This window comes from Amblyomma maculatum, chromosome 3 (genome assembly GCF_055883805.1).
Source record: "Amblyomma maculatum isolate TAMU_Amacu chromosome 3, ASM5588380v1, whole genome shotgun sequence".
Lineage (NCBI taxonomy): Eukaryota > Metazoa > Arthropoda > Arachnida > Ixodida > Ixodidae > Amblyomma > Amblyomma maculatum.
Genome location: NC_139346.1, coordinates 214202416 through 214274504, shown reverse-complemented (window position 1 = coordinate 214274504; position 72089 = coordinate 214202416). Strand labels below are relative to the sequence as shown.

Here is a 72089-nt window from a genome sequence, read left to right as displayed (position 1 = left end):
TGCAAGTGCATTTGCCATTGCTTGTAAACTGCTGCTTTGGAGAGCATAGCCATGAATGGTAAAAAAAAAAAATGTTCGCGATGAAACTTCTTTGTCGCACAGTTTACGAGTACAGAGAAAGAGGAGACGCGCCCATAATTGTTTTGCCATGAACGGCCTCCAACTATTTATTTATTTATTCAAATACCTCATGGGCTCCGATTGGAGTATTATGTGAGGGGGGTTACATAACTGGGGTGCGAAACAGAAGCATGTAGAAGATGGTTATTTTAACATCGTTATTTCAAAACGTTAACATTATACAATGGCAAACACAAGAAAAGAGAACAAAATTTGAAAAGCGCCCTATAGAAACACTTCAGTAACAGCACGCTTCAGAACAAAATGTTGCTTATTTTTTCTTTGAAAATAACATAATCTGAAGTGTGAACAATGTTATCAGGAAGACTATTCCAATAAATAATGGCACGGGGCAGGGCTGATGAGTTGAATGCAGTGGTTCTTCCCGAAAGGCGTTTAAAACTGAGGTGATTATGCAATCGGTAAATCGGTAGACCAGACTTCTATCCAATTGAAAAAGTATGACATTATTTATTGCAGAAACATTTATTTACCACACTTTTGAACGGAATCGTAGCATTTAGTTAAGCATTTCTCCATTATTGTTATTTACTTACGAATGTTCACGCGGCCGAATGCAGTTTCGAAAAAAGAATTTTGAAGTCAAAACGTTTGTCATCCACATCAGTGAGCATTCGCTTATGATCGATGGCTCTGCAGATAGATTGTCTTGGGGGTGCGCGTGCGCTGTGATAGCATGAAATAAATAAGCAACCGCTTTTCTCTATGGCACTTATTAAACAAGCTTACGGCATTTTTCTTTTAACCATAAGCGAGCAGTTGGTAGACATATTCGGTGAATGGTCTCGTCTTTCTCTTCAGCCTCGCATATCGTCTTCAGGACTCTTAATTTGCGTTAAAATAACGGTAATTTTCATTACTATTAGCACAAAAATTATCAAAATCCAATCTATTAAGTCAGCGATGTTCCGTGCACCACACTGAGCCATCGAATAAAATTTTGCATTGTGAAGATGACTATGTAAAAAATAGATTTACTTTCCACGTTGTAAACTGTTTTGCCACTTAATTACTTGCGGCACTAAAAGCGCCGTTAACATAAATGCGTTTTCGTCAATTTGCCTCACGGAGAGGACATTATCCACAAGTTGTTGTTTTTTTTCGAGTTTGCCTGAAAGATTTTCCTAATTCTCTGAAGAATGCGCATGCGTAAGCGCTCACGCACCCATGAGCAAGCACGCGACTGCATAAACAGATCTGCAGTAGCTCAGCACGTGCAGAACTGACCCCTTTCAAGAGCCACTCGCGCAGCTGTTCAATGGCAGGAGGAACCGGCCTGCCCGGTCAATTATCGGGACGCCGCCGAAGAGGGCGCTTTTCAGTGGCGCTTGCAGCGCCCCCCTGCGAAGCTGCGGTCCCCTATACCTCCTTTGCTGCGATTCTCCTCGGCCAAAGTGACTAGTCGCGCGCATCAACCTCGCCTGTGCTGCGCCCTGACAATGTCCATCGACAACGAGGATAACCCATTCTTTTAAAAAGGTTTTAAGAAACGAAGCCACCCTCCCATCAGCCGTTCGCTTCCATCCGCTCAACCCACCCGGCATACTGAGTTTCTGTATCCATTCACTCGCTGTCCCCGAAGTCGAGAATGTATTTATTTTTGAAAGGACCGGACGTTTCGGAGCAGGCTCGGCTCCTTCCTCAAGGTGTCACAAGGTTTTGAATAGCAATGAGATGATGATAGATGGGGAAGGGGGGAGTAGGGGAAGGGAGGGTATTGAAAAGAGTGCGAAAGGTGTATACCGGTGGGAGGATGGGGTGGGGGGGGGGGTGGGGAGGAGGACCTAAAGCCTATGTTGAGCCACGATGTCGGCACGTGCGGGGGTGCGCACGCTTGAGTCTTTTTGAAGCGATAGCTACACCACGCCAGCTACTTCGTCTTTTCGTCGTGATCGCACTTTCGTCGTGGTCGCAACTTGGCCGTGGTTACACTGATCTTGAGTTGTTGCCTAGCAACCGCTATAAGAAGAAGAAGAACTCGTGGGAGGCGGTAGCTGGCAGCTGACATGGCCGAGCCCTAACTTGACGTAGGCAGGACTGGTTTCGGCAGGAGCTGCCAGCTCGAGCCTCTCCTTTCACATGAAAGGGTGACATCACAATCAGCCTACCAAATTCTTTGCATTCACGTTATCCCTAGGTCACGAAGACACGTTCATACTGCTCGGTTAAAGCGGAGCTTTATATGTTGGCCGGTAGATTATACGCTATCGTGTCATCACGAAGGTGGGAGTGAAAACAGAGAGAATGAGGTGCCGTAGTGGAGGGCTTCGGACCACCGCGCAACAGACGTTTTCGCCTCATCGCCTTTTAGTGGTCAAAGTGTCCCCTATGGCATAAATAAAGCTGAAACCATAGAGTAAACTACTATGTGAAAAAGCCACGTCTTTACTTTCAAGCCGAACCTAAGCGTAGCCATGCAGATATCTCTCGCGTAACTCCAGGTTTAACCACAAGCTAAACCAGAGCTAATTTTTTTTCTTTCCTTTTTAAGTTGACCAGCGACAAGCGAATACCTCTAGGTACACAGAATGAAGGTTGCCTCTTATGCAGATGTCATTATTCGGGGTCGTTACCAAGCTCAACGAGACAGGCTCTCAGAATGTTTCATCATCATCATCAGCAGCAGCAGCAGCCTGACTATACCCACTGCAGGGCGAAGGCCTCTCCCATATTTCTCCACTTAACCCGGTTCTGTGCTAGCTGCATTCACTTGACCCCCGCGAACTTCTTAACCTCATCCGCCCACCTAACTTTCTGCCGCCCCCTGCTACGCTTTCCTTCTCTTGGAATCCAGCTTGTTACCCTAAGCGACCATCGGTTATCCTCTCTTCGCACTACATGTACTGCCCGTGCCCAATTCTTCTTAATTTCCACTAGAATGTCGGTAACTTGAGTTATTTCTCTGACCCACTCTGCACGATTCCTATCTCTTAATGTTACCCCTACCAATTTTCGTTCCATAGCCCTCTGGGTTGTCCTCAACTTAAGTAGAACTCTCTTGGTTAGCCTCCACGTTTCAGCCCCATAGGTGAGTACAGGTAAGATGCAACTGTTGTATACTTTCCTCTTGAGCGATATCGGTAAGCTGCTAGTCATAATCTGCGAGTGCTTGCCAAATGCGCTCCATCCCAATCTTATTCTTCTTATTTCCTTTTCATGGTCCGGATCTGCGGTTACTACCTGTCCTAAGTAGACATAATCGCCTATACTACTTCCAGTATTTCGCTACCTAATGTAAACGGCTGTTCCTTCCCGAGGCTGTTGAGCATCACCTTAGTCTTCTGCTTATTGATTTTCAAGCCTACCTTTCTACTTTTCCTATCTAGGTCATCAATCATTATTTGCAGTTCATCTCCCGAGATGCTTAGCAAGGATGTCATCAGCAAATCGCAGATTACTGAGGTATTCTTCATCTGCCCTTATCCCTAACTGCTCCCATTCCAAGTCTCTGAATACTTCCTCTAAGTAAGCTGTGAATAGTACTGGGGATATTGTGTCTCCTTGCTTAACACCTTTCTTTATGGGAATTTTGTTACTTTCTTTATGCAGAACTATGGTTGCTGTGCAGCCACTATATATATCTTCCATCACTTTCACGTACGGCGCGTCTACCCCCTGATTTCGCAATGCCTGCATCACCGCCGATGCTTCAATTGAGTCAAATGCTTTTTCGTAATCAATGACTGCTATGTATAAGGGCTGGTTACATTCTGAGCATTTTTCTATCACCTGATTGATGGTATAGATATGATCGATAGTAGAGTACCGTTTCCGAAAACCTGCTTGATCCTTTGCTTGATTGCAGTCTAAGGTTGTCCTGATTCTATTAGCGATTACCTTAGTAAATTCCTTACACGTAACAGACAGTAAGCTGATTGGTCTGTAATTTTTAAGGTCCTTAGAGTCCCCTTTCTTATGAATGAGGATATTGTTTGCATTCTTCCATGGTTCCGGTACCGTCGATGACACCAGGCACTGCGTATACAGGGTGGCCAGTTTTTCTTGCACGATATCCCCCCCCCCCCCCCGTCCTTTAGCAAATCGGTAGTTATCTGATCCTCTCCAGCTGATTTCCCCATTTTCATAGTTTCTAATGCTTTCTTGAACTCGTCCTTCGTCACTGGTGGAACGCCTGACTGTTTTTCCCTGCCACCAATCTCGTTACGGTCCTGACTACTTTGGCTGCTGTAGAGATCTGTGTAGAACTCCTCGGCTACTTTGACTATGTTGTCCATGATTCGTGATGACGTTGCCCGCCTTGTCCCTTATCGCATACATCTGGTTTTTGCCTATGCCCAATTTCTTCTTTACCGCTTTAAGGCTTACCCCGTTCTTTACAGCATGCTCAATTTTCTCTATGTTATACATACTTATATCAGCCACCTTGCGCTTATTGATTAGCTTTGATATCTCGGCCAATTCGATGTGGTCTGTTGGATTGGAAGCTTTCATACTCTGGCGTTTCCTAATCAAATCTTTCGTCTCCTTAGACAGTGTACCTGTACCCTCTCTAACTATCCTACCGCCTACTTCTACCGCACACTCAGTAATGATATCTCTAATATTATTGTTCATTGCTTCTAGGGTAATGTCACCATCCTCGGTTAGAGCTGAATATCTATTCTGTAGCGAGATCCTGAATTCTTCTGCCTTCCCCCTCACCGCTAATTCGTTGATGGGTTTCTTTCATACTAATCTGTGGCGTTCCTTCTTCAGATTTAGGCTAACTCGGGACGTCACCATCCGTCACTGCATCGCACTTTCCCGATTACCTCTACATCTTGCACAATGGCGGGGGTTGAACATTATGAAGTCAATTTCATTTTTAGTCTCCCCGTGAGGACTTTTCTATGTCCATTTCCGATACTTCCGTTTGCTGAAGAAGGTATTCATGATTCTTAAGTTATTGCGCTCTGCAAACTCAACTAGTAACTCCCCCGTGTTATTCCTAGAACCAATGCCATAGTCACCTACTGCCTGGTCTCCTGCCTGCTTTTTCCCTACCTTGGCATTGAAGTCGCCCATTAGTACAGTATACTGCGCCTTTACTTTTCGCGTTGCCGATTCTACATCTTCGTAGAAGCTTTCAACTGCCTAGTGATCATAACCACCTGTAGGTGCATAGGCCTGTACAACCTTCAGTTTATACCGCTTATTAGGCCTAATTACGATGACTGCCCCCCTCTCATTAATATTACAGAATTCATCTATATTACCCGCTATTATATACTTATTGACAAGGAAACCTACTCCTAGTTGTCGCCTCTCTGGTAAGCCTCGATAACACAGTACATGCCCATCCTTCAGTACAGTATATGCCTCATTCGGCCTCCTAACCTCACTAAGCCCTATGACATCCCATTTCATACCTTCTAGTTCCTCTAACAGCACTGCTAAACTAGGGTCAGTTTCCAATGGCGGCCTGTCCAGCGGAGTCAGAAGTTCTTAGCACCCCCTGCTGTGTCACTGGTCTGACCGCCGCCGTGGTCAGTTGTTCCGCAGCCGCTGGCGACTGAGGGCCGCGGTTTTATGGAGCTTATCATAGGAGGTTGCGGCCAATTACTGCACCAGGGTGGCCAACTCCTGTTCTGGTGAGGGAGTGCGTTGCCGGAAGTGTCCATCGGCATCAGGTCGCCCCCCAAACCTGTTTATGCAATTCCATTGACACGCGGATTTTTTTGTTTCTTAAATCCGGTGGGGAATTGCGCAGCACCGGGATTTGAACCCCGGTCCTCTTACATGCGAGGCGGATGTTCTACCGCTACGCCACCACTGCAACCTGGAGGAGAATGTTTAGCTTTCGTAGAAAATATTGTACGGCTCTACTCGTGGACAGTGACAAAAAAAAAAAAAAAAAAACGCCACCTTCGCCGCGCTGGCCTCGCGTTCGTGTCACACCATTGCTGAGTCATTCGCGCCGACAGTCCACAAACGCCGCGTGCACGTTCCCTCGCTGGCCTGATGTTGCCAACCGCAGCATTCCGTACTGTCTTCTCAAAGCACTGCCTCCGCGACAACCGCTGTGAGCTGCTTCCTGCGCTTTTTGCAGCTTTGCTGTAAACATGCCAGAAAGCAACACGTAGAAGGAGGAGAAGAAAGAGACTGCGCATGAAGGTCGCTGACTGATAACATTAAAAATTTTCAGGGAAGAAGACAGCGGTCAATGGCACAACAGGCCAGGCGAACCGACTGCAAGATACGGTGCCAAGACATAAAGCGCATAAAAGAACGGGCGAGGTTATAGGAGGAGTACTGATTATAAAGATGCCTTCAGTCTCATCAAACAGGGGCCGCGTGAAAAGAAAAGTGAGGTAAGGGAATAGGCTCACATTGCGTCTGTAGACTGAGGGAATGTGCTGAGCAGAGGGAAGAGATGTCTCAACTTTTCCTTTTTACCCGGATGGAGGAACAAAACCGAGACAGTAGAAAACAAAACAAAGACAAATAAACCCACGAAAATGATGAAGCAGCCGGGAGCGATGTCAACAACTGCGAAATAAAGTAAACTAACACTGCAGATATCTGATCATAGAAAGAGCACTCCATGATTGCTAAGGAATTATTCGCGCCACGCGGTCCCTGTAGCCCCTTTGTATGGAGATCTTCTGGAACAAATAAAAGGGCTCGCATGAGGCATGTGAAGTTTGCTCCTCCTAACCTCACAAAGGGTAGAGCTTATGCCGTCCCTGCAGTAGAACCATGGTATGCGTTCGCAACGTCAATAATGACAACGCAAAAGCTTCGGCAGTGACGATCTCCGGCGGACTGAGGCGTATCAGTTACTGCATTGCACATAAGTTTACATACGAACACTGCTAGATTCACAAGTTTCAATTTTTTGTGGATGGACTGTGAAACGTTTATAGTTTTAAAGGTCACGTGGTGCTTTCCCAACAGCAGTTGCTTGATATTTCAAAACAATATCATAATGGGAAAGGCGAAACTATTGAGTAATTTAGCTAGGAGTATCAATCTCTTTCACGCCCCCAGTTGTGTGTCGTTTTCCTTCAAAAATACTGTTTCAGTCACTCTCCCTTTCCCTCTAGCTGCACTGTACTCACGTACAGCTGTTTTTCTGGGAGCTCGCGGCCCGATTAGCGATTGCTTCCAACCCTTGGCGAACACCTGCGAATAGCTGTAAAGTGATATGACGGTGCTTTAGCAATCCGTACGAGGATAGCGGGTGTCTGGAAAAGATGAGACACGGTTCGGCTCCGCAAACCAACACAGTATTGTTCGAAAGCATCAAACCTTGAATGTCCATCCACATTTAAGATTTTCTGACCTTATATCGCGGGGTGGGCTACCGAAATTTCGAGTATGGGCCAAGTCAGTTATGACGCACCCCATAGACCACCCAGTCATGTCACCTGCCAACTACCACCTGCCAGAGGCATTCTTGTGAGGAGTACCGCGATATATGGTGTCCAAGTTGGCAGGAACGAGGTAGATATAAAGCTCCGCTTTAAAACTAAGTCGCACGAACTTTCCTGTATGGCCTAGGAATAGTACATCTGACTGAAAGTTGGTAGCCCGAGTTTGCAGCTTCTGCCGACACGGTTAACTGATGGCTACGCACAAATTTATAAACCCGATTAGACCTAGCGAAGGGGTGCTTTTGCATCTAAATAGCGGCATAGCGCAAAAACAGGACGAACATAGGAACGAAGAACACAGGCGCTGTGTTCTCTTTACGTGCCTTGTTGCTGATAGTTATATCGCTGGCGTCAGTCACAATGAATCATGTGTATACTGAACTCTGCATTTACTTGCCTAATTTCCACTATGTTTAACAATAGCACCTACAGCTTGTCTGCAGCTTGTGGGGTTGCTTTTGAAAGGCGTGCTGTCATCGGTGCTTGGCACCTCACCTACATGCCGCGGCTTCGGACCAGAGAGAGCCGATGGCACAGGCTGCATGCACTGCGCGCCTGCGCATCCGCTCCGAAGGAAGCAAGAGCGCAAGTTATAAGCGCACGTGTTTATTATACACACACTGCATTACAAACCCTGCACTAACTCAAGAACTCATTGCAACCCACGCCCAGCCGCAGCACCCGAAAGTTGGACCACGGCGCCGCGCGCACAAGGCAAAAGCTACGAGCGTCCGCGGCGGAGCTAAGCGCTCTCAGGCCGCGCGGCTAACCAAAAGGTGAAAGCGCGCGCAACACATGACCAGGGAAGACGAAGGATGCGCGAAGCACACCTCGTCGACACAGGTCGCACGTCGATGGCTCAACGCGCGTCGCCACCGGCACTGGTCGGTGTTGACGGAGAACCGTGCCAAGTCAGATCCTCCGACTCAAGCGCCAGCAGCACAGTCTGCAGTTTTCTTGACTCTCTCGCGCTGTCCGAAAACCCAAGTCGCATGAGAAGAATGCATCCTGTAGTTGTCTGGATGGTCGCTCTTACTGGGCGACGAGTTGTGCAAAAGGTATACGTTGCTAAGGCCGTGCTATTGTTAACTGTGGGTGGCTTATACTTACTAGCGCTGGCTTGGCAGACCTTACCAGCTCAAGCGCGCGTCTTCTCTTTCTGTTGGCGACTCAGCGTATCAGCTGTTCCAGGGAATTAGATCGACATTTGTGGGTGTGGTTTGCTCTCCCGTTGGACCAAGATCACATCTCCAAAACCGTAGAATTTATAGTCCATCTTGCTGTTTCTTTCCAACTGAAGTTATAGCTTCAGGGACATCGGGACTTGTTATTTCTCGTGCATATTAGACCGCTGTGTCTGCTACGGCTTAGAATCTTTAAATCTACTTCCTTATGGAGCCCACGCTTATCCAGATGGTGACATCGTCAACGTGTACTGCTTGATAAATTCTGTCTATGTTATCCAATCGCTTGGGAAGATAGTCATTGAGATTTTTATCTGGAGTGAAGAGCGTGCTGTGAAATAATAGTTATGTGGTGTATCCTCGTTGGACATCTTCAATTTGTCCGTTCAGAGATCCCATACCAAAACTGTACGCCTGCGGTCAGTTAAGAATGTTTTCAGATAGTTGTATATTCACCTGACGCTTCCTATATGGATCAGCCCTGTAAGGGGCGTGGCATGGCTGACGCTATCGAACGCTGCGCTATAGGGTCTGAGGCGACGATGATGTCCTTCTCGTGCTTTGCAGCTATTTATTGGACCTATTTGACTTCGAGTTTATTGTTATGTGCGTATAGCCTCTATCAGAAGGCGAACATAAACTTAGCCATTAGGTTGTATCCCAAGTAATGCTGTTGTCGGTGTAGTATGTAAATCCGGCATTGTGACTGATTTTTGTTACATGAAAGCAACAGCACCACCTTCCTGCGTCCGTCATAGATATGACCGACAAGAACGCCCTCAAAAGGGCTGTATATTAATAAACAGTTTTCCGGTAATTATCGGTTTTGTTTACCCACTCCTTTATATAATGCCCTCAGACATTGTGGGTACATTAGGTAATAAATAAATTAGTATAGGTGGCTGATGTGGCCCATTAACATACCATGCAATGCTAAATAAATATTTTGCCGTATTTTTTTTGCCATCTTCAGGGGTATATTTATTTATTTATTTATTTATTTATTTATTTATTTATTTATTTATTTTTTTATTTATTTTTTTATTTATTTATTTATTTATTTATTTTTTTATTTATTTATTTATTTATTTATTTATTTATTTATTTATTTATTTATTTATTTATTTATTTATTTATTTCCAATACCTCAAAGACCCCAGGAGTACGGGGTTCTACATGAGGGGTAGGCTTGACAGTATTGTCGAGATTAACAAAAAAAGTTTTCAATGGCGGTTCTGAAATGGCTTGGGTTAGAGTGAGCGACGATGTCAGCGGGAGGATCGTTCCAGTCGATGGCTGTCCTCACAAAAAATGAGTTGAGGTGCGTTGTCGTTCGGGCATGTGGCGGATAAACAGCCAAGGTGTGGCTGTTTATGAGATATCAACTCATGATGATATCATGATATCATGATGAGATATCAAATAGTCAAGTAGCGAAGCCATCTGTGATATAGTTCTAGCGTGTGTATGTATTTAAAACGCGGCAATATAACCACGTACATATATATAGACGGAGTGTTTAAAGTTTATAAAAAGTTAGCAGTTAGTTTGGAGAATATTAAACTTATTCTCAAGCAGTCTCACTGGTTCTCATTGGGTCGTAGATTAGACACCGCAACCATTTATTTTGCCTCTACATTAACGATATACGCGGCACGTCGCATATTTGAGGGGAATCCCCTCAGCAAACAGATTGAGCGAAGCGATATGTGTGGCAAAAGCTCTGGACATACCGTAACCAAAGCGCGCGCATTTTCCCCTTCGCGTCGGATACGGCCGTGCCAAAGGCCGCGGCTTCACGTCACGTGCGGCAGACGCGGCACGTGGCCTTCCGTCAGGGAAGAAAATACCGAACTCATACGATTCCCAGAAACGACGGCAAACAAGCGACCGTCTATTCTGCGAGCACTCTGAACACGTGGAGTGGAATAGGTTCGCAGAAGTACTTTCGCACAAAGGTGAGCGAACAGCCTGCTCTCGCGAAGCACTGTCAATGAAGGGTTTCTAGGAGAAGCGACTTTGAACTGACTCGACTGGATTACTATATCACTGTCTTTAGGGCAATATTTCATATTTCATGCCGATAATATGCCTTCTTGCTCTAAATATAATTACATCACCCACTCACTCATGCGATAGAATCAAAGTGAGTGAGTGAGTGAGTGAGTGAGTGAGTGAGTGAGTGAGTGAGTGAGTGAGTGAGTGAGTGAGTGAGTGAGTGAGTGAGTGAGTGAGTGAGTGAGTGAGCGAGCGAGTGAGTGAGTCAGCGAGTGAGTGAGCGAGTGAGTGAGTGAGTGAGTGAGGGAGTGAGTGAGTGAGTGAGTGAGTGAGTGAGTGAGTGAGTGAGTGAGTGAGTGAGTGAGTGAGTGAGTGAGTGAGTGAGTGAGTGAGTGAGTGAGTGAGTGAGTGAGGGAGCGAGCGACAGATTGATCGAATAAGTAAGAAAAGGATCAAATGGCTCATTTATCACCATGCACCGGCGGCCTTTAGCACCGTACCAGTTGTCGCTTAAATTCGTATTATCCCAACGGTAAATGTTCAGCAAATTTTCAATGACCTCTTGACACGAGCAGGTAAATGCATTTCAATTCAAAACTGTTTGTAGGCTGTCAAGTTTTGTGTTATTCAGATTCCGTTCAGGTTCAGATAAAGTTTCTGCGTAGCACCCGTCCTGCATTGAGTGCTCCTTCTTTCGCGTTTTTCTTTTACGCTATCGCTTGATATAATAAGCTATGAGCCAACTACCCCAGACCTGAAATTTTTATCCCACTTATAGTTGAACAGCGGCTGTGGCAGGCACGCCGGAACCAGAGGAGCTGCGTGGGGCGGAGTATTCTTGTACGGAGGCTCAGCCCCCTCCCAACTTGTCTTCGTGCCTTGTTTACATTTCTTTAGAGCGTGAGCTCCCTCTACTCTTCGCAGAGCAGCTCCCAAGGTCATACAGTCGCGCTTTTGACCTTCAGCCTATGTCGCAGAAGCGCGGTCAGTAACTTCAATAGCGGTGTGCGGCAGACAGCGGAGACCTTTGGCGATGCCGGCCCATTCGACAGCCTTGGACTTAATGTCCGGGTCATCGCGCGTACTTAGCAGGGTTACCAGATTGGGCTATAGATAGCCAAATTGGGCTACTTTTTGTTCCGTCTGGCGTGAAAAGATGTTTTTGACTATGTGCCTATTTTTGGGCTATATTTGGCCCCCAGTGTCCAGGAGAGGAGGGTCGGGGGGGGGGGGGGGGGCATTGTCAACTTTAAGAAAGGGTAGGTATTGAACTACCTCCACCTGCTGCCGCGACCTGCTCGTGCACTCTTTTAGCTATTTTTCTCCCTCCGAGTGTGAATCTACAAAAGGGCACACTACTGAAAAGAATAAGCATTTCGGCCCATCAGCACTGAAGAGCTCTGGCTAATGGTTTCGCGGAAGAAAGAAAATGTGAATGAGGAGTGCAGCCTTCAGAGAAGCTAGTGCGGCACATTTCCCGCTGCTGACACGCCGACTTGGAATGCCTGCAATGTTGCCTCCTCAGTACCTATTTCACTTTTTGAAGGTCAGTTTTTCAATCAACCCACAGGAACAGCAATGGGGGCCTTCCTCTCATCGAATAAATTCGCGCATACAACAGGACAAGAGAACATGGAGCGCTATTACCAAGTGATGGTCTATTGCTTGTGGAGCAATGCAAAAGGAAAAAGAAAAACGAAGCGCCGCAACCAAGCACACTCCCACTCAAACGCCACCACCCCGAAAATACGGCAGGTGTAGGGTGCCTTCCAAATAGGCAATCTCTTCTGCATGTAGTGTTACCTAACTTAGGGCAGAAAAGATCAGAAAAGACTCAACAAACACAAAAATATTTCTACCTCTGGCCCAAGCACATGTCATCAGTAAAAACGCGTTTGCATATATGCAAACGCGTTGACATAGGGTATACCCTATGTCAAAGTTTAAGTGAAACCTTGGCCCCAACCCTTATTCTCGGAAAGGAAGGCATACTTCCTCGCCTAGCGCTCGGCGTCGTACAATGCTGAGACCAAGAACTTTCCCCAAAAGAATAGACCTCTCCTTGTCTACGTCATCAGAGCCAGAGCAAGTACTTCTGGACGGATGGGTAGAACTTGTACTGTACCGCGGGGGCTCTAAACGGGAGAAGAAAGACTGGAATGCGGGGGGTAGCGCGTATAATAGGGACAACAAAGGCGGAGGGGAACGCTCCTCACTATACTTCGTCTCACAAGATTTCTGCAGCACTGCTAAAGGCAGAGGAGCCCTTGCAATTGTGCTCTTAAGTGCCTCTCGCCCCTGCGCACTATAACAAAAAATTGTGCTCCTACTTTCAATCCCGCCAATTGGAAGGCGAGGGGCGCATAGGAACACAATTGCCTATTGTAGTGCGAGTGATCATGATTGGACTGGGGTGCCTCTGCCTTTCGCAGTGCTGCAAACACCTTCTGAGACAAAGTATAGAAAAGCCGGTTTAGAAGGAAAAGTGGCTGATTTTGCCCATCCGGCAGCACCTATTTGATTTCACTCTATTTACACCAGGGAGAGCAGCACAAAGCGGATGCCAAACAAATGAACAGCGATGAAAGAGCTAACAAGTGGTTGGAAGGTTTACATGAGCTCGACCAAAGCCGCTCGACAAGGGTCGAGTCGGGTCCCATTTTAGACGGAAAGGGGGAAACGTAGAGGAAAAAAGTAGAGTGCCAGTCATGTTTCCTTTTCAAAACTCGGTTTTTTACTCGAATAATTAACTCGACCCGTATTCTGTCGCGTTCATGCATAGGAGACATGTCTCCACAAGATTAACTTCGACGGATTATTGTACCGGTAGCCACCATAGTACTGGACACAGAGCTGCGTCCTCGGGAGTGGTTCTTGAGCCATTGCACATTCAGCAGACACAGAGGAATGTTGGCGGCTCCCTAGGAACTCTTCCTTCCCATTACTTCCAGGATGTATCGGTGACATGGCGGATAACTAAACGAGGGCTTCAAAAGGCAAGCAACTCGCCCGCAGTTGCACCTGATGGAGGAACCGAGTAGATTCTGATAACTCGTGTCTTGCCCTTTTGGAAGAGCTGATTTTATGGAAACTCCTCCCCCTATCCATTTTGTGCAACCTTCTCAATAGGTACAGAGTATTCATCAACGTTTTTACCAGGTCCAGTAAGGGCAGTGAAATCAGTTTATCGCCAACCGGATTCTGCGTACACTGCGGAATCAGGCTGGCTAGCCTGTGAGACCAAAGATGGCACCCTTGACGTCACGTCTTTAAAAAAACAAATGAAATGACAGCCTTTTCACGCATGTATTAAACTGCATTCTGTTTCTTTAACATATTCTTCTGATGATTACTTCTTCTATTACTGAAGCATATTTCCTTTCTTTTCGATGTCACCTCCTAGCTGTCGTCGATGTAAGCCATTTTACATAACTGCATCACGAAAGTATCACCAACACGTCAAGCCCATACGAAATTTTTTTCAGAGATGTGGAGGCCCTCACTCCTATGGGGTATACACAGAAATTTCTTTATCTTAATGAAAGTGGTGAAACGCGAAATAAAAGTAGAGCGACGCGACGCTAATTTTTCTTGGCTGTTCATCGTGTTCGTAGGATGCGTTCAGAGGATTGGATTGGGATAAGAGCTGGAGATAAAAGTTAAATCATGAACTTTTGAGTAACCTCCGATTTTCTGGGGACGTGCCTATATATAGAAACACTCGATCAGAACTGAAGGTTGGGAGGTACGAAACTTGTTAAGAACTAAACTAATTTTTAACTGCCAAGGAATGGGTAGAATGGGGCGATAGGCAGCGAGGTGCTGGAAAGAGGAAGATCGTCGCCTTATACTGGTCAGGTACTATGCCATTCCTTGCAACTGGCTTGTAATGAAACAATTGATGTGCTGCCTACACATATAAATTATATTGCCCGAGAGACCTTCAACTGGTTCGCGCATTCGCCTAAAACACAGCAGGTGTACAAAACTACCTACGCATCAATGAACGCTGGCCAGTTACCCAACAAACAACAAACTCATCGGCGTTTGTTCTACGCGTTGGCTAAGTAAGCATAGCACCAGCACTGAGGTCAGTCCTCAAACAATGAGGTTTCCTGAGAGCCCAAAGCTTTGACTCAGCTAAAACGGCAGAACGATGCTATACCGCAAAACTATTGAGCGAAATGTTCAGAGACGAACACAATTTGCTGTCTATTAAATTTCTGAGCCCCATTGTTGACGATTTCGACCGAGTAAACAATCTCCATGTCCCATGTCCGCCGTCGGTCTCTCCAGGACCACTAATATCTCAGTTCCCGATCCTCAAAACACGTATAGCCACTTCACAGCGTAAGACGCGGCGAAGGATCTGGGTGGGGTTGCGACACCAAGGGACATGCTCGATAAGAAAGCCGTGGAGGTCAAGCCTGCGCGCGTCCTGCTTTCGTCGTAAGGAATGCCTTTTATTGCTTCTTTCGTGCACACCGCCTCTCTGAACGCCGAGACACGTACGCGCGCCCGAGTAGCGATGCGCAGTGGGTTTCCCCAGTGGGAAAATCGCTTTTATGAATGGCCCATTCCCTCTCTGCAATCCGCTTTCGACAGACACGTTGGCTCAAGCGGGCCTGTTGGACCAAAAAAGGCTTAAGAAACCGAAACGTTGTCGCTGTTGCCAAAGGAGGAGAATGAATGTGTCCAAACCGACAGCTGCGCTGTGTCTTGTTTGAAACAGAATAACGGTGCGAATGGGACAAGAAGGAACATAAAGCAAGAGGCAGGTTTGGTGCAATAAGCCTACTAAGGTTTATTGCACCAAACCCTGCATTTATATACAGCGCACGGCCGTATCACGGATGCCAATCACAAGGAAATCACTCAACAATAATAAGAACTATAAACCGCAATCAGCATGCAGATTACAGGCTTACCAGATGATCGGCAAGGAAAACACCTCAGTGCAATAGAACTCGTCATTTAAAGAAGGAAACCAAAAACCACCTGCCATGAAGCAGAAGCGCGCACGTGTCAAGAGAACTATTTTTTAATTTCAGAGTTTATTGCGTAAACAATACAAGCGACAATAGAAAACAATATGGCCCACAGGGACTCGAAACAACGGCGCAAAGAGCCTTGCCGACCTCCGACGGAGTAGGGCCTGTTTTTTCATGCTCCCTCGACTTTGGTCTGGCCTAGCCGCGCTCTTCGCACTTCGTATTGGGCCCCCACCTCCCGCTCGGACGTCTTGCACGCCCCTGGCCCGTACCTGGGATAATCACCTCCCAGCGGCCCCGGCCATGGAGCCCTCCCAAGAAACCCGCCGCTGCAGGCAGGCAAAACTCGACCAAGGTGGATTTCGCTCGCACAGCACACGCCGTGATAGGTCTTTCGAGTCGTCAAGTGCGTGCAGCGTGCAGCACAGCGCGCTGCCCTAACTCCGGAGACGACGAAGGAGACGCTGCGCACCATGGCCCTTCCACCACGTGTTGCTGAGATTGCGGCGCAAGCGGACGAGCACGAGGAAGCCGCCATTGCCAGCACGGTGCAGCGCCTGCAACCGCCAGCCAGCGGGGACCACATTCCTGCAGCAGGGGGTGCAGCTGTGTGTATACACGTGGGTATACACGTGGCTGCTACATCGATGGTTCCCTTGATGGAGGTGTTGGGTGCCATGTAGACTCCCTGGACGACTATACCGCTTTCTAGCAGCCGGACGACACAACTTCGCCCCTTGGGATTACGATGGAGGGCAGGTGCCTGGTGGCCGCGATGCCTTCCCTGACGTACATGCAGGCCCCCGCGTTCTTGTTAGACTCAAGGCCACTGGCGTCCAGGCTAAAGCACATGTAACAAGCGAAGGCAGGTAGTTGGTGGTTGACTATGGAATGCATATTGCAACCGCGCAAAGCGACAGGGACGAAGAGAAGAAAGAACAGGACAAAAATTCTGAACTTCAACTGGTTTACTACAAGTAAAATTACATTTATACAAGAATTTTAATCACGCCTGATAAACAGCAGACATCCTTGTCATACATGCGCGATGACGATCGTGGCACAAGTTAGCATCTAGATAGTTGAATTCCTTAATGAAAAGGGCAACTGAAGTGGTGCTTATGCAACGGTCATTCTTTTTTTTTTATGTTGTAGGCTTCAAAAATTTCCCTGCTGAGCTGGGTTGGTGATTTTTTCCGGACAATTGTGTCACGGAACCTTGGCGTGCAGTGATCATCTCACTAGGGAAACCAGCACTATTCAGTTGTTGTAGCTGAAATTGTACGCTATTCTTCATTTCCTGTGGGCAAGACTTATCAGGAGCAGCGCTCAGGCAGTTTTTTGCTATCCCCCCCCCCACCTTTCACTCCCCCTCCCTCCCTCCCCCCTTTTTTTTATTATTATTATTTTTTTTTTTTTTTAGCGAGGCTGGTACCTCCAGCACACCTGGGTTCCGCTAGTACCAGTAACAATACAGATGCCCAAAAACTGCAAGCACCACTGCGACGGCAACTCATAGGTGAAGCTCAACTCAAAGGCATACTCACTGAAGATTTCAAGAATTCGGTTCACTACCGTAATAACCCGATCTCTAGATATTTTATATCTAGCCATCTTCTTGAAAAGGGCACCAGCCTCAAGAAGACCTTCGGGGGCCTCCAATGGAGAGGGAGCTCCGCAGGGGGACGTCTTTCGCAAACCGTCCCGTGTTAGACGGATTACTCGAGCTTCTGATCAAGCTCAGACGATGCTCGAAATTTCACGCCTGCTGTACTCCTGTCCTTCTGTCACTCTTTCCTTTTCGTCCTTCATAGTATTAATAATATTTCTGTTTTAATTCACCCATTTAGGAAGGAAATCTCATCTTCCATGCCACGGTGCCACGGTGTAACGCATAGAGTTTCTTGTAACCAACGTGCTTTATGCGCTTTATGCATCGGCTGGAGGTGGATTATTACGTGTCGCAGACGTGTCCGAGTCGGATCCAAGTGGGGTTTCAAACATGGCGGCCATGGCGGCGAAAACATGCTTTTTCGCCTCCCACTGTAGACATTTTCTGCAGCAGCCTGCAATTAATGCAAAAACGTGGTCACATCACGCAAGAAGAATGTGCGCGAACACAAGTTAGTATATCCAGAGGCATTTACTCTTTTGTTTTCCCGCTGTAGGCGCTTGATTTTCCTTTTGTACCGTCACAAATGTAGGCCCTAAGGCTCCGCTCAAGCTCATTTATGTCTTACATTTTCCAGGCATCGCTGAACCCTACAAGAGCGCCGACAAAATTGATATAGAAGCCCTCTTCATCAGCCAAAAAGTGCGGAACCTGCTGCGAAGGCTGACGGGCTTCGATGTTGAGAAGGTTTTCGCTTCGGTTCCCGTCCCTTTCAATACGCCGCGCTACAAATTTCTTACGGATGAACAACTTGATCAGGTGCGTACATTCGATTTCAACACGACTGGCAAAAAATAAGAGTTGCCAGGAGGGGAAGCGTGCTCTCCCAAGCACAAAGAGAAGGCTGCAGTGGCATAGCCGCACTCGTAGAGATTACTTTCGGAAGGAGACTAAGCACGGTTTTCGGTTCGTGCTTTCAGTGTGCAACAGCTTTCATTGTTGTGTTTGTCACTGATAACCTAATGAACGATTTAAAATTTAAACATGCTGGTGTGCCCCTGTAATACCACCTGATCTAAATTTAGTTCGTCTTTGGTTGTGAGTTTGTTTGCACGCCCACAATGCTGATATCGAGCGGCTGGCTTTTTGTATGAGACCAATAAGTTTCATTTCTCAAAACACTAGGAAAGGTTGTGTGTCGTCTTGCTATTCCCCGCGACATGTATACTAAAGGGTTTCACTGCTTAATTTGTGCAGTTAGTGAGGGCCACTTCGACTGATGCTTCCCCTAGCTCTGCTTACTTTTGTAATTGCCGTGTTCTTTTATCCTCACTGGGTTGCCAAGGCGCTGCAAGATTCCCAGCGACGTGCCCGGCGAAAGCTGCAAATGCCGCCAGTGCTTCGAGAGCGGAAGCCATGTGAAAGAGTGCTAGCCAAGGACCCCGAGATTCAAGGCTTCAGCAACAGCACTCATGTGTTTACTGACATTTCCTATGGCTATAAAGATCGTGTGAGTTCTGCAAAGCAGCTACTAATAATAATGCACTAATAATGCACTGTACTCGAAACGAAAGAAGGCAGCAAGCTGTGTTCTGTGGCAAGGTTTAAATCTGAGTAAAGCAGTTCACAGTTCTTACTAACATTTTAATACCTACAAGAGCCAACAACAAAAAGAAGTAAGAGTTGAGAGGAGGGAAAGTAAGCTGAGTTTTTGCTAACCTAACAGAACATGTTTTTGGGTGCACATTTGTTTGAACAGTGCATATAGAAGGCTAGCAGGGAAGGCAGGACTTGGTAATTTGGCAAATTCCCTCTGGTGTGAACTATTTGCATGATCAGCAGTTTGATTTTCTTCTTCACATAGTTTTAGACCATGATATAACAGCTAGGCTTCCCATTTAAGATTCAGACAATGTGCATGTGTACAGCAAACAGGCACCTAAAGATGTGCAGTTTATTTTTTTCCAAAGTTATTTGAAGATAACTTGAAATATCACACTTTGTCCTATGGTAATCTCGGCATTAGAACCATGTCGGGGGCCATTTTCTAGGCTTGGTAACTACGCTTCATGCAATTTCATGCTTTCGTTTGATTTTGTCAATAACAAAACATAAGTGAAGGGAAGAACTCCTAGAACACTTACCCACTGTGTTCAGCAGCAGCTGTTTGCTGTGATGAGCATAATATAGTTTTTCATTTGAAGAGAGCCAACAGCCGCTGACACCAAAGAAAGCATATGGTTCTTTTTTCTTCAGTTCATCAGTGTGAAATAACAATGCAACTGTGAAAAAAAGTGATTGTAATATAGAAGAAAAAATACAGCCACATGCCGCCGGTGGGATTTGAACCCATGACCTGCAAATTTGGTATCCGGTGTTCTATCAACTGCGATATGACGACGGCTGTAAATCGTCGGGTTTGATTTGGTTTATGGCGTTTAAAGTCCCAAAGCGACTCAGGCTATGCAAAACCAGCGTTACTAGAACAAACTCAGTTTCACAGCTCTTCACACTGCCCAGTGAAGGAGTGTGTCCCAGGTGACCGTCGTAAGGACTAACGGCGCTGCAGTCAACTTTTGCTCCTTGCTGGGCGCGCCGTCTGCTACGTGCGGTGCAGAAGTGTGGAGCGGCTAGCACACGCATAGCTTTTGTGTGCTGCCGTTTCACTCTACATGGCTACAGTAAAATTATAACTGCATTACTACAGCTTTGGCTTCGAAGCCACGCATTACCTTAAAAAACGCCTTTGCGTTATGCAAAATTCACTTGTTAATGCTGTCAAACAAGTGTCAGTGCCGTTGATTTGCTCACAAGCACTGTTTCTTGCTTTACTCCCTGGCCTGTGTTTTGTAGTGCATTCTTTCAGGGCATAGATCCTGTCATGAAAAAATTAGTCAAATTTTTATACATAGGAGCAATCTAACCTTAGAAGATAATCCAGTGGGTGTCACATTTACAACTGCGCTACACAGATTGCCTCATTACATGCAGAAACCTGCTAGCCTGGGCAGCCTGTTCATGCAGAGCATGACGTCTGGCTACTCACGTCAAACGATATATAGTGAACACACATTACGAATAAGCGGCCTCCGTCGTCTCCTAATCAGAATCACTTTTCTTATTTTCTTACTTTTGAGGTATGGCGTGGGACGTATCTCCCGGATTGGCACTCTCGCACTAAAAAAAAATTGTTCCTGTGTCGTCTAAAACAACTTCAGATGTGAAGAGTTACTTAATGAGTTTACTGAAAGAGGAATCAGTGAGAATGGGCGTGCGCACTGCGAAAGGAAGTGACTGAACAAGCACATTCAAAAAACTTATATTGCGAGTAATCAAGTCATGCTCTTGGGAGTTGCCCCCTCTCTCTTCACACACAGAGATAGAAAAGAAAATTGACATATTTTTACTGCTTGTATGGTTAGTTAATGTAATTTCAAACTAGCACTGGAACTGCAATTTTCAGACACAATATTCACGGTATCTACAGCGCCAGATTGTGCACTAGAAGTTAATTGCATGAACCTAAAATATTTATTAGCTCAACCAGAAAAAATGAGCAAAAATGCGATATTTTCAACAACATTAATGTCGTATGCAAATGAAATACAGCAAAACAACTAGAACTTGATGTCATCAACATAGACAAATGTAACAAGATTACAAGCAATGCAGAGGAGAACATTATAGACCCTTTACAGCGCGAGCGCATGGGCGCTGCCATATTTGATCATGTGACCCTTCCGCCATCGCCGGCCTTCTGGCCTTCTGGTTTGGCGGCTTCCGGCACGCTGGTACTCGGCTGCACAGTGCGGCGTACCAGCTTTCGCTGGGGACAACGAGCTTGTAGACAGGCAATAAACTTCATGTGAATGCCTATAGTATGTGTAGGTGCTAAAAAATTTTTAATTTAACCACGTAGTTAATTTATTGCATCCTCCTAAATGTCTGCATTGGCTAGAACGTTTCGACAAACCCATCAGCCGTCGACTCGGTTTTTTGTTTTGCTTTTTTTTATCAATTCCCTCTGTAGTGCTCTTTGTGGAAAACGTGACTTTTTGTAAAACTGAATAGATTACAAACTGATTATTCCCTCAAACTTATTTTTTTAAATTTTCTTGCGCAAAGGGCGAATGCATGCTCAGACTGGCTGAGACGCATTATGAATGTTCATTTAACATTGTGCACAATACTTACTGCTCAATATGAACGCGCGTGTAATCCCCGACAATTGATAAGATATAATTTCATCTCCTGTAAACGTCCTGGCTTCAAAAGACTATTACGCTGCTTGAAGGCCGCATCAGGCGCTCAGCGGCGTTCACCTGCGCTCGGGTGAAGGTGACTGGAAACTGCACCGGAATTCAGAACGCACAGTACGCAGCCCAAGCAAGCGGGGATATAAAAAAATCTTATCATGGTAAATTTCATTATTGGCCCGTGCATTAGTTTCATAAAAGCAGCAGTTATTACATGTATTTCAGCAGTACTTGTCTAATTAAAGTTTGTTTTTGTTTGTGCGGTGTTACGTCCCAAAGCGACTCAGGCTATGAGTGGAGGACTGCGGAAATTCCCATCCCCTTGGGGTTCTTTAATGTGCACTGATATCGCACAAAACACAGGCGCCTGGGTTCTTGGCTGCAGCGAAAAGCAGCCGCCGAGGCCGAGATTCGATCCCACATATCCTAGGGAATAGTACCTAATTAAAGTAAACAGATTCACTTACATGCCCACACTAACTTTCCTTCTCTGCGCAATCAATTCGTATAACTGCATAGACATTGATAACAACGTCAAAGTACCTCTTAACGCCCTGCGAAAAAAACTCGGCAGCAGTGCAAAGACTCAATATCCAATTCCTGAGAAAACGTCAGGGTCGTTCTCGCATTCCCATGGCTACTGCCGGTGCTAAAACGAGCTGGGGCGTGAGGTATAGCCATTCTGTGCAATTCACAGGCGCTTTCTTGTCCCAGAAAGGAACATGAACTCGTGATACACCTCCCAGAAAAACAGTTGCCTAGGCCACGATGTGCACCTTATGTAGAAAGCGTCTTCTGTTCTTCCGCCAATAAACTACAGAGTGATTAGCTCTACTTCCTAGCAGAATACTTCGGCAATACAGATGACACCTGCATCAAAGCAGCGCTGTTTAAAAGTCAGCTGGTATTCTTACACAAGATACACAGCAGCAGTTAGCACTGCGCGCCGATGCGTTCCGAAGGCCAGCAATGACGGATGTCCTAGTGGCGCCACCTGTTAGGGAAGAGTGGAACTACTCGCTGTAAACGGTCTATACTTGTTTTGGGAAATATTTCAGTGGGCAGCATAATCCTTTTTTGTGTCTAATGGGAAATGAGCATTAGCGTTTCTAACTTCCCCTGACCATCTTTTTTTATGTGATTTTGTATTGCTTCATCAGCAAAAAACATATTTGCACAGAATGCACTTCAATACATGAATTAAGGAGCTTTATGCTTGTTTGGTAACATATCTTGAGCTCATTCAGAAGCTTATACGCTTTTGTGCTTGCCTGCCTCAAAAAATGCAGTTACGAAGCCATTCGACATCATACCTCAGTCCAGGCAGGCATTTTACATGCCAGCTGTTGCAAGTCTGGAAGGCTTAGCTTGTAGATGCCAATCTAGACCCTCTTCTTAGCTTTTTAGATGCTTATCCTTTAACAATGAGAAACAGCTTGAAGAACCGTGATGAAGCGAGAAGCTACACTCACATTCCTCCTAACTCCCTAATTACCCAAACAGTGGCCAAGAGTCATCCCTTCAATAAATAAAGGCTTTATTCATTCATTCTTTTTTTTTTTCTTTTTCTTGTCAGCTGCCGCAGCTCAGTTTTCTAAACCGCATGCTCAGTTATTTTGAAGATATTTTAATTTTTGTGATCATCTTGTTTGTCGAATTTCTCTGCATTTCTGATGTCTCCTCTCTTCGCATTAGCTTGAGTTGGAAGCCCTGTGCACAATTTCCGCTCAATTCATGTGATATGAGAACATTATGCACAACTTATAATCATTGCCTTCACAACCGCTCAATGACAAAAGTCTTCTCAACAAGCAAATTTTCTCGCCCTCATGGCTCTTCTATTTCCTCGTCGCGAAAATACTCAAATTTCCTTCGCATTGCTGGTATTGCGATGAACACAGAATGATCCAAATTAAAATTCGTTTGTGCAGCTCAGCTGTCCGAGTTGCGCTATGTACACTGATAGGCTCTTGGAATCTTGTGAGTTCTCTTCCGGCATTGCTGTCGAAACACACGGGGCAGCCCATCGTGAGGGTGCCTTCTCTTCACTATATAATGCCTTTTGCGTTAGAAATATGTGCCTGAAAGGAAATAATGAGCCTTGCTACACGTGCAGAGCTTGTGCCCACCTTTTAACCTCGAGGATGTCTCAGTGATATAAACAAATGACGGACTTCCAAGTAATCGTTTCAATAGGCTTCGTTCCCCCGGTGCATGGCATGCAGGCCAGTATGAAGAAACCTGATGGTTAATATATATATATATATATATATATATATATATATATATATATATATATAAATAAATATAGCAGAATGCTTAAGCTTCGTCTTAAGAGAGGATGCGATAGCGCCTTTAACGCCGTCTCTTCATTCCTCCAGGCATCTAGAGGCTGGCATGTAATTGGCAAAGCGTACGTCTATTTGGTTTGATTTTAGGCGGAAGACGCAGCATCTTTTCGGCGCACACCCTACGTTTACATGAACGGCATAGAATTGGAGACACACATGTCAGCGGCTTGAATTCCTGTCACAAACAAGACTGAAACTGGACAAGAAGGTGGGCGCTAAATAAGAAGCGAAATCGCATGGCACCACACTGAATGCTGCACAATTAAAGGCTATGCCATAATTTAACACGGAGTAACGTGGATATTTTTCGGATACGTTTTTCTCAATTCTTGGTTACGGCGATGGTGACACCTTTTCGCCTGGATGAGCTGCGTACGATATTGTGTATTAAAAAGAAATGAAACCGAAGAGCAGACAACGTTACTAGAACGTTGGTTCCGGTGAGCAGGTCGACAACGCTGTCACACTTGTTTCACGGCATTAAATTTCGCATCACACAAACGTGTTCTCTCAGGTAATACATGCCTTCGAAGCCAAAACTGTCGTAATGTAGTCATAACTGGACTGCAGCCATGTAGAATGCAATGGCAGCACGTAACAGCTATGTGTATGCCAGCCGCTCCATGCTTCCGCACCGCGTGTAGCAGACGACGCGCCTGGCAAGGAGAAAGAGTCAACTGCAGCGCCGTTAGTTCATGCAACAGCCACCTGGGACACCTCTCTGGGTGGAGCTGTAGAACTGAGTTTGTTCTAGTAATGTTGCGAGAAATGCCATAGTTGAGGGCTTCAGCAGTTTCGACCACTTGGGGTTCTTTAATATGCACTGACATCGCATAGGACACTTCTTGCTTTCCTCTTCCATCGAAAAGTGGCTGCCGCGGGCGGGATTCGATCTCGCTACCATGATCACTGCAGTCGGGTGCCCTGACCACTGCACCATTGTGACCATCTACTTTCATAGGTATTTCTGTTGCGTGCTATCTATCCTTAGTGTTAGTTAGCACCGCTCATCTATAGCGGCGGACGAAGTACAACCTATAGTACTGCGAGTATTGTGGAACTGATCCAACGGGGTGGAGGTTGGGGTGGAGGTGGGTGCTCATTTGCTATAACTCTGTTTGCTACCTATGGCGTCAAGGCTGCCAGAATTGAGTTCATTAAGCTAATCAGCCAATGGATATAGGGAAGTGACGGTTTTCCTGTGCTTTCCTTGGTGTTAAAATTCATCTTGTTTAGTGCAAAAGGACAGGACACACAGTAAGAAGACACATACGCCACAAGCGCTACTTATAACTTGGTGTCTTTGGTGTCAGTGGCTGTTGGCTCCCTTTGCATGTATCTCATAAAGAGCTCCTCATTTTCCTATAGACCAGAGAAAATTCAAATTGGCACCACTATATTAAAAGGTCCTGAAAGTCATCTTGTTGGACGCATAGACAAGAACAACTTACAGACTGCCACAGAAAGTGACACAGCAGAGAGTGTATATGAGAGACGGCCATTCGGCACTTTGCAAACACTGCATGGCGCTTTAATTATTGACAATTTGCAATGAATGGCTTCACTTATCTTGTGACAGTGGAAGTCTGAGAGATGATGCAAGCAGGCTTCAGTAAAGCAGCCAGCATTGCTCAAGACTGTTCATGTAGGTACATGCCTTCCCTTAGAGCACTGACACGGGAGTACCTCTACATATAGCTGCATTGGGATAGTTTTGTCAGAGTCTTACTTCAAACCATCCTAGACTGGCACTTGTTGCTAGCCAAGGATTACAAACATTTGTTTGGCTGTGAGGTTATGACGTGAAGGATGTTAAAAAATTTGAGGAACCCTGAAAGAGCACTAGCCACTAATAATATTAATTCATTTGAGCTACAAATGCAAGTAACGAGGTTCCACTGACTGAAATAGGCTCATGGTGTATCACTCCACTCGACCAAACTGATTGGCTTTTGTTGGCTGTATTATTGTTCATTGTGCTAATTCAGTGCTGCTGCACAGGTCGATATAGCCGAGAAGCAAAACTGAAAAACTGATACAATCTTACGCTGGTGAACACACTCAAGGATAGGTTACACGCAACATTATCTACAGAAGCAAAAGATTCTAAAGCATCAGCGAGCAAGGCTGATCTGTTTACGCTGCCATGGGTTCTAATTCTGCTTGAGGTTGTAACAATTGTCCTTTCTCTTCACTCCACTTACACCGACACATGGATGCTGAGTTGTCATTCGCAATAATGCTAATACTTTAATGAATTACTCAAACCAAGCCAGGCATACATTCTCCCACTCTAACATTGTTGAGACATTGAATACAGTTGCCTGGAAAAAAAAAATCAGCAGCAAAGCGGAAGCTTGGTATCCCAGCCTATTTAATTAATATGCTATTTTGTCTTCTCTTTATTCCCTGCCTAAATAAAGGCATGCCCTTCACAACCTGAATACTTAAAAAAAAACAATATGCAGCGATTGAACACCTAACCATGATAATATAGGATCCTTATCAGTGGCATTCCCAAAAAATATCCGTGTTTCTTCAACACTTTTCGTTTTTCTGCCTCAAAATAGAGTTAGTGCTGCAGCATAGCTACTCTGTGCGCTCATGTGCAGGAACGCCTCATGGTCGTGCGAGAGCCTGAGGGAGTGTTGCGCACGGCCAACTGGGAGGAGCGGGAGCGCATGCTGCAGACATATTTTACCAACGAGCACAAGTCTTTCTACATGCCCAAGATGTTCGAGCCCCGATACTTGCAGGTGACTGTGAATGTCAGACTGTGTCCTTTTTTGCATAGCTATGCTAGACTGATGGAATGTGCTGGATAAGTAGTTGACATGAGCTGCTCTTGCATGGAAACAGTGTTCAGTTTTCTTTGTATGTTTCTACATTATATATTTTGCAGCACTGATTTTGTTAATGCTACATTGGCTTCTGTTGCTTCATGGGGTGTGGTAATTTTTTTTTTTAACCTTCTAGTATACATCTGCACCCTACTAATGACGCATCCTAATCAGCAATCTGGAGCAAATTTTCTTGCTCTACGAAACTAAATTGCACATTTTGATAAGTGGTTTGGATGCAAACCCTAGGTTCTGATTGGACCATGATGGTGTGGTCCCTAGAACTGGCTAGACATCTTATCTTTTTCTTTCGTGGACTCTAAAAGCTGCTCTTGGATTGCTGTTTGGAGTTAGCCATTTTGAGGTATCCTTAATTGCTATAAAGGGATTAATTTGAGTTTTCCAAACCATTTTCACTACATGCAAGACTGCTAAATGATGTGACAATAAGCATTTTATGCACATATATGCCCTTTGGTTCTCACTAGAAAATTAGCTAAAGCTTTTTTCCTTTGTCAACTTTATTATTTTAATCAAACTAGCAGCTGTGAAGCAAGATTTATATTATAGGGCTAGATATATTTTTCGGGAGTGTGCCTTTGTTTAATATGCATCATTGTTTCCTTTAATGGTGACAGGAAGCTCTGACTTATTGGGCTTACAGTAGTGACAGATTATTCTCAGAAGTAGCAGTAGTAAACTTCAAGTTCTTTTTCTTCACCTCGCCTCTTCGAGGTACAAGTGATTTGGCAGAGGAATATGCAGCAGACAGCCAGATCACACAATCATAAATGGAGGAAGAAGCCCCGATAACAGCTGCAAATGAAAATACAGAAACGCACACAAAATAACAAGTTTCACTTCCCGCTCCAAGCTGATTGACCATAATACAGTAGAACCTTATTGATCTGTTCCCAGTTCATACTATTTCCATTTTCATGCGCTCAAAATTGCGGGCAGTAAAACATCTCTCATAGAGTTACACCATTTTTCCCAGTTAATATGTTTCCAGATAACACTATTTTCCATTTAATATGTTTTAAATTTTAACAACCAGACATGTGCTAACGAGCGCTAGCGACATGAAAGCGGCGCTCACCCGCCACAGTTGCTTTCTTGCAGTGCTTTGGTTGCAAAGGGGCAAAGCATCAAAGAAAGCCAATATACGAGGCGCCTGCTGCAGGAACATGATTTCACGAGGAGCAATGCGGTGGCTTCTTTGTGGTGCCCTCGGTTCATAGGAGGGAACCATTTGATAACTACAACTATTCACTTGAATACGAGCGGGCCGCATCTGGGGGATGCAGCATGAGCAAAAATGTAGCGACTGCAAGCCATCACGATGGCATCTCCCCACCTCACTGGTGTAAGGGGGTGAATCATCCCGAAACGATTAAAGAAGTGATCCCGGCAAGTCATTAACTTCTACGAACCGTATTTGTTACTAAATGTCTTCCAGGCTTACGACAATGCAAATAGAGACTGAATTCTGCAAGCTGAAGAAGGAGCTGTGCATACCAGAGGTCTATAAATGCTAATCTATACATTTATGCAGTGAAAGCCTCAATTCTAAATGTATTTGTACCTCATACAGCAGTTAAATTTTGAAAAATTAGGAAGTTCGGATTATATGTTTTCCCAGAAAGAAAAAAAACGTATCAGCGAGGTTTTACTACAAAAGCTACCAAAGCTACAATAGCTGGCGGTGCATACTGTTGAGCTCATCACTCACACTTCACAGCTTCCAAGAAAACGGGGCCTGTCTACTTCTTCGATGAAGCCTAACCAAGAACTGCATTTACTAATAAACATGCTCATAAATAAACAAATCTGAAATTTTCAGAACTTAGCGGTAGTGAGAAATGAATGCGGCCATCACAGCTCATGCAAAGCTGCATCTCTCCTTCTGGGACCCTTCAGTCTTTCTTGAACCTTCTTTTCGTATGAACTGCCTCATAAAGGTCATGGGAGAATCGTGCAGTGACCGGGTGCTGGGATACATTTTCAAACGTGTACCTTCAAGCAAATGTAAAGAAATCTTTTTCTTTTTTCCAGCAGTGCATACACTGTGAACACCCTTCATTTACCAATGCAGCCTGACGGCAGTGATTCATAGACAGAGAGAGAGAGAAAAGTGTTAAATGAAAGGAAAGGCGGAGGCAGCGATTCATAAATCTTGTTCTGAAGTGGGGCCAGCCAGCCCTGCAGTTATTTGGACTGTTCACTTACGTCTAAATCATGCGTGTCTAGTTTAAGGAATTTAAGTATTTTAATTTGTTTCCTTCCTGTTTCTAGTTGCCATAACATTCCGGGCAAGTGCCTCACCCGTGCAAGCACCCCCCCCCCCCTCTCTTTGTATCCACACTTGCCTACTCCCTACTCTTAGCGGACTCCTCATCTAGGCAAAGTTGCCAGCCCCATCAAGTCCAAGTATTTGATTCTATCTCAACTTCCAAAAACATACAAACAAAAATGGCATCTATACGGTGCTGACTTGTCCGGATGCACACATACTGAAAGGCTGACGGCTAGGATCAGAAACCACCGAGCAAGACATCTTATGCACGCGGCCAAAAACAGATGGTCGCCATATAGCTGGGAGCTGGCGCCGAAATGAAATCAGACAATCGCTAACATATAGAGTGCCGAGAGAAAACGTCTGTGGTGGGCGCTGATCAGTTTACGTTAATGGCGGTGGCGATGCCCTACTGACGTCAAGGCACACACTTGTAAGCCCAATTGGCCTGATCAAAGATAAATAAAATTTGAAATCTCTGCTCTCAATTTCTTTTTTATGGTGAGAAAATTTTGTCGTCGCCATCTTGAACTTCGATCCCATTCTGGGAAGTGCCCTCCTTCATTTTTGCGGTAATTTTGGAGCGTGAAAAGAGGGGAAGGGGGGGGGGGGGGGGGGGGGGGGTGTGCTTGCTTGGAATTTTACGGTGGGTTTTAGGAGACCACTCCTCTTGATGCTTTATTTACATTATTTTTGCAAATGTATTTTTCTCTTCCTTTTCTCATATTAGGTTGTATGTAACCACTCCTATCATGGCCCAGTTTGGGTTGATAGTACCGCCAAACCAAGTAGGTTGCGATGACAGACCGTGAGTCCACTGTGATTTCAAGGATGACTACAAAGACTTGTGTGCACCGTCATTGCTACTGCTGCTCAAAAAGGTACAGAAAACATTTTTCAAGCAGAAGTGTTGCCACTAATTGCATGCGTTTGTATTGTTTATTTATCTAGATGGTTTATTAAACAATACAAACGCATGCAATTAGTGGCAACACTTCTGCTTGAAAAATGTTTTCTGTACCTTTTTGAGCAGCAGTAGCAATGACGGTGCACACAAGTCTTTGTAGTCATCCTTGAAATCACAGTGGACTCACGGTCTGTCATCGCAACCTACTTGGTTTGGCATACAGATAAGTATGGCAGGCAGCTTGACTACTAAGGTATTTTTTGCCAGCATTAAATAGCCTATTGTAGAAACAAGTTGCGCACAGAAGGACACACACAGGAAAAATAAACACAGGTAGGCAGAAAGAGCGCCTACCTTTGTTTGCGCTCTTTCTGCCTACCTGTGTTTATTTTTCCTTGTGTGTCCTTCTGTGCGCAACTTGTTTCTACAATAGCATGCACCAACTCGCCCAACAAGAAGTTCTATTAAATAGCCTACTTGCTATACATGCTGTACTTAAAGGTACTTGTTGGAGATACATTTTATAACTGTCAAGCTATTTTGCATGAACTCAGTAGTTCAACTGCTACATTTCTCACTTCTATGTTCAACTGGCATCTTGCTGGTGGTCGATAGCATCTACAGAATGTGTGTTATCTTCTGTTCAGTTGCTCAAAACAGTCACTTCTGTTGCTTCCTTCCTGGTTCAGGACTGCTTTACCTTCTAAGGATCTGATCAAAGGCACTGTTTTACCTGCTGCAAATGCTGCTTCAAGGCATATATTCTCAGTTCCACCCTTGAATACTGTTTCAAAACTATGAAATGGAATTTCGAAATTGTGAAGTCATGAAAATTGTTTAATGCAGTACACAAACTTTAATCTCATGATTGTAGGACATGAAGAGCATCTATTAGAAATTTAAACCTAGAATTAAACTCCGCACTCAGGTATTGGCTCATGAAAGAGAAGAAAAGTTAAATATTTCAGAACAGGCATGTTCTCAATGCTTCATAAAATTCTTGCAGCTGTACTTACTATCCCTATATCATAGAACATAATGAGAATAGTTGTGGGATGAGGTTGCTCTGCATTCCAAATGCGTAGCTGGTGTAAGCCACTATTGGTGTTAACGTGTGAAGTTGGGCTAGTTGGTGGGTGTTCATGGTGAACGAGTGCAAAAAGAGACTATAACACGGCAGAGAAGACAGTGATTATGACGCAAGCGCTCTGTGTACAACACTGTTTGTGTACTCAGTTTCATTGTCATGCCATTCTTTTCTGTAGTCATTCTCTTTGGTGTTGTATTTGTGAATGGTTCACTTTGTTTTTCAGGATGTCTTGGACAAGCAGTGGTACAAGTTTGTGCTGGACAGAGCATGCATCCAGTTTGAGCCAGACGATGCTCATTACATCAGGGTGAGCCAGCACCACTGGAGGGGGTACTTGTGCACATGCCGAAACCTGCAAAGTTCTCACTTAATTTCTGCACTTAGAGCTCTTTGTCATACCAGTTTGGATACTCTGCTTCAAATTGTGGCTAGTATTAGTGGCCACTTTGTAGAGGTTTGCAGATGGTGGTGCAAGCTGAAAGTGGCCAGCAAAAGCTGTCATCAGTACTGAACTAAGCTTTTTAAGGCCAAAGCCTTTGATGCCTCATACTCATGTCCGGCGTCCTCTCCCACTATAGCTGTCAATCATCCTGACTTAGCCATGCCAAGCACGTGAGAAATGTATCTTAGTTCTCCTTGTCTAGCATCATGCCAGTGCGGTTGCCATGAAGACCGCCACCGCTAGTCAGTGGTAGATAGTGACCGATAATGATAGTTAGTGGTAGTTAGTGACAGTGATGATTATGACAGATGACTGGCTATGTTGTCATCACCTGGTGACATCATGACCGGATGTGACGTCGTCATGACATTACATCCGGCCATGTCTAATAACTGGAACTGTCATGGCGACGTCGCATCCAGTCATGATGTCACCAGGCGATTCACGCATATATGAAGCTGACCCTATTGGGCGTCCGATCCAGGTGTCCGTACGGCATTTTTTATTTGGCGCTTCTTCAAACGCCGCACCACGCAGCATACAGAAGCAGACGTAGTACAGCAGGCATCAGCAGCATTCCAAATTAGTTTGCAGGAAAGAAAAGGCACCATATCTGTCACAATTCTCCAAGGGCAGCCGTCAGGAAAAGGAGAAAGGTGGGATTGAAAAAAGAGAGAAAGAGGTGCCATAGTGGAGAGCTTCGAACCACTGCGCAATAGACGCTTTCGTCTCATCGCACTTCAGTGGTCCAAAGTGCGCTGTAGAATTTTCTGTTTTTGTTTCTGCTCTTTAATTTGTCTGAGGTTGTGCGAGTGGCATCACTCTTGTCAATATGAAATAGTAATAAATATTGAAAAGTGGAAAGCAGTATGGCCTACAAAGAAATTGAAGAACAGAAGTTTGCTAGGAATTCTAAGCTGGTCAATATTTATTCGGTATCATGTCATTTGTAGAGGACAAACCCTTCTGGCATGGGAAATTTCTCTTCAGTATGTAATATGTCAGCGAAATCCTTTTCTTTCTGAAGGACTGTGAAATTATGTACTTGATTGGTATAGACCAACACCAACCATCCTGCGACATAAGAAAGATGTAGTAGGGTTGCTGTCATGAGCTGGAAATAGAAGCTGGGTTAATGAAATAGGAATACATGTAAACAGAAGCTTCCGTGGCAGTTTTCTGACTTCACAGTGCACTTATAACATCTCTTGTTTTTGAAGAAACGATTTTCCGTTTCATACACTCAAAATTGCAGGCAGTAAAGCATCTCCCGGCAAGCCGATGAAAACAGATAGCAAAGAGATGATGATCGATGACCGTAAGATAACGCTTAAAGGGAAACTGAAGAGATCTTAGAACTCAACTAAATTAAAGGAGTCGAATGTGTGAAGGCTAAGGTTATTTCGTGCCAAGCCGTTTTGCGCTAGCGTTTAAATTCACGACGTAATCGCTAAATAAAGCTATTTTCACATTCAGTCTTCTCTGCAGTACATGGTGACAAGTGGGGACACCAGTGATGACGTCATCTCTAGAGATGATGCATTTTCAACGCATAAACGTTGGCTCTGAGAAGGAAGACCAGCGCCAACGAAGGTAAAGGTCGTGAGGCGTCATTTGGCGGCATTGGATGACTCGCAGAAAGAATTGGAAGAAAGGTGTTGAAACTCAAAATGTCATCCACAATGACGTCATTGTCTAGTTTCGCCACACTGCTGCAATGCTCTAAGGAGAAAGCCTGAGAATTGTCACAAATTTAATAGTAAGTTACGCCATAACTTTATATGGTAGTGTGAAACCATTTCATGAGCTTAATCTACAACTTCATATATTCTAATGCATGCATCTCGAGAAATTGTCGAAAAAGCATTTCAGCTTCCCTTTAATGAAATGTACTCGTGCCTAGCATGAGTGCGCCTGTCCGCGCCATTGCCCGCTTCCTCGTCCGTAACATTACCCGGGGCCACCGAGCGATCGTCCCGATCGTGGACGAGGAAGTTTGTCGATGTTGATGAGTCCATGGCATGACGATGGGTGTGACTGGATCGCTGAGGAAGAGGAAGAAGAAAGAAGACAACGGCTTGCCGCCGTGATCATTCTCAGATGAAGCCTGGGCCAGAATGCTTTTGGGCCACAGGTTACCCGGATTCGATGGCCCAGGCACACGCCGCTGGGCCAGAAAGCTTTTGGGCCACAGGTTACCCGGATTCGATGGCCCAGGCACACGCCGCTGGGCCAGAAAGCTTTTGGGCCACAGGTTACCCGGATTCGATGGCCCAGGCACACGCCGCATAGCATGGGTGGGAGACACCACATGTCTGCGTATGTGGTATCGTCTTGGGTCGATGGGGTCTTCTGGTCAGTCGGGTCTCTTGTAGTGTTCTGTGGTCATGTGGGTGGTCAGTTGATCATTCGGTCTCTCAGTAGTACTTGCGAGTGGGCTAGTTGGCTAGACGACGGTGTGAAAGTCTTGCTTTAATCTCTTGTGTGTGTGTTGTGTTTGTGTATAACTATGCAGTGCCAGAGGTCTTCAGAGAATTTGGGCTCTCCTTTGTCGTGTCTTATGGTCAAGGCGGGGGACGAGGCGGAGGAACGGCAAGGTTGGGTTGGGTCCGGCAGGCTTGGGAACAGCCAAGCAATGCGCTCTATGGAACCTGCTGCTGACAGCGCAAGCAGACACAGGGCGCCGAAGCTGAGCCAGGGTAACAAGTGGTGATGACATACCCAGGACCTCCAACCAAATATTACGGGGTGACAAGCTGATGAAAACAAAGAACAGAGAGATGATGTTCGATGACCGTGAGATGACGTTTAATGAAATGTTCGCAGGCCTAGCGCGGGCGTGCCACTGCCCGCGCCACTGCCTGCTTCTTCCTCGTCTGTAACAGTATACTAATATGTTTTATGATCGACCGGCATTTTTTAACGAGTGCTAGCAACATGAAAGCAGAGCTCATAGCCACAGTTGCTTTCCTGCAGTTATCATCATCATCATCAGCCTGACTATACTCACTGCAGAGCGAAGGCTTCTCCCATATTTCTCCAATTAACCCGGTTCTGTGCTAGCTGCATTCACTTGACCCCTGCGACCTTCTTAACCAGTACAGTGCTATTGTGCAAAGGGGTGAAGCATCAAAGAAAGCCAGCAAGTCAACATACAAGGCGCGCCGTTCCCGTGGAAACATGACTTCATGAGGAGCAACGCGGTGCCTTCTTTGTAGTGCCTTAATGCCATGGGAGTGAACCATTTGGTAACAACTGTTCACTTGCATACGAGCGGGCCGGGTCAGAGACGCAGCATGAGCAAAAATGTGGCAACTGTAAGCAGTCACGATGGATTTGCATGTTACTGGTCTAAGGGGACGAAGCATCTAGAAACAACCGAGGAAGCGATCCGGACTCATCGTTATCTTCTGCGAACTGGATTTGTTACTAAATCTCTTCCGTGCTTAGGACAATGCAAATATGGACAGAATTCAGTGAAAATTCTGCATACTGGATGTCTAAAAATTCTAATATATACACTTTTGTGCAGTGAAAGTTTTAATTCTAAATGCCTTTGTAGCTCGTTCAGCAGTTAAATTTTTCAAAATCAGGCAGTTCGGATCATACATATTCCTAGATAATATGTTTTCTTTTCTGCATTTTTGTTTAAAAAGCATCAACAAAGTTTTACTGTACATTATAGTAGAATATATTCGAAAGTATGAGATGTCATTTCAGAGGTGACATATAATTTAAAACATTCCAATATGCACGTATAGGCATCGCCCCTAGCTGGGAGTTGCAAGTGGGATTACTCTCTATGGAAACATGTCAGATAAGCTGAAAAAATTCCTTGTTTCACAGTGTACTTTTGTAGGCAGACATTCACTAGTTGATGGCTGCTTTGAAGAAGAGCATGGCATAGTATGCAGTCTAATTTCAAAGCTGTCTTTATAAATCATAACAATAAAGGCATCTTGTGAAGCTGGATGTACCGCAAAAGTTGCTTTATCAGACTGCATATTTATTTCTCTTAATCACACAAAGCTTTCACTGAGTGTGACGTGCTGCCATGCATGTTCAATACATTTGCTCAATAATACAGCCGTTCAAACTAGATAGCTCTACAAGAAAAGGAATTCTGAAATAGCATGATGAGTGGACAAACAAAACCTTGCACCATGGCAGACAACAGTGTGGTTGATGCCCTTAGCCTCCTTTGACATTTGTAAGCACACGCTATGTTTGTATGCTTGTAAACACAGTGTTTGTCTGCGTGCTAAAAAAAATAATTCAAGTTCATTTTATGATCATAGTTCTACTGCAGTCAGGCTCAGAGGTTTAGCCTGCACTTCTGCCTTTCTCTATCAACTAGGCTAGCCAGGGTGGCTGTAGGTTGGTGGGGTGAGGCCAGATCAGTCTTCTCTTGTCAGTGTGTGCCTGATGTTAGCCATGCAGCTGCATTTCATAGCTTTCAGGCGAAATCAGAAAAAAAAAAAGCAAAAGAGTACTCTGCATTTAAACTTTTAGAAGTTCAATGGCAAAGTTAGCAAATATATGTGAAATAATAGTACTACTAGTTGATAAGGTGCGCTCTGTTCAGCTGCCTAGTTGTCATGCCCGCATAGTGGAAATGTTCACAATGGTTGCTGGCACAACCTACAGTAGACCCTCATTAATTCAAACTTGAAGGGACCCCAGGATTTTGTTTTAATTATCAGAAGTTTGAATTATCGGAAGTTCTCGCATATATGACTCTGAGCAAGATTACAGTGCACATTATACTAATTAAGTATCCACTTAAATCACATTTTAAGCACCTCTACTCTTTTATCACACAATAAAAACAGCAGAGGTGAAGGATTCAGAACAAGTTTATTGGAAATCTATGGCTGACTAGACCGTTTGAAGAAATCACGAATTGTTGATTGCTTCTTTTTTACATGTGCATTCAGAACAAAGTTCTCTATTCCAGTAAGAGCAGCCAGTTCTTTTTCAGAATTCTCTGCTGCAGTCTGAAATTTCCGGACCCCGGCAAGGTAGTTGAAGGCTTGTGCTGCTGTCACAGAGGATTGCTCTTCTGATTCCTCCTCTTCACTTTCGCTGCTCTACTGTGCTGGCAGCACCTCAGCTACCAAGTCGTCCAGAGTGTCTTCCCTGCACATGCAGAGGTTATCGTCAGCAGCTGCAAATTCACTGAAGTCAGCAGCTATTTTGCGTGCTTGGAGGGCAGAAAGCACTAGCCCTGCATCATCGCTTTCCATTTGGAGGTAGTCTTCATTTTCATTTTGAGCGCAGTCAGTCAAAGTATCACTGCTGTGGCCTGGTATGCGGAAGGCATGCTGGAAGCAGTTTCATATCGTTGCTGGCGTTACTGCACTCCGTGCATCAGCTAGCATTCCCACCGACGACAGTAATGTTATGCTGTACAACATGGAATTGTCCACGCATATTAGCATCCTCTTAAGGAGTAGCTTACTGTAGTTTGTCTTCAGACATTTGATCACCCCCTGATCCAGGGGCTGGAGAACAGCAGTTGTGTTTGGAGGGAGGAATTCAAGACGAATTGCCTCCAGGCCCTCCACATCACCGTGAGCAGGACAGTTGTCAACAATCATCAGCACATTTCTTTTATCACGCTCAAACACCACGTCAAGTTTCCGCAGCCACTCTTCAAACTAAGATTGTGTCATCCACGCACATGAATTTGCTGCATATGAAACGGGTAGAGTTCAGAAGCCTTTAAAGCACCTCTGATGCTTTGATCTGCCCACAACGAAAAGTTCGGGCTTGTGGCTACCATCCATATTGGCACAAACCATGATTGTGAGTCGCTCCTTGCTCAGTTTATCGCCGGTACAACGTTCCCCCTTGGGACACAATGTTTGCTGGGGCAGGCACTTGAATAGTCCCATTTCATCAGAATTATAAATATCAGCCGGGGAGTATTCAAGCAGTAGGCTCTAAAGATGCGTCTGCTGCCAGTCGGTAGTAACCACCTCATTCACTGCTGCCGCTACTCCACTTACAATTCTGAAAGCGAGGCCATGTCGCTCCTTGAATCGCGACACCCATCCATCACTACACTTGAAATCGTCAATTCCAAAGCGCACAGACAGTTCTTCGACCTTCTCTCGCAATATCGGCCCACTTACTGGTAGATTGGAGCTCTGAGCGCGCTTAAGCCAAAGGAGAACCACCTTCTCAAGCTCCGGATCCGCCGCCTTCCTAAGCCTTTTTCTATCAGGAGCGAAGCGACTTGCGTTGTTTCGCAGCTTGTCTTTCGCTTTCACAATCATTGTCAGCATACTTTTCGTTATCCCATACTTCAATGCCACAGCAGTCTTCTTCGTTCCAGCCTCAACTTCTTCTATGGCTGCCAATTTTTCTTCCACAGAGAGCGTCCGATACTTCCCTCGCGGAGACATGGTGCTACTGACTCGGGCAACCGACCAGGAAAAGAAAAGCACGAGCGACCACGTGATTCGCAGTTGGCCGACGCTACTCGCGTCACTTTCACATCCCTTTTTTTTTTTTCTCTCTCCTGCAGTTTTGAGAATTTTGACAAGCGCAGGCGGACAGTCATCTTTTCCACAAGTTTTGAGGGTTAAGTGTTGTTCTAATTTCGAATTTTCTCCATTGAACTGGCTAGCAAGCCACAAAAAGTTGAGCAGCGCCCTTCGGGAGGCTTTTGTTTTGTTTCGAACGTTTGTTCGTTAGGCTCTTCTTCGCTTTCTTTTCTTTTTTAAGTCATAGTGCACTTATTTTCACATTTTCCACTGTTGTAGTGTTATAAGAACTGATTTTTTTCCAGTGGCGGGAACGATAGCCGATAATTTTCCGGTATGGACAAGCAAAAAGTATGAGTTAACCGAATTGCGGTGTTTGAATTAAGCGGTGTTGAAATACAATAAAAACATGACGAACCAACCAAAAATTTGATCTTTGTTTGAATTGACCGAAAGTACGAATTATCAGAGTTTGAATTATCGCGAGTCTACCGTACTTGAAAGGAATGCGGCTTCCACCCTTCCAGAAACAGGCCTTATTGTGGCATGCATAAAGTGCCTGAATAAAGCAAGAGAAGTGAAGAAGCAGGCACACATTTTGAGCCGAGCTTTCCTTCCCATACATGATAACTTCGAGTCCAGGCCGAGAATCCTGGGTTAGCTATGCATAGTTATGTCTGTGGAGGCTATGGAGGCTATGGGTGACAAGATGTAGTGGAGTAGTGGGAGTTGAGTAAGGCAAGTTGTTAAACGTTAAGCTTATGCATCACTTTGAATAGCAAGCCCCTTTTTCTAATAAGGCTGTTCATCATGAGGGGCAAGAGTGCTTTTGTGCATGTAGTCCAACACAACACACAATGACGGCATTGCATATAAAATCGACACAGTACATTGTAAAGATTTCTTGAATTATTGTGTGCAAAAGCTTGATGCTGAAGAAATATTCACTGAGTGCTGCTGCTCTCTTGTTTGTGCCTAAAGACAGAAAAAAGTGTTTTGAGCTGTGCTTTCTAATGATGCAAGTTAAAGACAGCTGTGAAGGTAAGTTGGACATTGACATTTTTCTCTTAACATCTTCGTTTTCCATTCAGGTAACACACGCTACTTATGACCACATCGATGCCAAGCGTAACTTCCATGAGCTGCGGTCCACGCGTCATTTTGGCCCCATGGCCTTCTATTTGGCTGTTGTGGTGAAGATAGACAACCTGCTCATTGACATGCTGCAGCGGGAAATGTGAGTCCTTGCCACTCTGGCACCTTGCTTGACACATGCCTTTTGTATCAGTGTGTGCATATGAGGAATGTTTTCAATTAGCTTTATAGCTTCACTGTTCTTCTATGTATTTCTTTCGTGAATGCCTGTTACACCAGAAGACATGTTGCTGAACTGGGGGAGTGCTGAAATTTTCAGCTCCTTACATGTTTAGCTGCTTTATAATTTTAATGCTAGAGCATAGAATCCAGCTATGTAGTCTGAATATTGCAGAAAATCATCTATGATAGTGATTTCAGCATTTCTGCTCTTGGCACTTCTCAACTCATTTTTACCAGCCAGCCTTTATGTACCTTATGGCTTCAGAACAGACTGTTTAACTTACATCCATGAATATTTTTGTAACTGTATTTATAAAGCTGTAACTCTATATTAATGTTTAGTTGTGTATACAGGCAACAGTCAATGGAAACTAAAGTAGGAGCATAAAATTTAGAGCAAATTTGAGATTTGAGTCAGTCGTGCAAACGTACATACCTGCCAACCCTCACGGAACTTTCCGATTGTACAACCACAGCCCTAAATCTACCAATAAGTGGCCTCTGCCCATGCAAGAATTTTGCAAAACCGACACTGAGAAATCTGCAGCTATATTGTAATCGCTAGCATCACCATTAACGGCCACACTGTCACCATCAGCATCATCACCTAAGCATCTGATCAAGGCCAGTTTCAGCCAAAGCCAAAGTAGCTGTGGCTAGCCACATAAAAAAAAAAAGTATAGAGGTGTGCACTGTGCCGATCTTGACTGGCTACAGCCTGGTGGTCATTTCTAGTATATCAAGTGCTTCTAGTCTGCAATGGCGGGGTCCTCGGCATGGCACCGGATATTCGACGGTGGTGGCGTGCTGCTGGTGCAGCTCCCCTCTCCCAGAAGAGCATTAAACTTTGAATGCGGTCTAACTTCTCTCCTCTGCCTCGTTGGCGCGAATAAAAATCTCCCAATTTTCGATCTCACCAGGTTGGCAAGTGTGAACATAATATGTGCCTTACTGCTTCATTTCTTTTTCTTTTTTTTTTTTTTTCATATTATGCTTGTCAACTTCAGTTACAGCAGTTCTCAATGTCTCTAACCTTAGAGAAACCTTACAGCTTTGAAAATTTGCCAAGAAATCCTGTGTGTCCCGGCATCCATCCCTTCTAGTTTAACCAGTGCGTAAGAAGGCTCATGCAGGTATGTAGCCCTTAAAAAAAAAGCCCACTTTTTGTTAAGGGTGGCCGGCTATCCAGTGAAACAGTCTGAGGTAAAGAATTAGTGTGATTAGTGCCAAACTGGAGGTGGGTAAAGGCAATGTGGAAATTGAGGTGTGCACAGATTGAGGAATTTGGTGAACACCAAAAGTGCTTTGAGGAACTTTTGGGTTGTATGAAACCCAATTTAAAAATCCCTGAGCTACACCTATCAGATTTTCTTCCTTAGGGGCTCAGGTACTTCCCATTGTCTCCTTTTTTTCATGTCCTTTGTGGTCAATGTCCTTTTATGCCTAGTTACCTCACTGCACTGAATCATTGTATGTCACTATAGTTTTATGTCCTGTCTTTAGCTATTGGCCAGAGTAAAGGCAAGTTCAACATTGGTGCTGCCAGGCAGGCTTATCTACAGCATAAATAATGCACTGAAGAAGTGAGGTCTGTTATCCATTTTACAGCTGTTGCCATTTTTCTAATTGCAAAGTTTTTTCCTTTGTTTACTATTTTAGTGCCCAGTATGCTCTGTTGCCTAATGGCAAAACAGTGCCTTGTCCTGTCCATGTACACACCCTTTGCTTTGTGTGTGTGAGTCCTGGGCCACCCGATTTAAAACAGCACTCGGAAAGCAAAACGAATCAATGTGCATTGCCATGACAGTGTTGCAATGGTCTCCCTGTGATGTAAACTTCCTTATGGGAACTGGAGAACTAGTTTTGGTTATCTTGTGACAAGAACATCAGTGACTAGCAGAATTGTCTGGGCACGATACCCATGTAACAACATTTATCTTCTGAAGTCTATTAAACAGTGCAAATGCATTAGCTTTCAAAAGTTATGGGGGCATTTAATTATCATTATGAAATGGCAGTGCATTGGCATTAGTGTGGTTAATTGCTTCTCTTCATATTTGCTAATATATACCCTGCTTGTACTTGTTTGCTCATATAAGTTTCACTGAATTTTGCTATCGTTCTTTGTAATCTTTATTTTTGCAGAGTCGTCTGTTATTACAGATTTTTATTTTTGTAGAGTCATTTATATCCAGTGTCATGAGGGAGTTGTTCTTTCCATGGAAACCACCTTCGAGCCTATCCCCTACAAGTAGAGGGATGGGATTTTCGCTCATCCCTTTGCCACCTGCCAATCTTATCAAGTGGCCATGTAGTACTACCACCTGTAGGAGGTGGTGGTCACAATGTGACATACCAACGATTAGCCTATTTTCGAAGTGGTGGCTCTAATGTTAAGGCCTTGATTTACTGAATGTCTTAACTAGTTGTAATGAGTGTCCACCAAAAGCACAATGGTTACCTGGCTAGGTGTGGCCTAGCCATAGGGAACAGCAGGGTATGCCTTCAGCTGTCACTTTCTTGCCTCATTCTTGAGAGGGTGACAACAATCTATTACCCGTTTCTTTGTGTGTACCTGTCTTAATAAAAACAGCACAACCTCTTTTGAAATGCAGGATCGAAGACACTGGCCACTTGCTGAGGCTCTTCTACCACATACACCCTCCAAGTGACAGTGCACAGGTGGATGAGAATACAGACAACATTGAACTTGTCAAGGTACAAGAAACCATTGCTACCTTTGAGTTTCTCGCCTTTCGTCTTGTTTCATGCTGCTCATGATTCTGGCAGACCACTTCGATGACTGCAGAGGGCCACCTTTCAAAGAAATGCCTTCATTAGTGAAAGACTGCTCAGCTGAACTGAGCACCCTAGTGGCTTACTTCCGGCAAGCAAAAGTAGAGCCAAGTAATATGGTTCTTAAAGGCATTTGCTGCAGCGGCACGCCTACTTGGTGTTGTGCAGCAGGTGTCTGAATGGAACCTCGCAGGGCTTCTTAGTGGTCGCATAGGCCAGTGGATGCTAGCCTTTTTCATAGGGGTGTGGAAGATATACGAAGATTTCGAATAGTGAATCGAACATTCACGTATTTGATTATTAAAACATATCAGATGCAGTTATACCTCCATGTAGCGAATTCCTCAATATCACAAAGTTTTTCAATTGCACCCATTGAAGTGCGTGTATTTGAAACTTCCATGTAACGAACATGTTGCGGCGGTTGACCTTGATGTAACGAATTCGCAGCGTCGACTGTCTCTTAGCTAGTGCTGAATTACTGGAAATTTGGCAGAACCCCGTAAGTTTCAGGATGATAAAACACGAACTGACATGAGAGGCATGTTTATAATAGCAGCAAGCGACTACAGTTGATACAACATGCCATGTTTCAGTGCTTACGGCGCACCTACATGGCAAATGCAGCAGTCTCCCCTTCTTACGCTTCTGGAACGTAGCCTTACAGTAGTTCATGCTTAAAAGCAGCGAAAAATAACAGAACCAAGGAAAAAGGACACTGGAGAGCAATGTGCGCCCATCGCTGCCACACAGTTGCTTGCAGGCTCCCGCTCGTCTGAAGCGGGAACAGCGGAGCCAGCCAGCGACTCAAGGCAGAGTCGGCTTCCTGGGGCATGGCCGGCCAGCACCGCTCGAGTCCGGCCATGGCTGGTGCAATGGTGTTGGATGAGCAGGAACATGCGTCAAGATGCAGGCGCCTCCTCGCTTGGCAGCAGTGCAAATGCGTGTGCTCTTCCCCACTCCCTCATAGGCCAAAACCCAGCACCCCTTAGTAGGCGCATTGCGCGAGCCGCGACCGAGGCTGCAGTCGCGCTGCGCCCTCAGTGTGATCATGAAATGTTCCACTGTCTATAACCTCGAATAATTCTGATTTGCTGTAAACATTTTCAGGATGGTTCCCCAATTCCTTGTCTGCTTTTCTCCTGCAGTGTCCTTTCAAATCTTCACGTGAAGACAGGATATATTGAAAACCTCGATGTAAAGAAAATTTGCAAACATTTTACAATTTTATTATAACCTGTACTGTATTTTGGGAGTCCAATAGTGTATGAAAATTATTCACACTGAATTTAATATGTTCTGAAGTTTTTCAGTACTCAAGTAATTGGCATGAGGATTAAATAAGACTCGCTGTCGTATTCTTCACTGACTGCTCAAAAAAACGGGGGCCACATTGACGCTGCATATTATGCTGCAGTGATCAGAATGAACTAAATGAATGGTTCAGCACCGCTACTTGGCCCATTTGTGTGGAAGTGCTCATAATGCTCAGCATAGCCAGAGGTCATGACTAGGCTTATGGTGAATTCCAATCACAGAACCAGAGCGGCTCGCACACTTCGTGACAGAGCACTCGAATCCGGCGGAGAGCACGCGTTCCTGCTTTGCGTTTCGAATACTCATGCTCTGGCCGGAGCAAATAAGTGGCGCTCGCGAACTGACGGAGGTAGACGGAAGTATGTAGGAAAAGCCCGTCATTCCTTGCGCTTGTCGGCGCTTCATGTACGGGCCTTGTCATGTTTTCAAACCTGTAACATATCTAAGTTGCTCTCGCTGGTTCTTGAGATGTTGACACCAACAACCTACGCGATATTTTCATTCATGGCCGCACTGTCAAACGCGGGCGCACACATTAAGAGTTCCTCGGCAGTTTTTCGAATAAAACAGTCGCGGTGCGCTGTTTTCAGCCGCCCAAAGCATAGCAGTAATTGAATGGCTTGGAGTTTACGAAATTTAAGCACATACAGACAGTTTTGCTGTCGCCCTTTGAAATGAGGCTGCTCTCTAACCCGCTGTCCCCAAGAAAAAGCACTAGTTCGAGACGGGAATTTGCATCGAAAGTGGCGGCAAGTACTGACCGTCTGCTAAAAAGCACAAAGGGCGGAGCCTGCGCGGCCGAGGCAACAAGCAAGCGGAAATGGAGAGCACCGCTGAAGGAGTATGTCACGCAAACTTCCGGCTGGTTCTGCCGATTTCGGCGGAGCACTTTTGCCTGTTCCACAGAGCGACCTTGGTTCGACGATTACGCCCCATCTGTGTTTGGAAGACAATTGCTCCAAAAGGAGCAGAAAACGTTGCTCTGGAAGTGCTCCAGCCCTGCGATTGGAGTTCGTTCACCATTAGGCAAGTTTGTCAACCTTGCCTTGATGCTCGATCTCAGACCATGGCTCATGCATCATGTTGTCTGTCTTATGCCCCCAGAATGTGGCTTTAATTATTCAGTTTTGTCATCAATGAAAGATTTAATTTTTCCACACATGTAACTTGGATCTCATAGGGTTGACATACTGAACCTGTGTTGCAGCCTCTTAGTGGAGATCAGTGTTGCATCAGTTAACAGCTATAGGCTTAACTCCACAAGTTACTACTGTACTGCAGCCACTGGTGCTTCACCATTTCACACTATTGCTTGTTTTGTACGATTATTTGAAAAAGTAGCAAATATAAGTCCAAATATTCTATTCATATTCGATTCAATTTGGAAGAAGTGTCATTTTCACATCCCTATTTTTTTTTTTTTAGTTTACAAGCATTTAGAATCCATTTTCACAGGTAGCAGAATGTGAGCAGAAAAAAAAGATATTTATTAGAGCCACTGTGTAAGCCGAAGCAGTAGTGACTGCTCCTCTCCAGTAGCAGAAGATTCTCAATACTGCCATGAAGAACATGCATTGGTGTACAACTCAACGTTGGCACGAAATCCAGTTCTCATTTTTTTAAAGGTTTATCTCTGCAGTTTAATGGACCACTGGCACTGCAAATACAGAGAGATCAAGGCTATGAAAGTATTTATTGTGATACAGAAATTACCTGACAGTTCCCATAGTCTCCCAAATTCAGTGATTCTGTGAAAGGTAAGGGTATGTGAATAGTAGTAATTTTTTCCCAACTAAATAGAGTTGCCTCCACTACAGATTTGAATAGAATAGTGTAGCTTCTGTATCAAAACAAATATGAATCAAAGTGACAGCACTGAATCGAATATGACTTGAATATTTTGACTAATATTCACTAGTTTTGTGAATAACCATAAAAAATTATCAATAGTATCGAGGAATAAAGTGCCGGCAGCAGCACTGCGCTACAGTCACCTTCTAGCCCCGACGTACAGCCCTAACAAACAGAGCTGTGACCCCCAACCTGCAGTGCAAGAAGTTTCTACTGCGGCAGGTTCGAGCCAGAGGGGACAGACACCAAGTTACATACTCGTACAGTTTATTATGCTCGAGCAACGGCAAGGAAAATGCACCCAAGAACAACCGCCATGTAACAAGCGAATGCCGCGTACGGGGGTGAAATAAAACCACCCAAGGGGGAAGCACGCGCAAGGAGTGAGAGGTAGTCTACTCACTTGCGCGACTTCGTGCTTACAGCCCGCGGCGGTAAGTGCGCGCTGAACCAGGAGCAGAGGGTGAAGGCGGCGGTCTCCCCGACGGAAAATGCTGAATCGTGCGCGTGCATGCTCAACTGCCGAAAGACTCCAAGGGAGTTGCGACAGACGCGCTCATCGCCTCGGGTCGGGGAGAGGAGGTTTCCCGGGTAGGCTGGGAGGAGAGAAGAAAACCCGTGCGGTGTCACTGCGGGAGCCTGGGAGGTTGGCCAGTGTGCCCTCTCCTTGCGGTCCTCCCCAAGAGCGCGCGTAATCACGCGTGTTAATTATGCCCGGCCCTTTATAATGGGGCAGGGGATTATGAATCCCCACAAGCTGTGAGCGTGACCAAAGCAAGTGGGCTAGCCAGTACTTTTAGCCATCTAGTGCTTTGGGCTACAAGTCACACAGCTGTGCAATAGTATCAGCGCCTGCAGTTTTGCAGATAAATATCACTTCGCATCTGTTTAAAAGATGAGTTTTGACCAGGAAACTTAGGTGTTTTCCAGAACATTTTCTGAACTGAATATTGCAGTGCACTGAAATTGGGTCGACTGAAACTTTTGTGGATTGTATGCAGCAGCAAATCGGCTGGTGATTGTAAGTAATGTTAGTGCAGAAAACACAAGAACATTGGAAGGGATGTTTGCAGATTGCACAACTTGTTACTTTGTGCTGTCTCTCGTGCATTTTTCAGGTGTGGAGAACCAATGCTATCGAGTATGTTCATTATGCAGTGTATTACAACACACTTCTTGTATTTCTACCTTTTTCTACAATGGCTTGCACAAACAAGATATGCACTGGCCTCACTGCTACTATTGCTCTCGTGCAGTTCTACATGAGGAACGACTCGAAGAAGCGCAGCCACTTGGAGCTGGCCTTGCAGACCTGCTTAGAGATTCGCAGCAGTCGAGAGGAAGTGGACAAGGACCTGGCATCTGCCAGGGGCCATTAGCCATGATGTACGCAGAGAGTAATAAGAGTAATAAACAGTAGCTGGGGCAACATGCGAAACTTTTAGCGACCATCCACGTTGCGGTATTTTAAATAAAAAATGAAAGGTCACTGATGAGCGAGACAAGGTTGATAATGCAAGTGAAAAGGAAATCTGAATGTGCGCTACCATGGTGCTTCTAATGCACCTGCAAGAGCCTGATAGAAATGTTTGTATCAGCAACAGCAAAGAAAAATAACCTCACATTGTACTGAAAGCATTTGTGTACTAGATATCAACCTCCCTAGCCCCATTTACATCAACGCAACAGAAGCAGGTCAAGTCAGGCATTGGGCGGAGCAAGGTCAGTCCTGCTCAATGACCAAGTGACTACATGAACTCAGTACTCACAACTGCCGCAACACTTAAGTGCTGAGCAGAGCAGCACAGTGCTAGCATGAAAAGGCAATGTCCAAGATCTCGTAGCTGCAACAGTGCCAGTACAAAAAAAAATACTCAATTTTTTTTTTCTACACTCCCTCTAACCTCACATTTACTTGACCACTGCACTTCACAGAGCTGGCTAGGCAAGTCCATCTGCCCTGCCAGGCAAATTAACCACTTGCCTAGGATATGACCTGATAGCGTTTACATGAGCCCAACAGCTTTTTTTTTTTTTTTTTGTATTGTACAGACAAGCTGGAAAAGACTGTTGGGTTCATATAAAATATATGCAGCCTCTCGCATACCTGTCAGTCATTTCCTATTTAGGAATCGCAGTTGCACTGGTCTAATTTCATCACTTTTCCCCTGTATTTACTTGTCATTCGCAAAGAAAGGATGCACTCCCTTTCCACTGATGCAAACAGTGGCCTTAGCTGCACACAAAGCCATTCTATAATTTAGCCTTGCAGGAAATGGTAAAAACCACAGCTCTCTAATGGAACTCCCAAGAATGTGCAAAAACTGAACAGAGTGCTCAATTAAAATGCAGCAAACTCAGACAGGCTCCTTTCAGTTATGCTTAACTTGATATTTCTTTACAAATGACACACAAGATGTCAACTGAATGAGCCCAGACATCATCATGCAAGGCACAAAATCTTTGTTGAATATTTACACACACAAAAAAAACTACGGCTTAGAAGTTCAAATCATCGTCTGGATCGTCCTCTTCATCAAAGTCATCATCCCTTTCCATGACGTATGTGATCTCCCCTTTGCCTCTGCCAGCAGATGGTCCTCTGTAAAATGCGGGCAACCATAGCTTGTTAAATTCCAGTAAAGAGTAGACGGAAGACCAATCTACTAACTGAAAGCAGAATACACTTGGCATACATTCACCCTAGTAAGTGTTGCTAAAGTGCAAAATTCCAGCAGTGACCTCTTGGTTTTGTTTTTACATTAAACTGCTCCACAGTATGTAGCTTGTTGTAACAAAACAAAAAAGTGTCGGTGAGCAATACCTAATCAATGCATCAAGAGCCAGGAGGTGATATGCTAGCAATGTGAGTACTGGCTGGTGAAATAGTAAAGTATGCTTAAACCCTTGGCACCTAAAACAAAGCAGCAAGATATCTTGATGGCCATAAATGTTCATGAAGCTCAATGCAGCTCGATCTCTCGGCAGAAAGGTGCTGGTTAATGGAATCCTATGTAATAAAGGTCCACATGCTGCTTCCACCTACAAGCCTAATTGGTTTGGTTTATGGGGTTTAACATCCCAAAGCGACTCGGGCTATGAGAGATGCCATAGAGGAGGGCTCCAGAAAATTTCGAGCACCTGGGGTTCTTTAATGTACAGTTAGACAGAACAGCACATGGGCGCCTTGCTTTCGGCCTCCCTACAAGCCTAATTGTACTCTGTTTAAGTTGCCAATTCAAACTTGAAAGGGTTGGAAAAACGCTACAGTTATCAAATGTTCAAAATGCCGAATGACCCTGAAAAAACTTCCAAGAACTGCATCTAATGGTAAACTTATATGGTGAAGAACTGCATGATGATCGCCTGCTTTTGAGATGAGCATAACTTGACAGTCACTATTTTTTACATTTCCACAAATTATTGGGAGTGTAGAAGCAGAACACCTCTAAGATTATAAGGATCCCATGAAATACTTCATGGTGCCACGCGTAGCAATGGAGCCCCCTCAAAAGCAAATGTGCCTCGCATGAGAAGGCTTCACCGCACACAAACGGCAGATGGCCCACGACAAGTGCTCCATTTCGGCACACTTCTGGAATCAAAGAACCATGGAAGTGAGAGAGATGTGCAGCTGGGCTCGGTTCGCTGTTGAATGGCTGATGCATAGCCAATAGCCACCATCGCCATGGAGTGGCAAGAAACTTACGAGTGTAAAAAAGAAATTACGTTATCACACCAAGATCAAGTTGTCAGACTACTGGAAAAGGGCCATCCATTTTTCGTCATGCCTGCCATGGTGCGCACATTGGAGGTGTGTGCAAGCAACTCTGCGGCATGCAACTGAGGTTCAGACAGGGCTACTTTGACAATCGCTTGGTGTGCTGATTATACCGTACATAGACGCTGCCTCCTCAAAGTAACCGGTCTGAGACCCGTAGCATCCAATGCCATTAATTCCCTTGGGCATCCGCCATGGCCGCACCAGCTGTTCGAATTATCCAGACCTCCAAGTTAAGGGTCAAATTAACGAGCTTTTACTGTACAAAGGAAAATTGTTGTGCATTGCTCACACATCTTAGGTAATTCAATGTTTATTTTGGCAGTTGCAATCATAATTTCAGGAGAAAAAAAGGTACAGCCCATTGCCCATGTATGCAAAGAGCAATTGTTTCAAAAATGTATAAAGCACATGAAAAGAGGCCACAAAGCAAGGGGAAATAAAACCTGGTGGTAACCAGTTTCAGCTATAGCACATGCATAACTCTAGCCTGCATGAGACTGCACTCTAGCATAAACATTTCCGAATCCAGCAGCTGCAATAACCATGCATTGCCTTCCTTCCTTGCACTGCAGTAGAACTGCAAACAGTGGGTGAAAATGGCATATCCTGACATTTTTATACAAATACTTCCACTGCTGCTGATTACATACACCTTTGAAATAAGCATGCTGTGCAGGTGAATACCTTAAGTTCTAAATTTTCTTTACTGTAGCCACGATGCTATTCTCAGCAGCACAACACAGCCATGCTAGACATTTGCTTAAAACAAACACAAAATTGATATCGAAGCTCAGCCTTGCTCAAAGCAAGAGAAATGCATGCTCCAAAGGTTTGGAACACATGGCCTATGAATGCGCACACACTGGTAATCAGGAAAAGCAAGTGCAACCCTCACTTTATATATGGCAACACAAGATTATCCTTTGCAGCTTTCTCTTCATTGCTAAGCCGTAGGTTGAAAGTCAAGTATGGAACACATGGCCTATGAATGCGCACACACTGGTAATCAGGAAAAGCAAGTGCAACCCTCACTTTATATATGGCAACACAAGATTATCCTTTGCAGCTTTCTCTTCATTGCTAAGCCGTAGGTTGAAAGTCAAGTTGGCAGCAGGGTCTGGTTGCTGCACCTGGAAAAAAAGTAAAGAATGTCAGCAGAACTGCAGATAAAAAAGTGCAAGCGTAAACTTTAGTTTTACCCTGCAAAGCCAAAAGGGGCTGTGTACATGTCTGGCACCTTTCATCATTATCCTTTATGTGTGTGTACCAGCACAACACAGCCAGACACACAACGAAGAACAAGGACACACAAGTGCTCTAACTTAACCCTTGGCCGTACTGAAGATTATCCTGGCCATCTGACGATCAAGTAAAGTCAGTAGAGTGATTGGCTGCAGCTTCTGATCTGCTCCAAGTAATGCATAGGCAGTGAGGGAAGTTATTCTCACCACAGAAAGAGTCCAGAATGCCATTAGTGCAAACAGGTGCCAACCACATAGTTTGGCAAATGTTCCTACCTATGCAAAATGGGCTGCGGATTTCAAAAAGGCGATGCACTTCACAGAGCCCCTTACTATAATATACCGGTACAGTCTAAAAGCTACATTCACTGGCAAACCAGAACCTCAACTTCATATTTGTGGCAAACACTGCAGTGAGTGCTGCAAGTCACCGCTCCTTAAACCAGTTTCTTTTTAGCTTGACACATTTGCACCAGCTTAAAATTGCTTAGGCACCACCCCCAAAGCGGAAAAGAACAAAACATTCAGGTGCTCCTGCACCACCAGCCAAGCTTTGTTTCAAGTGTCAAGTCACCTGCATAAGCACATTTTATGCACTTTTCAGAAATTTCGTTGCTAAATAGTGCGATGTGGCAGAGTGAAAAAAGAGTGGTATGTAAATGTGATGCCACTTCTCACACGGCAGATTTCCCTTATTAAGTTCTGCACAGTTAAAAGTGCAGTCTTTCATGACTCCCAAAAACAGGCTGGGTATCAGGTGTTGTTAAATCTGGAACGAATTTTGATGCCAGGTTATGAAGCCATGGTAGTTCGGACCTTCAGTCTTGTGTTAACATTCAATCCAGTAAGCAGTTTCATCCATTCAGTTTCACTGAATGGATGAGCTGCCAAGTATATACAAGTACTAAATGCAGCCAGATGCCAGACCCCTGCCTCCCCAATGCCAACAATACTGGTGCATTCTAATCAAATTCACCGTCCACCACTCTCAAGCAGTTGCTTTACCTTCTCTGTGAATCTCAACCAATGGCAAATACTGGCACTTACAGTATTTTCAAATCTAGGCCAATACTAGTTGCTTTAAGACTATGACATATTCTTAGGTCAGTTTAAATTCAAGGATTTATGGATAAAATCATAAATACAACTCATAAATACACGATCATCACTCATTGAAACGGGAAAAATGGCTCACAGGTGGTGCCGCCTAAAACTTCCAATCAGAAGACAGCAATGCAGCCATTACAGCCTGTAGCCTTAGCCAACAAAAGTACATGAGAGGGAGGGTTTGACTTAAAACAGGTATTCCATGGATCGTGCAACTTCTTCCTGTAATGTAACCTAGCAGCCTGCGCACTGAGATGAACACTGCCTAAAAATCCACAGGGCTTTTAGCACTACACTTTAGGTCTAACTGGAGTTTCGAAACAGTTCGTACGAAACATTTTCTGTGACGCAAGCACAGGAGAACCCCCTTATAGTAAAGTCACTGGGACCGGCAAAAATCTTTACAACACCAGGGTCTTTACTGTATCAATGGTTGGTGGTAACATGGTCCTGAAGTTGCCGTTTGGCAACTAAATGGCTATTTACTGAATACGGCTTGTTGCTTAATGAAAACAACACTCTCAAATACCTTCCATCCCTCTCTCTTATAGTCTCTTCGTCCCATTTTTTCAGTTATAGGATTTTTTTGTTTACATCTTGTGGAAGTATTTCTTAAGCATGAGGGCAACATGGCTACGAATACAACCGAGTTTGATTTCGTGTGAAAACCAAAGTGTTACATGAATGCGGCATCATCTTCTGCTGTTTCTGTCTGTAAAAAAGCAACAGATGAGAAATGAACGCGACAGTCAAGTGCAGTAAAACCGCACATGCCACACCTCCAGTTCTTGCTAATGCTGCCTCATGCTGCACAGTGCTGTGAATGTCCGGTCATTTTTTTCCTTCCCTATTTCTCGCTGCACTTTTTACTCTTCTTTACTTTCTGAGCGGACTGCGCCGCCTTCTTTCCATGCTTGTAGACAACTTTACTTTTCTTTTTTTCATAAACGCTGCATGCTTTCCCACACGGCTCCAAGGCTTATGTAAAGTTGGCTTCTCCTGATACCATGCCTAGTGGTAAAGCCATTTAAAAGAACACTCGGTTTTGCTTCTTTTTTTAATTGCTTCGCAATTAGCGCGTTCGACGATGTAATTTCATGGGAAGGCGTCTTCATAGCCAGACGCACTTTACTATAACTGATTTTTATTAAAAATGTCTTTACTATAAAGGGGGAAAATGTACAGTCATCTGATGAACTGCGACAAGTTTCACTTTACTATATCAGAGTTTACTATAGCGGGGTTCTACTAAAAAAAACAAAAAGGAGGCAAAAAGACTCGTGTCTGTGCATTCCTCCTCATCCTTGAGCGAAATTGGGCTCACCAAAGCTAGCATAAGCATCATGATCATACTTGACAGCATGACAGGTACAGCCTCTTGATGGCTTGATGAAAACAAAAGCCTTTTAACGATCGACTGCAAAAGTTTTATGTAGCTCATTGACACGCATGAGCAAACGCTAACAGGCTGCATTAAGCCCGCATCTTTAGGATAGTTGACTTATGTGCAAGGACAGGCCCTTAACTTTTGGGCATCTGCTTAGGATCGAGGCCAGCCTAGATTCTAGTAAATATGGAAAATATCAATCAACGATGCGTTTCACTTCATAAGCCCAATAGTGCATTGGTTAATACCTGAACAATATGGTTTCATACTGCAGTTTCTTCCTTTGTTTTAACAGACTAAAATTTCTCAGACAGTTTCATTGCCACATAGTAATGAAAGCATAGCAACAACAAATAAAGAGCATTCATAATGAATTTCTAATTGGGTAGACCTTATATGCATATCAGCGCAAAAAAATAAATAGAGCAGGTAGACACTGATACAAACATAGCGACATGGTGAGGCACAATTTAAACAAACATGCACAGCCATGTTTTCGGACATTGTAGAAAACTCCATTAAGTGACAATGCTATGCTTAAATAAACAGTAAGCAAATTAAGTTCCATTCATGCTATGTTTTCTTGTGCCAAGCCTGCCACAATGAAGCATAGGGATGGCTTGAAATAAAGCAATAAGTACTTATGCACTCACCACAGGCTTTTCTTCCTTTTTGTGGGTTACCTTCTTAATGTCAGTAATCAACAGATCAGCTGTGAAGACAAACTCTTCATCCTTTCATAAAAAAAAAAGAAAACAATGAAAAATGAGCCTGCACAACAGTATTATGGAAACCTATACAGTATCAATATATTTTCTAATTTTAGGAAACCTACATGGCTCTATGCTAAGTGCAGATCTGAGCCAAAAATGAACCACAAGATATGGTATAAGGTCTACAATGCTCTCTTGTGACCGGGCCGAAATTCTGAGCTCAAGCCTGGCTCGTGCTCTATGCTACAGACCCAAACCTGGTTTGGCCCGACATTGAAAGGGCCCGAGCCTGACCCGGCCTGCTATAATTGTAGTTGATGCAAGGATACAGAAATAAATAATTTCAGGAAGGTGAGTTCATTTAAAATCTTGAAATGTCAAGTTCTCACATTTAAGATGGCAAATTTGTAGAATACATAGAGACAAAACACATACATGAAACTGTCATTCTAAGTTATGCAACTTTGAGATAATGCTCACGAAACACATTGTAGACCGAATTAATTTGTCCCCAACTCGGCAGAGTGGTCGACTGCACACTGTATGATCATACTTCCTGTTAATGAGTCATTTTATTACAATCTTGAATTTTTATACAAAAAAATATTAGAGTATGCTTTAGCTTGGTTAAGCATAGATATACATGCAGAAGCAATATTCAGCACTCATTAACCAAAGTTTGTTCGGCTTAGCTTTACGTCTTGCAATGTTTAGAGCATTTCAAAGTCATTTATTTTTCCTTGTGTACAAGGAGACAAGAAGTTACTGTTCATAGTAGCTTGACCAGAGGCTACCCCTACAAGTGATGACAGCAATTACACATACCTTGAGATCAACGAACAAGCACCTGTATATGCAGTTTAATTTGAAACCATATACACACACTCAGGTTTAACATGTTGAAAAGAAAAAAATCAAGGGTTTTCAAAAACTTTCATTTATTTATTTATTTATGACGCTGAGTTTGCCACACGGCATAAGAGGTGGTGGTAGAGTCACAGAAATGTGTGGAGTGCAGCCATGTGCAAGAAGTCACAAACTGCGTGCATAAATGTTGTTTGTTATCCATAAGTGGAAATGAAAGTAGTCATTAGTCGGTGAAAGTCCAGCTTTTTTTAAATGGTCTTGCATATATGCGAAGTTCTTGGGCATGTTCATATTAGATGACGGACAGTGGTGTCGCAAGCGGGTTCTTCGCAGTGTGGGCATTTGTCAGGAACTGGAATAGTAGGACTTTGCCACTGGTGTCGAACGGCGGGTGTAAAGGCCACTCCAACTTTCAGCCATCTCAGAGATACCTCCTCCACCCTTGTTAGATTGAGGGGAAGGGGGTAAGTACATGGGGGAATTAGAGCACGTGTACACTGCCTGAAGGATGCTGATGATGTAAAATGGGTCAGAAGTGCAAGTCTTTGAAGTACAACTCGATGATATCAAAGACTTTCAAGTTCCTGACATTGTAATTTCAAGAACTTCAAGTCATGCTGTGTTTAGTGCCTTGGACAGAAAATAATGCCTTTGACAACGTTACCCCAGATATTTATTGAAAAGAAAAATGGAGATGCATACATCAACTTGAAACACACTAGTATTTCAAATATTGCAAAATTTCAGATCCTTTTGTACTTTTTCAGCCCTTGTTCAATAACACAATAAAGGCAATCAGATTCGCTGTTAGTAACAACCTGCATTCAGTTAAAGGGTGCTCAAGAAGTACATTAAGAAAACTCAAGTTTTTATGCTATTTCATGAGCAATGGCTTGAAGCTCATGCATCTTTTCTTTTGCAGTTTTCCTGAGGCTGTTTGGTTTCACAATATATGTGATGTCGCATATACTGATGCCATATTAATGGCATAAGCCCTGCCATGGTGACTCAGTGGTTAGGCCACTCGACTGCTGAACCAAGGGACGCGGAATCGGATCCCAGCACGGTGACCATTTTTTTATGGAGGCAAACAGCAAGGCTTCTGTGTGTTGTGCAATGTCAGTGCATGTTAAAAAACCCTAAGTTGTTGAAATTTCCGGGGCCTTCCACTATGGTGTCCATCATAGCCCGAGTCGTTTCAGGACGTTAAACCCCACAAACATCATTTATGGCCTCAACTTTTTCAGCATAGCTGTCAGCAGATATCATGAAGTCAACAACTGTTCTCTCAAGTTTGCTTTTTTTCCCGTCGGCTGCACTCAATTTCATCAACAGTATGGCTTTTTTTGACTGCCTAGTCTGCTGTGCTTCATGTTTCTTTTGTTCCTCCAGGTTCACTTGGTAATAGTGTCTTGTAGGTGAAACAGATTTCCGAAGCTTCTTCGTAATTGCAGCATTAAGGCCCAGCCTGTTAACACTGTCACATACAATTCTTCAAGATAAGTGGAAAATTTATTTCATGTTTTCAATTAGTCTGCCCATGGCTTAAAATAAGCAGAACTTTTACTACTCCCCAGAGGTTTGAGCATGAAGTTCAAAAGACTACAAAAAAGCATTTCTAAACTGTTGGAATGCCTTTCAAATAAACCATCAAATAATAACAGGGAGGTATAGCATACTGAGTAAGCTTAGCGAGTGAGTGGCTGCTAATACTGATACCAATCAGATCGGATTGACTTCTGGCTTTGCAATGGGGCAAGACACTCAGCCGAAGTCACTAAGCATAGCCAAGTCTAAAATTCAAGGACTTTCAAGTACCTCCATATTTGCAAGGGGTTTCAAGGCCTTGAATATGAGGTTCTAAAAGTAAAGAGCTTTCAAGGATCTCAAGGACCGCTATGAAATCTCCATGATATTGCCTTGCAAACACTGGGAAACAAAACGAAGTACAAGATTGGTGTGCAGGCACGAAGAAAAAATTTTTTTTGAAACAATACATATAGAATATTTGAGAGAACACCACATCAACAGCTAGGCACAATATATTAATCGGAACTGACAGCCACTGCGCACTTGCTCATAAGCAATAATTCAATATATCAGGGATCGATTTTAAACGTGTTTAGCGTTAAGTTCGAATAGGTTAACAAAGAAAGGATTCTTTCCTTTAGTGGATTTAGGCTTTTACTGGGGTTAAAGAGGCTTAATTAAGGTCCTTAATGCAACTTTGCCACAGGAGATGAAGACGACAGTACCTGAAGTACAGTGTGAAAGACTGACAGCATAGCATGTGAAGAAACTGGCTACCAAAATGGCCCAGTGGTCTAATGCAGTGGCCAGTGAAGCTAATCTCTCTTCCTTGGCCTGGGTTTAAAACCCACTAGCTGAGAGTTTTTTAAACAAGCAGTTTTTGTAAGAGGCTTTAGAGCCAGGTGTGTGAAATTCAAGAAGGCAGGTAGGTAGTAATTCTTCTGCATAGCACACAGACATTTTTTGCAATTCACCTTCACCATAACGTGGAGAACATAAAAAGAAGATAAAGTTCAATGAGCAAGCAACATATTCCAGATAATTTTAGTGAAATGGAAAAATTGTGAAGAGCATGGAGAACTGCCTCAATAAAACACAGTGTTTCTGGGCTGCAATCATTTATTCGAATGCTTTAACAGCACAAATTGCCTTCTTTCCTGTATACACAGTTTCTTTTATGCAGTTCCTGCTATGTGTGCTGGCATGATGAATGAACAGCAGATCTAACGCACAGCAAAAGACTCAGTTCAGGCGGTCTGGCTGCCGTCATCTGCAATAGGCATGAGCATCCGGTTGCCAATAGCTTTTTTTTTTTTTTTTTTTTTTTTTTTTGCATTCGATGCCTCGCTTTGCCACATTCATACTTCCCACTGATCACATCAGGCGCAGCAGTTCCTCATGTGGCAGTGGCTGGTGCCCGCGCAGGTGAAGTGGGCGCTCAAAGCTCCCCGACAGTGCTCTGACCTGGCTTCCTTCACCCCTGTACTATCGGCGTCTGGTTGCGGAGTGAACAAAGGGCAGATAGAATAGTGAAGATCCAGAGCATATGTGTTGCACAACTACGTGAGAGGTACTACTGTTTCAAACTCTGTTTGAAGATGCGAAAACAAGCTTTCACTGCCCCGCCTCTTAAAATGAACGTCTGGTGTGCACATACCCTCGCGCTCATGGCTACTCCGGTGACTAAATCATCTCAAAATTAACGTCCTCAGTTCTATCAGCATCTCTTCCATACTGCTGGGCATTTTCTAAAAACCTGAAATCCAATCCTGCTTTCATTTTATATGCTTAGTGCGCAAGAAGTCGAGTCTACAAATATATAGCCAATTTTTGTGTAATGGTCATACTGGACTGGCCATAGCTACTAGTGCGTCAATATATTGCAATATGCTTTTAATGATTTTTTAAATCTGAAATAGAGAAGAATACATGGAGAAAGTGCAAAAATATCAAAATGGGATTTCTTTTTTTTAATTGTCCACAAAAATTTTTATTATTATGTTTTCTTGAAAGTGTGATCGTATGTCTGTACTAAAACGTTACATAAATCGTCGTCCCTCAGCACAATCGCTCAATTCTTCTTTGTCACACTATGAGCTTTAGCTGTTTGATAGGTAAGTATGCCGAGAACATAATGTGGAATTATTGCTGCCCTATCGCAAACTTTTGTTGAGATAAAGGCCTGCAAAGTAGGCAAAATTTCGTTTCCTGGGTCGATTCTGAGAAACTTCATAAAAGCATCTACATTACCCCGAAAAGCAAAAATTAACTGAATACAAATAAAAACATGCATATATTAAGTCAGATAATTTTCAGCTACCTAATTTTGTTGTATTTTGTGTAATTCATAGCCAAAGCTGGCCAAAACAGCAAAGAAGGTAAGCACAGCACTCCACCTCTTCATCATTATCAATTCCCTGAGTCTCGAAAAAAATTTTGGCAGCAAAACCAATTGCAGATCCCTTCTTTCTAGTCATCAGGCAACAGTATATAAAATTGTGAAAAAGATATGATAGCTGGACCGACCATGCTTTGTTTGATCTTACTGGAAACACCCATGTTCAGGGTTGGTAGACACTTATATGATAGCCTGTTTGTGCTTACTATATGTATAAATAGCTGAGGTGAAAAACAGGCATCTGTGTTTAGCCTTCCTGGATATAAGCAGTGTGCACAACAAGACAAACAGCTGCTGTGAAGCATGCTCAAAGGTAAAGGTGCCAGTCACAGCAATGCTAAAATATAGCGTGCTGAGATAATAAATAAATAAAATTGCATGGAAAAGGATATGAAGTGCAAAAACAGTTGAGGTACAGAAAGGACTAAGGCAGTGTTGTCCATGTAGTTCATAGCAGCTGTCCATGATTTAAATCATTAATACAGAAAAAGGGTTACACGAAAATAATCTAGGTTATAATCTTCCACATGGTCATAAAGCAGAGGCTGCCAGGTTTAATGTGTGCAAATGATATTGTGCTATTTTTTGACAGCCAGGCAGAATAACAGGCTGCAGTTGGGAATGACCAAGAGCATTTTAAGACAAAAGCCTTTATTGCCACATGCTTCGTGTGAGCAGAAGACATCCTTTGCACCTGTCAATCATACAAAGATCGGTAATGAAATAAATCACTGATAATTAATCACAATAATTATTATTTGATTAGTCATAGTCTTGGTCATAGTCTAGTCATGGTTAGTCATGATACGTTAGTCATGGTTACTATGCCTCAGAGACTGAGCAAGCATAGCGTAAGTGGCTGCAAATACTGACACCGATCAGATTGAATTGACTTTTGGCTTTGCAATGGGGCAAGGCTCTCAGCCAAAGTCACAAGCATAGCGAAGTATAAAATTCAAGGACTCTCAAGTACCTCCATATTTGTAAGGGGTTTCAAGGTTTTGAGTATCCGGTTCGTTTTCAAGGATCTCAAGGACCACTACAAACACTCCATGATACTGCCTTGGACGCAGGCATGCAACCAGGCCAGCAACAGGAGAGGAATGCTTTCGCCCTGGCGCATGTAAGGAGGCTTAAAAAGGCCCATGAAAAGGTATTTTCTCAAATTATAAAACGCACAAGAGCAATAGGTATCCTATCAATCCTTTCTGCAATGCAAAAATTGTTAAAGTAGCTTCATTAGCACCGAACATACTGGCAATGGAAAATGATGCCCCTCCTCACCCTTCAACTCAGCCCACACACACAGGCACGCAAGAAAGAATGAAGAAAACAAGTCATGATAGCGCCCCACCAAGCCCCGTTTTGACCGCATAACTCGGGAGCATCCAATGAGCGAGTGTGCCCAACAGCCCTACTGACGTTAGTGAGAAAGGTTGCACGTGGGGATGTGTTGCTCAAATCAATTGCGAAGGGTTGCCTGGAGCACTTAATAAAGGCTTTCCAAATTGACTGAAGTACTCACAAAGACCACCTATATAGATTTCTTGCCTTTTCAGGGGCCCTTAAAGTGCCCCCTGCAATTTTTGTAGCATGCTTTGTAGCAGGAGAAAGTTCAATTTGCAGCAGAAGCCCAACATATTGAGAAATAACATAAAAATGTCAGTACAGTTCTTTTTAAATAATGATGACGTGCTGCATGAAGACCTGAATGCAGCAAGATTCTAGGCAGTCTTGTTAGCAAGTATGCATACTTTTTATAATGTGGTGAAATTTACATATATTTGTATTGTTTCACAGATAAAAATTAGTGAAATTTCGTATTGTTAGCATAGTGCGAATTTTCCTCTGCAAATGTTGTGAACAATGCTGGGAAATGCTCATTTCAGTTTGTTTAAAAAGGGGCAAGTGACTGCCCTCCTGCGTTCACAGATTAGTGCTCTCAAACAATGATTCGAAGAAGCTCTGTTAGGGAAAGCCAGGATACATAAACATATATTATGCTGAGGCATGCAAAAGGAAAGAAAAATAAAGAGCCTCTGCCCGTGCCACAAAGTATAACGGGCTTAGGATACATAAACAGGCCACATGTCAAAACGTCGTTCTGCGATGAGCATGACCACTTCAATACGTTAGACCTGTCATGTTGCAGTATGAGCATCACCATGCCGTCACTAATTCACGGCACTGGACAGGTTTCTTGCAGTTCAATATGGCCGCACCTCTCACTACAATGAGTTATGCTGCACCTGTAGTCCTGTTGTTCTCCACTGACAAGCTTGGTGTTATTAAAAACTTTCCACGCTTATCATTCAAGTGTGTGCAATGAAAAAGCTCAGTTCAGACTTATTTTCATCACAACATAATTCAAACTAGCAGGGCAGGAGACAACTAACCAGGTAATAATTAAGCTTGAGGTTAGCATTGCATATGTGTTCAATTTAGAACCTTTTTTTCAGACAAATCCACTTTCTATGCTGAAAGTTAATGTGGTTCTACTGTACGAGTAAACTAAGAGCTAAGATGATGATGATGGTGATGTTACAACCTGTGCAATAGAGATTCCTGCAATCTAGATATAAGCACAGAGCATATGCCAAACCTTTCTGGTTTTCTCGTATCGAACTCTCGCGCATTGTACACTCAGTAAAAAAGAACAGAAAAAAAAAAGTTGCGCTGTACTGAAAAAAAAACAACAAAAAAGTGAGAATATAATGAGGCCCCTTCAGCTAAAGACACCCACCAAGCATTTAAACCTGGAGCATTTTACGGGAAACGTTGTCGAACTTCACTGTTTTCTAAGAAGTGCCTTTTGACCAGAATGCCCTGCTTCTATAAAGAGTAGCATGACAATAGCTTGAGAGGTTATTATGTGGTTTGTTGCATTGTGTTCATTGGTAAATTGTTTGTGCAGTGATTTTCCAATATTTCTATGTTGCTGTCTTATTTCGGTACTCTGTCGATATTTTGACGCGAGAATAATAAATGCATTATTAAGGTAATGATATAACATTACATTTGGATAAAAGCGGGTTGAATAAATATATTTGGAGAAAGTCATTCAATCAATTTTTCCTTTGCATAAAGCTTAAAAGTGACTGCAAGCTCCTGTCATGTTTTCTTACTAGGACGGTTTCTCAAAGTTTGGTATCGCAGAGAAGCAATGTAAAAATTCATATGTTGGAACTACTCAAGATTATGAAGTAAAATTTTGTATTCAAGCATTCCAGAACACTCCCAAACAAATATTGCAAATTTTATCATTCTACATCAATAAACAAAGAATTCAAATCTAATTAGCACCTTTTAAAATTGGTCGAACGTAAAAGCGCTAAAATTTAAATGCACATAAAACCGGCGACTTTATAGATAATAACAGTAAGCTTCACAGAATGAACAAAGAAATATACAGAAAAAAATTGAGCATGCGGCATCTGTTGCCACTTAGTTTCGAAGCGGACACTCCTATCATCCACCTATACATCCACTCAAAAGAAGATTTCATGGACTCGGCATCTATTGCCACTAAGTTTCGAAGAGGACACTCCTATCATCCACCTATACATCCACTCAAAAGAAGATTTCATGGACTAGTCAACTTTTCAGGTGAATTTTCCCAAATGGCATGATCTAAGAGCACTGAACAACAGTAAATGCAGGGCATCTTACCTCTCTGAGGACACGCCCACCTGGCTTTCTGTGAACAATCTTGCAGCCAGCCATTTTAGCCGCGTCATGCGCATATGCCGTAAGTGTAGTACTGGCCAGGTGGCACAGCTTTGCTACTTGGTGTTCCTCATGTACATCAGTATGAAGCAGGGCCAGGACCAGCTGCAGGGCTGATGAGAAAACACATTTGTTTGCTTTTGACAAACATGCTTCTGGTGGCACGCACAACTTCATGCCCAAAGAAAGAATAAAGTATGACATGCACCTTCTACTATGGTCGAGGCTATACACGTAATCGATGGCCTCTTAACTACATCTGCATTTACAAATAGCACTTGAAGGCACGTGATGCCATTCGTCCTTGCTCAGCATGACATAGCAATAGCAATTCATTAAACTTTGGTAGTAAGCGATGAGTGTAGGAACAACAGTCCCTCCTCTTTCAAACGCCATGAGAGAGATGACAAAACACATAGCAAAAGTAAACTTTGTACCGGATCGCAGCTTTATTTTTTTTACTTTCCTTTCTGGATGTGTAAGGTGACTGCATGAGCAAGCCACTCACAGGCAAGCGACTGTTGTGGTTGTGGTGCTATGGTAGATTAAAGCACAGCTGCACCAATATTAGCCAAAATATAGAAACAAAAATGTTATGGCAGAACACTAAAGTAATTATCCAAACTATAAATAGACGCATGTAGAACCCTTCATTTTCAGGTTTTATACTCAAAATTTTGACACGGAAATTCGGGCAATATTTCTTTAACTAAATTTTGTGTAAAAGTCAGGTTTTTAGAAGAAAGCTCTTTGATTCAAGATTTTTCAGGTACAGAGGTAGGTATGGGCAAGAGCATTTTGGAGGAGGCTCTTAGCCAAAGCAGGAGTTTGATACTAAGAAATAAGGTAAAAATGAGATACAGAGTTGTTGTTTTTTTTATGACAACATTCTGCATGAAGATTGAATGCTCCAGAATTCTGGGCAGTTGTTTTAGGCAAGAAGTGTGAATTTTTCTCATAATGCACCAATATTTATCTCCTGTTTTACAAGGAAAATGACTGCAATTTTATATACTTGACATTACTGCAAATTTTTGTATAAAATTGGCAGAGAATGTTGAGAAACACCCATTTCAATACATTTGTTTCAAGATCACTTTTGCTTGGCTTTCTTTTAAAACATAAATAACGGCTGCAGGATAAAGGAAAGCCAGGATAAATAAACAGGGCACCAGTGAAAGGGTAGTTAGGAATAAGTGCAGCCACTTTGCTTCGTTAGAGCCATAGCTCTCCAGCAGGCCGACTGCAACGGCCATCTTACCGCACATAAAGAGGCTTCTTGAGGACCAAAATGGCTGCGCCTTTTGCAATGAAGCATTGTTGCATACACGCAACCCTACTTTCAGCCATTGATGACTGTGGCATTGCCATATGCTTCCCACGCATTTGGCTGCTTGCTCTTTGTGAAAAAGAGATTTGGTTATGATTTATAGGCATAGTGAAATAATTAAAACTCTCGCAGTGCAAGACGCTCTGCAATGGCACAGGATCGAGATAAGGTATGCAAGAGCGGCTCAGTGTAGTTAGAACTACCATTTATATCAACACAATTTCTATGCCAAAAGGTTCAAATTAATGTGGTATTACTGTACGAATTATTACTGTGCGAATAATACTCTTCACTTGAGCATTTATGAACATTATGCCCATCCCTTATGTAATACCCCTCACCAGGGTCATTTGAAGTACTAATAATAAATGTGGTACTACTGTACAAACACACTGCAAGTTCAGATGCTGATGGTGCTCTTACACTGAGTGCGATTGAAGCGCCTGCAATAGAGCTATCAGCTGAAGCGAACCCGAACCTTTTCTTGCAGTCTTACATTGAACATATGTCTCACCTGACGGTTCTGCCCTCAAGCCCAATAAATCTAGCTGGATCCAAATGCTGCATTACTCGAGCCTCTTACAAGCAACTTTTGTTTTGCATATGTGTTTGCAGAGTCGCATATGAGACAGTATTGACAACACTGCAGAAACAGACTTGCAAAACGTCCGCAAACCATTTACGAACAGTAGGTGGGACGGTGATAGAAAGCAAAACATGATGAGGCTGGATTCCATCGGTCATCTTTCTGATCCCACATTGGGTGAAGAAACCAGTCGTGAATGTGCATGGTAGGTGGCAGCTGCAGCCCCTTTGCATTCTTCTTGGCCCCAGGTTGTTGGAATCGTATTCTAGCGCAGCCCTGGCATCTATCTGCAGTATGTAGCAGAAATAATGCAATGGCACAGGTTGCCACAGATAGCTTTTTGCCATAAAAGACAATTTAAGTACCCATTTTTGTGCAGGACAAGAAAGCTGTATTTTTTCATAAACAATACGAACGATTTAACTATGGAACATTGCCAAATCAGATCATTTTTCTTTAACTACAATTACAATTATTTCCTTGCTTGCATTACTGTCTCTTGTGCAGCACTTGCACTTGCAGAAGACCTGCCTTTGTTCGTACATTGCAGAAATATTCATTATCAAAGTAGCTATTCTAAACACACAATAGCATTGAAATAGGACAAATAAATGGCATGACACTGAGGTGAACAAAAAATCTACTCACTGCCTGTGTTTTGGCATACTTTGTAAATTTATGCCCAAATTAAGCCATGTCATTAATAGCAAGCACCAAAAAAAAAGACCTAAAATCACCAGTTCAGTGATAACACCCTCCTGGAATATGCACAAGATGCCTGCTAATTTCAGTGTGGGTTCTGCTTTATCGCTGAAAAATATATTTTCAAAAAGGAACATCTCCATAAGAGATCAGGTTGAACATGATTTGAAGGAATCTGTTTATCGTGTGAGAATTGAGTAAAACTGGGTTTGACCCTAATATGAAGGGACCTAAATATATGCTAAAATGCAGCTAAATCCCAACCATTATTATATTCTCAACACATCAACGATAACATGCGTTAATGACTGCAAACTACATTAGCAGTGCCATTAAGGTTGAAGGTTTAAAGAATCGCAGCACTGACCCACTAAGCAGAGCAAAAAGATAATGAGAATGCTGTTACATTGTCCCACTCAAAAGCCCTTTCTATCTTGCTACTAAGGTTGCATATATAATTTTTATTATTCACTGTTGGCTGAGAAACCATGTAATTCTTTAAAAGGTACAGCTAGAAGCAATATGAAAGGGAACACGGGAGCGCATAGCCTCCACATTTTCAAATGCGCTATCACCGACAGGTGATAAGAATCACTGGTAAAGACACATCCAAAGTAAGCTTGTTTGGCTGCTCTTCCCGAGCATACCCTTAGTGCCACCTATCCGCGTCTTGTGTTGGTGCAAGCGCTTTGCAAAGTGCAAAGACCACGCGCTCCCGTGTTTCCTTTCATACTGATTCTAGCTGTACATCCCAACGACGGAAATGTAATGTTCCAACTCACATTCAGCTTTTCGCAATAGACACAGGAGGCCCATGTAGACGTCTTCAAACTGATGATAAATGAGGGCTGTTGAAAGCGAGTCAATGACTAATGTAAATGGCTCTTCCTCCTTACTGAAGCAGTCCACCCACATTGATGGGGCATACTTGTCTGGAGCACCAAAAGCATCATGAATGATGATTCTGAAAGTGTTTGTAAGTGCAGGTTATTTCCCCAATTTTCACTGCTAAATAAATAACGAAAAAAGCATGCAAAAGTTCTGTGATGAATATGACATATTACACAGAACATATGAGCAGATCACAGTGCATAAAGTTGTTCAAGTCCAACAAAGCTAGAAAGTAAACACTCAGCATCCAGTCAAATGGCTTTGCTTGCCAATACCTTGGTCATTGGAAGAAACACCATTGACAGCCAGAGTGATTATGCAATCTGGCACACTCCCTCGGGCACACTCACACCACATTGCACGTCAATTTCATTCTATTTCATGCATCTTACAATGCCTAACATTGCTATGCGGAGTGCACGAAATTGGCACACATTTAAGCTTAACTTGACCATACATTCCAGCTGTAAACTTCCCTTTAGCACAGTGGGAACTGCTGCAAACATTTTTGTAGAAAGAGCAGCAAGCAACAAGACAAAAAATGTTCACTAGCGCTTATTGTTTGCTTGTGATGCAGGCACATGTACCAATACAATGCTTGAAATAGGTAATTCAGGTAATTGGCAAAATAGCAAGCAACATATTTCGCTGGCTATACAGTAGTGCACAAGTCTGCACGCTGTAAACAGAGAGGCCAATTAATCCTGTAATATTGTACATGAATGACACACTCCACGTGGGCTCAGTGCATCGAGTACCTTCAGCAGTTTTGCAGGGAACTACTCATGTATGCTTTGTACAGAAGTTACGATTATGCGGACAGATGGCTGAGAGAGGGAAAGAGGACTTGCTTTTGTGGACTAGCTGTCTACAAGCTAAACCACCACCGCTCCGGTCCTGCCCGGTACCAGTACCTGAACCCCCACTTACTCAACACTTACTCGAACCAATGAATGCCAAATGTGGAAAGATATGCATAGCATAAGAATGATTTACCAGCTACAATACTATCCTGAAGGCTGCTGTTCTACTTAAAGATGTCATAACAGAGGAAAATTAATGTTGAAGTACCAAGTTCAGGCCTCCAAACAGAAAACACCAGCTCCTTAGTCTCTAACATGCAATCTGACTAACTGAGACTGAAGGATAACCTTCATTAAGATCACAGAATGAGCATGACTGGGGAAAAAGTGAAGAAGTAATGTAATGTTTAGGAGTTGATCACAATGCAAAAAATGGAAGCTCAGGAAAGGTTCAGGCCCAAGACAAATAGTAAATTAATATACACATACCTGTCAAGTGAGTTTGCTGGGAAGCACCTTTGGATGGCGTCTTTTTCCCTGTCATAACTTAATATGTGCACGCTGCCTCCTCTGAAAGAACAACAGAAATGAGTTCAGTGGCGTACGTCATACTTGTATCTACCCCCGTCACGTTTCGAATAAAAAAACAAAAAGCGCCGCCCTGCGTCTCCTTCCCCTTTTGTAGCAATCACTACGCACTGGAAGAAACAACCACTGGGTCGGCGAGATTCTCGGCGATTCACTGTGCAACGAATGCAGCAGGAAGTCAAACAAATTCAGTACGCAAATGTCGCACCAGACAATTCTCTGTCGTTTGGTCTGGACGAGCCAGTGTGTTAAAGGGCCCCACAAGTGCATACCCAGGCCAAGTGAAAATCACAACTAACAGAAAATGCAAACTGAGCGACAGAATATTCGGTACGCGCAATAAGCCATATTACGACAAACGAACAACAACAACAAAACAGATACGATATCTCGAAGAACTTACCTCCTCTCCCAGGTGTTCGTAAAACAGTCCAGAATCAAACGAGACCGCAGTTCCAATGTGTCTGTCAAGAAACGAATGACAAGGCCATCGTTAACTTTCATGACATTTTTCTGGCGAGAATCGAAATGACAGCAAGTAATCAGTGTACACTGGTACAATACCATTCATTAGTACCAGCCCTGAGCTGTCTCGGAGAGAAAGCAGGTTTTTCAACATTATTGCTGGCGAGATATTGAAACTAAAACGCAGAACACGGCTTCACCAAGGGGTCAATGGCACACAATGCATTTTTCATGGGGAGCGCCATTTTTGTCGTCTACTCATCATTGTAACGAACACAAAACGCAACTTTCACTAAATGTGAAAACATAAAAACTATGGCACTGTATGCAACAACACATCAGTATTATAATAAAAAGTTATGTTTAGTAATGATCATTAATATTTATTTACTACATTTAAAATAATCTAGTCATTTTACTGAGCATCTTTCTTTCACACGACCACGTGACCTAGCAGCAGCGCGCTGGATTTGAACTTGTAGTTCTAGTCGGGAACGCGGATGTGCTGCTCCAATTATCCAACGATATATAATCCGACATTCAGGCGCGTCGCAAAATCTTCCTTTGAATATTTTTTTCACGCTCGCACCAAGTAGTTAAATTACCATAGAAAACCATAGGGCTCCGTGTTCTTCATTAATAACGACGTAACTGAGCAATATTGTACAAGGGAACGGTGTAAACTTCTGACGCGTAGCAAAATTTTTATTTTAAACTTTGCCCTGACCTCACAACTGTCATAAAAGAACAACGGGGCGCGTTTCTGACAATAAATTCAGAGCGTACGGTTGAGGCGTTCTTTGAGGCCGTTGGTCTGAGGATGATAGGCGGTGGTGAATTTGTGGCGGACGGTACACACACGAAGTATCTCGTCAACCACTCTGGAGAAGAAGCAGCGACCACGATCCGTGAGTAGTTCACCAGGGGCACCGTGTTGGAGTATCACACCGTGGAGGCAATCCATTTGTTGCCCGAGGCGGAGACTGGGAAGGGTCCAAGAAAATCCACACCAACACAAAATGGGTCAGTAGGGATGGAGATTGGCTGTAGGTGCCCAGATGGCAATACGGATGGTTTTTTCCGACGCTGGCACAGCTCACATGCGGCCACATAATGCTGGACTGAGCGATAGAGACCCGGCCAGTAAAAATATAGATAGATGGATTTATTGAAAGGAAAAGGCAGAGAGGTTGGCCCGAATAATTCAAATCTGGCCTGCTACTCTGCACTGGGGAAGGGGAAGGAGAGAAGAAAGAAGGTCATGATGGGTGACGATGTGGGAGAAGGCATATGAAATATATATACAGACACAGCAGCTTGCTTTACAAACGTGAATCAAGTCCGCTGGCGCTCAAATAACGGCAAAGAGCGCGCACTGCCTGGACGCCCTTCCCCTTGTCCTGCCAAGCGCCCAGCAGCAGTTCCTCCGACAGAGGCCTCTTGTCTAAACGCTTCAAGGAAGCAGCTAGCACATTTCTTTCGTTCGCATACTCTGGGCACACCAATAATACATGGTCCACAGTCTCTGGGATGCCACAAGTTAAACATTCCGGTGAGTCCAGCTGTCCAATTAAATGTAAGTATTTGCGCGTGAAAGCCACGTTTAAACGAAGTCGATGTATCAAGCATGTCTGATGACGCGGAATATCACGCGGAACATAAAATTTAAATGTTCGATCAAGCCTTCTTAGACGGATGTGTCGGGCGTCTGGTTGAGCCCAGTAAGCTGCTGTAGCAATATTCATATAACTCTTTAGAAGACACGTCGTATCCGCTCTTGAAAAAGGCACAGCTGTTTGGAAGCCATTGATGAGTGCGCTTTTCGCTTCAACATCGGCCTGCTCATTCCCATGGAGGCCGCAGTGGGCAGGAATCCATTGAAACATTATCGTGTGGCCTTGCAGCTGGGCAGATGTGATGAGATCCATAATGTTTAGTGCCAGGGACTGATAGGCAGTGTGGCGTAAGAAGTTTTCCAAAATTTGTAATGCAGTCTTCGAGTCCGTGAATATACACCATTTTTGAGGTGGTTCCCCACATATATAGCGAATAGATTCTCGAATGGCTACAAGTTCGGCAGCGGTTGATGTAGAGGTATGTCCCAAAAGGAAATGCAGAGTCGTTTTCCGAGCTGGTATGACCACAGCTGCAGCGGATGCCTGTGCTGACACAGATCCATCAGTGTATATGTGAATATAACTGGGATATTCTGACCAGATGTGTGCCAGAGTAAGTTGTTTGAGTCCACTAATTGGTACCATTGATTTCTTTAGTATTCCGGGAACACGAAGGTGCACAAAAGGTTTATCCATCGTCCATGGTGGTTGGGTGGGATGATATGGGAGGGCATATCCTGTCGGTACTTGCGACTGATGGCAGCGGAGTGCAGTTGTAAAACTGCAGTCCGGCCTCTCATCCAGAATCTTGCTGAGTGGGTGAAAACGGTGTCTTGTAAGTGCTCGTAAATATACACGAAGTGGTTCGTGTGACAAGTATATGGACATTGGGCGAGCGTGTGCCTCTTCAATTGTGCCTTTGTTAGAGGTGCATCTGGGCAGTCCAAGGCATATTTTCAGTGCCTGCGCTTGCACGCTCTCTAAAGTCCGCAAGCAGGAAATGCTCATACTAGAGAGTACTGGGAGACTGTACCGGATGTAGCCAACAAACAGAGCCTCGTAAAGGCGTATTAAGGAGCGCTCAGTTGGACCCCATTTGATGCCAGCTATGTAACGAAGTACATGGCAAAAATTAATTAGCCTCTTCTTCACCATAGCAATATGTTTCGACCAGGATAGTCGGTGGTCAATAATTACTCCCAAGAATCTGTGCCTGGAGATGTATGGTATTACGACTCCATGAAGGGTAATCGGGTAGCGGCTGACACATTTTCCCGTAAACGCGATCACTGTACACTTTTCTGCCGCTAAAAATAAACCTTGACGCCGTAAGTACATCGATGTTAATGACACAGCTCGTTGCAGTCTCGCACGTAGTTGTGGGCGCGTCGAACCAGAGGCCCAGATGCAGATGTCGTCAGCATATGCACTTATGTGGATGTTAGTTGGCAGTTCACTCACCAGGCCAATTAGCGCAACGTTAAATAAAGTTGGGCTGAGAACTCCTCCCTGTGGAACTCCACGACCGACCTGAAAGTGGGTAGTATCTCCTTCAGGCGTAGTCATGTAAACAGAACCGCCGCTGAGATAGCTTACAATCCACAAGTACAGCCGGCCACCAACTCCCACGTCGTCAAGTCCATCAAGAATAGCTTCATGGAGGACGTTGTCGTAAGCTCCCTTTATATCTAAAAATGCAGCAGCTACTAGTCGACGGTGACGCTTTTCGTGTTCTACTGTCGCCACAAGGTCGATGACGCTGTCAATGGAAGAACGTCCGCGGCGAAATCCAGTCATCATATTAGGATAAAGATCATTACTCTCTAGATACCACTCAAGTCTTGCCAGCACCATGCGCTCCATAACTTTTCCAACACAGCTTGCTAGGGCAACTGGCCGGTATGAGGTAAGTTCGAGAGGAGGCTTTCCAGGCTTCAAAAGAGCAACCAGGCGGCTAATTTTCCAGTGTTCAGGAACAGTACTAGAAACCCATATATCATTGAAATAATTAAGTAGTGCAGTTCTACCATCCTTGCCTAGGTTCGATAAGGTTGAATAAGTAATCCCGTCAGGACCAGGTGCAGATGAATGCCGACAAGAAGCAAGAGCGGCGTCTAATTCAGCTATTGTAAAGGGCACGTCGTATTGATCATTCGGCGAAGGTGGTGCAAAAACCTCTGAAATTGGTAACTGTGCCTGGTTTGTGCCCACAACCATTTTACAAAAATCTTCAGCTACGTCAACTTCATTGCGGCGTTGGTAAAGGGCCAGGGCACGAAAAGGGTGCCTTTCTCGCGGAGGTGTGCGCAAGCTTCTCGCAACATGCCAGATACGCGACAGGGGCTTACGGGGATCAAGTGATGAGCAGAACTGTCTCCAACGTTGTCGTCCTAACCTCTCCAGGTGACGCAAAACTTGACGTTTAGCTCGGCGAGAAAGTGCGAGATCTTGCGCGGATTTCGTTCTTCTGTACTTCCTTTCAGCCCGCCGACGGATCGCGCGAAGCCGCTCGAATTCCACGTCGATGCTGGACACTGACACCGGCACACTAACATAGCGAGTGTTCTCACTGAGAGAGGAAGTAATGAGTCCCTCTATTTGAGATGGTGACTGGAGGTCCACGCTGGAAGTCTCCACCGCTGCCCTAAAGGCGGGCCAGTCTGTGTATTGCACACGAGGTGAAGTGGCAGGTGCAAACCACTTGATGCATATGTACGTTGGTATATGATCACTCCCATGTGTTTCCACATCACTACACCAAGAAACGGAGGGATGGAGGTTTCTGGAAACAAACGCCACATCCAAGCAGCTGCTGTAGGTTGTTCCGCGTAGAAACGTCGGTGAGCCGTCGTTTATATTGACGAGATCTTGCGTATGCATAAAGTCTGCCAGGTCTCTTCCTCTATTGCTCATTATTGCACTACCCCACTGAGGGTGGTGAGCATTAAAGTCCCCCACAATAATACGAGGAGCTGCACAACACTGGATTGTTGAAAATAGATATGATTTGTCCAAGCCATCCCTCGGTGGAATATAAGCGCCAATTACAGAACATACTCGTCCTTTCAGGGTTAACGTCAAACAAATGTAGTGGTTCGT

At 44.0% G+C, this 72089-nt stretch overlaps 2 protein-coding genes across 3 annotated transcripts; one reads left to right on the top strand and one right to left on the bottom strand.

Moving 5' to 3' along the window:
• Window positions 1–17657: 17657 nt before the first annotated feature.
• Window positions 17658–46749, top strand: mRpS22 (mitochondrial ribosomal protein S22). The gene is made up of 8 exons (XM_084599577.1): window positions 17658–17813; window positions 17940–18121; window positions 18648–18812; window positions 26522–26665; window positions 31266–31349; window positions 39067–39212; window positions 41908–42010; window positions 46513–46749. Exons 1-8 carry the CDS (start codon window positions 17693–17695, stop codon window positions 46633–46635), a joined length of 1068 nt encoding a protein of 355 aa, XP_084455703.1. The 5' UTR covers window positions 17658–17692; the 3' UTR covers window positions 46636–46749.
• On the bottom strand, window positions 45547–67643 carry Elp5 (Elongator complex protein 5). 2 transcript variants are annotated; one of them, XM_084599579.1, is made up of 9 exons: window positions 67474–67643; window positions 67313–67373; window positions 66811–66891; window positions 65410–65591; window positions 61953–62122; window positions 53429–53509; window positions 50073–50170; window positions 47739–47858; window positions 45547–45852 (listed from the first exon to the last, which is right to left on the bottom strand). In XM_084599579.1, the coding sequence occupies exons 1-8, from the start codon at window positions 67526–67528 to the stop codon at window positions 47756–47758; spliced, it is 831 nt and encodes a 276-aa protein (XP_084455705.1). In that variant the 5' UTR covers window positions 67529–67643; the 3' UTR covers window positions 45547–45852; window positions 47739–47755. The 2 variants fall into 2 exon arrangements, with proteins under 2 accessions (XP_084455705.1, XP_084455704.1); XM_084599578.1 differs by lacking the exon at window positions 45547–45852 and having other exon boundaries at window positions 47703–47858.
• Window positions 67644–72089: the final 4446 nt, after the last annotated feature.

Bases quoted from the DNA above. Each gene is read 5' to 3' on its own strand.
- mRpS22 (XM_084599577.1), top strand. From the start codon at position 17,693: ATGGCGGCCATGGCGGCGAAAACATGCTTTTTCGCCTCCCACTGTAGA. The intron at 26,666-31,265 runs GTGACTGTGAAT...TTTGTTTTTCAG, and splicing joins TCGAGCCCCGATACTTGCAG to GATGTCTTGGACAAGCAGTG. The intron at 31,350-39,066 runs GTGAGCCAGCAC...TTTTCCATTCAG, and splicing joins ACGATGCTCATTACATCAGG to GTAACACACGCTACTTATGA.
- Elp5 (XM_084599579.1), bottom strand. From the start codon at position 67,528: ATGTTGAAAAACCTGCTTTCTCTCCGAGACAGCTCAGGGCTGGTACTA. The intron at 66,892-67,312 runs GTAAGTTCTTCG...TTGTTCTTTCAG, and splicing joins ACGAACACCTGGGAGAGGAG to AGGAGGCAGCGTGCACATAT. The intron at 65,592-66,810 runs GTATGTGTATAT...AAACACTTTCAG, and splicing joins CCAGCAAACTCACTTGACAG to AATCATCATTCATGATGCTT.